The sequence below is a fragment of the Arachis hypogaea genome, chromosome 2, assembly GCF_003086295.3.
Source record: "Arachis hypogaea cultivar Tifrunner chromosome 2, arahy.Tifrunner.gnm2.J5K5, whole genome shotgun sequence".
NCBI lineage: Eukaryota > Viridiplantae > Streptophyta > Magnoliopsida > Fabales > Fabaceae > Arachis > Arachis hypogaea.
This window is the reverse complement of record NC_092037.1, coordinates 55570158-55642246: the sequence shown is the minus strand read 5'-3', so window position 1 is coordinate 55642246 and position 72089 is coordinate 55570158.

The following is a 72089-nucleotide window of genomic DNA, read 5'->3' as shown; positions in this document are numbered from 1 at the left end:
CAAAGGAGAATAATCAAAGGGTAAGCAATTTATTCAATGCAACTATCTACATGCAAAATACTATGCTAAATACTATGTATCTATATCTATACTAAGGTTCCTATTGATTTTGGCAAAAATAAACAAAAGAATCTCAATTAATTCAAAACAAGCTTTAGGGTCAAGACAAGAAATCAATGCAATATGCTCAATGTCCAAAGATTCGATTTGAAGTTTTCAAAAATTAATTTCAACAACTTGCAAGAAGATACAAGATAGGCGATGGAAAAATAGAATTGAGCAATTGAACCCCTCACCGAATGTGTTTACGCTGTAATCGCTCAGTGTGTAGGGTTTAATCACTCAATCCTCCTTTAATCATGTTTCTCAAAGATTTGCAAGTCGTCTAACAATCAACTAATATTTGATGCATGAATGCAAATATCATGAGGACTTTTGTGGGTTGTAATAGGGCTTAGGTAAGGGTAGGATTAATATAGTTAAGTGGGCTAATAGATTGGATCTTTGATTAGCTCAAGCATCCCACCTAATCCTATATCATCCTTTATACATAACAAAACAACCTAATTACCCATTTATACCTTTTCTCACATTTACTCATGCATGCTTCTTTTCAATTCAACCACATATGCATCTCTTATTTACATTATCATTTGTTTTTCTCTTTTTTTATCATATAAGAGAGATGCATATGTTCCAAGTAATGAATGCATGAGTGTTATCCCACTTTTCCAAATGTTCTCAATGAACACCCAAATTACTAACTACCAATGTTTCCCACAAATTCCCCCCCAACACTTGATTAACACACACACACACACACACACTCAAACCCAAGCTAATCAAAGATACAATCAATGGACATAATAGTTTTTCACTTAGGGTGAATGATGTGCTTAAAATTAGAACAAAGGAGAATTAAAAGCTCAAAAAGTAGTTTACAAAGATTGATGTAAGGGTTGGCCATATGGGTTTGTGAGTTCAATTTTAAAAGATGGCCTTAATCATGCAAAATGCAATTCAAAACATCAAATATAGGATGTAAGGTCCCACATCGGTTGGCGAGGGGAACGAGCATGCCTTATAAGGGTGTGGATACCTTTCCCTAGCATGACGCATTTTGACGAGTGAGTGTGGGGGGCTTTTGCTATCATCCCTATCGTCAAAGGCAAAACTGTGAGGCCTTGTGTGCCAAAGCGGACAATATCGTGCTAGCAGGTGGTCTAAAGAAAATATAAGATTACAATCATAAAAGGAGTATAACACACAATAACAAAATTTGTGGTTGAAAATGTGCAACCACACAATCAAAGCTCAAGTCTCACTTGGTATTTGTTCAAGCTCTTTTCTATTTTCCATAAAAAAAGATACTTCAAGCAAGTTCAAAAACAATTTTCAAATCTAATCAATGGAATGCCCAAAAAGATATTTCTTGAAAATTCTTTGTTGTTTTAACCAAACTTATTTACTCTACTATGCAAATACAAATGCAAATATTTACTAAAATAAAACTATAAACAAGCTAAGATATATACAAGTAAACTAGGCAAAGCATAATGCAATAATATACTAACAAATATTCACAAAAAAGCATAACTACTAAAAACTAGAAAATAATGCAAAGTGTTGAGATAAGGAAATTTACGCCCCAAAAATTGTGGATCCTCCCCCACACTTAAATGTTGTACGGTCCTCCATGCATGCATTCAATCCGGGGGGTGAAGAGATGCTTTAAGAGGCTCCACCTTCAGCCGGTGGGCACCGGGGCTCCGGGTTGCTGTATAAACAAACAAACATGAATTGAGAAAAAATTAGATGTGTGGTATGACAAAAGACAATGTGTGTATTCCAATTATGCATGCGGTTGTAACACAACACATTGGCCGGATAAAATGGTAACCACAAAAGCAAGAGAAATAGCATGTTCCTCAACAAGTGGCCTAGGTTGCAAGTAAAGAATAAGCAACAACCAAGGTACAAACAACCTAGGTAACCACAACTAAAGTGAATTGAGTATTTGAGATATTGGATATTGAAATTGTGCAAGTGAAAGCTCAAAATTAATGGAGAATGGCACAATTAACAATAACCAATGCAATGATGAAATGAGACTGCTTATTCATCCTTAGAAATAATGAAATAATCACATGTATAAGGTGCTTGTTACAAAAAGTGACAAGTCTTGATAGGAATCAAGTCAAGTCTACTAAAAAAAATGTAAAGCATTAACAAGGAACAAATACCTTGTTATGTGATTATATTCACTTAAGAACCATGATGAATAAGTAGTTCAACTCAATTCACTAAAGTAAAAATGTAGAGTTCATGATTAAGATGCCAAGCAAAGATATAGTCTAACATATATGGTCGCATGATAAACCCCATTTTTAGGGTTTATCTTGTATGGATTTTGGGGGTTTTATCAATATTCTTCCACACTTATTCATATGAAATGCATGGTTTTGTGTTTATTTTCCAATTTTGCTTCATAGTTGAAAATGTGCTTCTTTTATACTAAATATGCCACATTTTAATCCTCTTCTATTACTATTCGATGCCGTGATCTGTTTGTTAAGTGATTTCAGAGTTTATAGGGCAAGGATGGCCTAGAAGAGAGGAAGGAAGCATGCATAAATGGAAGGAGCATGGAAAAATGGAGCTTTGGAGCTTAAGTAGCGACGCGTATGCGTGCCTTGCGCGTACGCGTAGATGCATACTGCTGGGAATCGGCGCACAAAGCTGGCGCATTCGCGTGTCTGGGTGCAAACTCCATGGACGCGTATGCGTGGATTGCAAAAACTCCAAGGACGTGCACACGTGACCCACACGTACGCGTTGATGCTCGCACGTGATTTTTAAAGTGAAAACGTGACTGGCGATTTCAGGGGAGTTCCAGGCCCAGTTTTGAGCAGAATTTTTGCAGGAAAAGACATAAAGAACCAAGGCATTGAAGGGATTTACATCATTCACACTATTAGATTTTTTTGGAGTTAGTTTTTGGAAGTTACATTTTAGAGAGAGAAACTCTAGCTTCTCTCTAGGTTTTTGCTTTCTCAATTTTAAGTTCTCTTGGATCCATTGTTGAGATCTATTGTCAATTCAATTCTACATTATTTCAATTTGTAGATCTAATTCTTCTACTCTCAATTTAGTGTTCTTGTTGCTCAAGTTACTTTGGATCTTAGATCTGGATCTTGTTACTTTGATTTCTATTAATGCATTGAGGTATTTCATGCTCATTATTGTTAATTGCTTGATTGTTGTCAATCTCTTGTAGTAGATATCTTTGATTTGAATTTTTTTCTCAATTTCACAATGTCTTTCATTCTTGCTCTCCAAGTGTTTGAGAAAATGTCAACTTTAGCTATGGAGTAGACCTTTCACTCTTGGCTTGGGGGTTGAGTATTGGAGATACTTGAATTGTCAATGTCCTTTGTTGATTATCAATTGGAAATTACTAATTGATTTGCATGCCACTAAAGCTAGACTTCCCTAGGGTTTGACTAGGACTTGTGAACTCAAATTGATTATCTTCACTTGACAATCCTTCATAGATAGAGGTACTTGACTTTCCTTCATAGATAGAAGTTGACTAAGCGGAGTAATGACTAATTGTTGTCACAAATGATGGAGACTATGATGTTAGGACTTCCAATCCTCACCCCTAGCCAAGGCTTTTACATTGATTGATTGTCATTCACTTTTATTAGCTTGATTTCTTGTACTAAACTCCAAAATAACAAAAGAACCCTAACCAATGATGTGCATCTTAGAGCAACTACTAGGGAGAACGACTCGGGACTAATACTCTCGGTTATTAATTTTGAATTATGGACACACATTTTCTAAGTTTGATGTGGGATCGCTTGTTGGTTTAGACTATACTCACGATTAGATTTATTAATAAATTCTATACCGGCATAAAATCTCTCATCATCGCGACAACATATGCATTAAACTCACAATTCAATTAGGCAATCAAACAAATACTTGATGCTAAAAAAAATGGAACCAAAATTCAAGAAGCAACCCAATAATCATCGAGCAAACACTTACAATTTATTTAATATCAACTAAACCCAAACAAATATAATTACTAAAATGAAAATGACATGCAAACAAAACAAAGTAGAACAAGTAGAAAAGAAGGCAAAAACAAGAGAAAAGAGGGGTGGAAGAAGGAAGAAGAGAAGAAGTAGAGAGAAGAAAAGAAAAGAAGTGTAATAGTGAGAAAACAGGGGCGTGCGTACGCACACTAAGCGGATCAGGAGAGGGTGTGCGTCCGCACAGAGTGTGCGAATGCTCCAAGCAGAAGATGGATCAAGACGTGTGTGCACGCACCGTGGTGTGCGCCCTCACAGAAGGTAAAGAAATGGAGGGTTAGCGGACACACAAGTGTGTGCGGGTGCTCTGAACAGAGAGGGGATTAAGAGGTGTGCGTACACACCAGCGTGTGCACAAGCGCAGAACACTTTTTTTTAGAGAATGAAGTGTCAACATTGCCAGTTATCATGCCGTCTGTGCGTATGCACACAGGTCCGTGTACGCACAAAACGCAAAAAGAGGGGGTGCGGACGCACAAGGTGTACTATCGCTCCCAGCAGAAGGTGCATAAGCTGGTGTGTACACGCACAGTGGGGTGCGTACGCACAAAACGCGAAAATTGGGGTTGTGTGCGTACGCACAGGTGTGTGCGCACGCATATGCTCTGTTTCTCTCATAACTTTTTAGTGCTCTAAGGCACCAAACTTGATATCCAAAATAGCATTTCCAACCCCAAAGCTTATTCTATCCTAAAACTACAAGATCAACACAATAATTCTACCAAACTAAGCTAACTGATGAGCGGATAATTTATACGCTTTTTGGCATTGTTTTTAGATAGTTTTTAGTAAGTTCAAGCTACTTTTAGGGATGTTTTCATTAGTTTTTATGTTAAATTCACATTTCTGGACTTTACTATGAGTTTGTGTGTTTTTCTGTGATTTCAGGTAAATTCTGGCTGAAATTGAGGGACTTGAGCAAAACTCTGAAGAAGGCTGACAAAAGGACTGCTGATGCTGTTGGAATCTGACCTCCCTGCACTCGAAATGGATTTTCTGGAGCTACAGAACTCCAAATGGCGCGCTCTCAACGGCGTTGGAACGTAGACATCCAGGGCTTTCCAGAAATATATAATAGTCCATACTTTATTCGAAGAATGACGACGTAACTTGGCGTTGAACGCCAAGTTCATGCTGCTGTCTGGAGTTAAACGCCAGAAAAACGTCATGATCCGGAGTTGAACGCCCAAAACATGTCAAAACTCGGAGTTAAACTCCAAGAGATGCCTCAGCTCGTGGATTGATCAAGCTCAGCCCAAGCATACACCAAGTGGGCCCCGGAAGTGGATTTATGCATCAATTACTTACTCATGTAAACCCTAGTAGCTAGTCTAGTATAAATAGGATAATTTACTATTGTATTAGACATCTTTGGTCTCAGTTTTGTTTTATTCTTCATCTTAGGAGATCATTGATCACGTTAGGGGGGCTGGCCATTCGGCCATGCCTGAACCCTTTGCTTATGTATTTTCAACGGTGGAGTTTCTGCACACCATAGATTAAGGGTGTGGAGCTCTGCTGTACCTCAGGTATTAATGATGTTCTATTTTCTTTTATTCAAATCTCTCTTATTCTTATTCCAAGATATTCATTCGTACCCAAGAACATGATGAATGTGATGATAAGTAACCCTCATTATCATTCTCACTTATGAACGCGCGTGATTGACAACCACTTCCGTTCTACATGCAACAGAGCTTGAATGCGTATCTCTTAGATTCCCCAACAGAATCTTCGTGGTATAAGCTAGATAGATGGCAGCATTTATGAGGATCCGGAAAGTCTCACCTTGTCTGTGGTATTCCGAGTAGGATCCTGGGAATCCGGAAAGTCTAACCTTGTCTGTGGTATTCCGAGTAGGATTCCGGTAATGAATGACTGTGACGTGCTTCAAACTTGCAAGTGCTGGGCGTTGGTGACAGACGCAAAAGAATCAAGGGATTCTATTCCAGTAGGAGCGGGAACCAACCAGTGATTAGCCGTACTGTGACAGAGTGCGTGAGCATTAGTTTTCACTGCGAGGATGGGATGTAGCCATCAACCATGGGTGATGCCTCCAGACGATTAGCCGTGCGAGTGACAGCCGCATAGGATCATTTTCCCGAGAGGATTGAAAGTAGCCACCGCTGATGGTGAACCCCTATACAAAGCTTACCATGGAAAGGAGTAAGAAGGATTGAGTAGAAGCAGTAGGAGAGCAGGCGTCCTTGAGCCATGCAGCATCTCCATTCGCTTATCTGAAATTCCCACCAATGAATCTGCATAAGTCTTCTATCCTTTTATTTATTTTATTTATCCAATTTAATTCCATTTGACTCTATGATTCCAATCACTAACTGAGATCTACAAGGTGACCATAGCTTGCTTCATACCAACAATCTCTGTGGGATCGACCCTTACTCACGTAAGGTTTATTACTTGGACGACCCAGTACACTTGCTGGTTAGTTGAACGGAGTTGTGATAACAACTGGTGCCACAATAATAATTTCATACAACTTAAAGAACAGTGATCACAATTTCGTCCACCAAGTTTTTGGCGCCGTTGCCGGGGATTGTTCGAGTATGAACAACTGACGGTTCATCTTGTTGCTCAGATTAGGTAATTTTCTTTTCAAAAATCTTTTTCAAAAATTTTTCTTTTTATTTTTCGTTTTTCCAAACTATGTTTTTCGAAAAAATTAATAAAAATACAAAAAAATTAGAAAATCATAAAAATCGAAAATATTTTGTGTTTCTTGTTTGAATCTTGTGTTAATGTTTAAGTTTGGTGTCAATTGCATGCTTTTAAAATTTTTCTTGCATTTTTCGAAAATTCATGCATTCATGGTGTTCTTCATGATCTTCAAGTTGTTCTTGACAAGTCTTCTTGTTTGATCTTGATGATTTCTTGTTTTGTGTCTTTTGTTGTTTTTCATGTGCAATTTTGCATTCATGATTTCCATGCATTAAAAATTTCTAAGTTTGGTGTCTTGCATGTTTTCTTTGCATCAAAAATTTTTCAAAATTATGTTCTTGATGTTCATCATGATCTTCATAGTGTTCTTGGTGTTCATCTTGACATTCATACCATTCTTGCATGCATTCATTGTTTTGATCTAAAAATTTCATGCATTGAATATTTTTGTTGTTTTTCTCTTTCATAATTAAAAATTCAAAAAATCAAAAAAAAATATCTTTTCCTTATTTTCCTCCAAATTTTCAAAATTTTGGGTTGACTTGGTCAAAAATTTTTAAAATTAGTTGTTTCTTACAAGTCAAGTCAAAATTTCAATTTTAAAAATCTTATCTTTTCAAAATCTTTTTCAAAAATCATATCTTTTTCATTTTTTTTATCATTTTCGAAAATTTCAAAAATCTTTTTCAAAATATTTTCAAAATCTTTTTCTTATCTTTTATATCTAATTTTCGAAAATTAACTAACAAGTAATGTGATTGGTTCAAAAATTTGAAGTTTGTCACTTTCTTGTTAAGAAAGGTTCAATCTTTAAGTTCTAGAATCTTATCTTGTAGTTTCTTGTTAGTTAAGTCAATTTTAAAATTAAATCTTTTTCAAAATATCTTTTTCAAACATATCATTTTATCTTTTATCTTATCTTTTTATCTTTTATTTTATCTTTTTCAAAATTTGATTTCAAAATATCTTATCTAACTTCTTATCTTCTTATCATTTTCAAAATTTGATTTCAAATCTTTTTCAATCAACTAACTAACTTTTTGTTTATCTCTTATTTTTTTTTCAAAACCACCTAACTACTTTTCCCTCTCTAATTTTCGAAAATTCTCCCTCTCTTTTTCAAAAAAAAAAAAATTCTTTTTGTTTTAAGTTTTAATTTTAAACTTATCTTATCTTTAATTTTCGAAAATCACTAACTCTTTTTCAAAAATTATTTTCGAAAATTTCTCTTCTCTTCTCTTATTCTATTTAATTAATTATTTACTAACACTTCTCTTCACCTCTCTTCATCCAAAAATCCGAATCCATCCCTTTTCTTTCTTATACCCCTATCTTCTTCTACTAACATAAGGGAATCTCTATACTGTGACATAGAGGATTCTTTTTTCTTTTCTTGTTTTCTTCTCTTTCATATGAGCAGGAACAGGGAAAAAGGCACTCTTGTTGAAGTTGATCCAGAACCTGAAAGGACTCTGAAGAGAAAATTAAGAGAAGCTAAATTACAACAATCCAGAAATAACCTTTCAGAAATTTTCGAACAGGAGAAGGAGATTGCAGCTGAAAATAATAATAATAATAATGCAAGGAGAATGCTTGGTGATTTCACAAAGCCAACGTCCAAGTTTGATGGAAGAAGCATCTCCATTCCTGCCATTGGAGCCAATAACTTTGAGCTTAAGCCTCAACTAGTTGCATTAATGCAACAAAACTGCAAGTTTTATGGACTTCCATCTGAAGATCCTTATCAGTTTTTAACTGAGTTCTTGCAGATCTGTGAGACCGTAAAGACGAATGGAGTTAATCCTGAAGTCTACAGACTCATGCTTTTCCCTTTTGCTGTAAGAGACAGAGCTAGAATATGGTTGGATTCACAACCTAAGGATAGCCTGGACTCCTGGGATAAGCTGGTCACTGCTTTCTTAGATAAATTCTTTCCTCCTCAAAAACTGAGCAAGCTGAGAGTGGATGTTCAAACCTTCAAGCAAAAAGATGGTGAATCCCTCTATGAAGCTTGGGAAAGATACAAGCAGCTGACCAAAAGATGTCCATCTGACATGTTTTCAGAATGGACCCTATTAGATATATTCTATTATGGTCTCTCTGAATTTTGGAAAATGTCATTGGACCATTCTGCAGGTGGATCTATTCACCTGAAGAAAACGCCTGAAGAGGCTCAAGAACTCATTGACATGGTTGCAAACAACCAGTTCATGTATACCTCTGAGAGGAATTCCGTGAACAATGGGATACCTCAGAAGAAAGGAGTTCTTGAAATTGATGCTCTGAATGCCATATTGGCTCAGAACAAAATGTTGACTCAACAGGTCAACATAATCTCTCAAAATCTGAATGGATTGCAACATGCATCCAACAGTACTAGAGAGGCAGCTTCTGAAGAAGCTTATGATCCTGAGAACCCTGCCATGGCAGAGGTTAATTATATGGGTGAACCTTATGGAAACACCTATAACCCATCATGGAAGAATCACCCAAATTTCTCCTGGAAGGATCAACAAAAGCCTCAACAAGGCTTTAACAATGGTGGACGCAATAGGCTGAACAATAGTAAGCCATATCCATCATCTTCTCAGCAACAGACAGAGACCTCTGAACAAAACACTTTTAATTTAGCCAATATTGTCTCTGATCTGTCAAAGGCCACTTTCAGTTTCATGAATGAAACAAGATCCTCCATTAGGAATTTGGAGGCACAAGTGGGCGAGCTGAGTAAGAAAGTCATTGAAACTCCTCCCAGTATTCTCCCAAGCAATACAGAAGAGAATCCAAAAGGAGAGTGCAAGGCCATTGATTTGATCAAAGTGGCCGAATGCACTAGGGAGGAGGAGGACGAAAATCCTAGTGAGGAAGACCTCCTGGGACGTCCTTCAAGCAAGAAGGAGTTTCCTATTAAGGATCCAGAGGACTCTGAGGCTCATATAGAGACCATAGAGATTCCATTAAATCTCCTTCTGCCATTCATGAGCTCTGAAGACTATTCTTCCTCTGAAGAGGATGAAGATGTGGCTGGAGAGCAAGTTGCTCAATACTTAGGAGCTATCATGAAGCTGAATGCCAAGTTATTTGGTAATAAGACTTGGAAAAGTGAACCTCCCTTGCTCATTAGTGAACTAGATACTTGGATTCAGAAAACTCTACCTCAAAAGAGACAAAATCCTGGCAAGTTCCTAATACCTTGTACCATAGGCACCATGAGCTTTGAAAAAGCTCTATGTGATCTGGGGTCAGGGATAAATCTTATGCCACTCTCTGTAATGGAGAAGCTGGGAATCATTGAGGTACAACCTGCCTTGTTCTCATTGCAATTGGCAGATAAGTCATTGAGACAAGCTTATGGAATAGTAGAGGACGTGCTAGTAAAGGTTGAAGGCCTTTACATCCCTGCTGATTTCATAATCCTAGACACTAGGAAGGAAGATGATGAATGCATCATCCTAGGAAGACCTTTCCTAGCCACAGCAGAAGCTGTGATAGATGTCAACAGAGGAGAGTTAGTCCTTCAGTTGAATGGGGACTACCTTGTGTTTAAGGCACATGGCCATCCCTCTGTAACAAAAGAGAGTAAGCATGAAGAGCTTCTCTCAGTTCAAGGTCAAGAAGAGCCCACACAGTCAAACTCTAAGTTTGGTGTTGTGAGGCCACAACCAAACTCTAAGTTTGGTGTTAAGACCCCATATCCAAACTTAAGTTTGGTGTTGGGACTACACACTAAAATTGACCTGATCACCTTGTGGCTCCATGAGAGTCACTGTCAAGCTATTGACACTAAAGAAGCGCTTGTTGGGAGGCAACCCAATTTTATTTATCTAATTTTATTTTATTTTGTTTCTTTGTTATTTTTGTGTTTAATTAGGTACATGATCATGAGGAGTCACGAAAAAATCAAAAAAATTAAAAACAGAGTCAAAAACAGAAGAAAAAAAAATTGTTCACCCTGGAGGTAGCGCAGACTGGCGTTCAACGCCAGTAAGGTGCATCTGGCCGGCGTTCAACGCCAGAACAGAGCACCATTCTGGCGTTGAACGCCCAAAACAAGTAACAACCTGGCGTTAAACGCCAGGATGGTGCACAGATAGGACAAACTGGCGCTGAACGCCAGTAACAAGCATGAAACTGGCGTTCAACGCCAGAAACATGCATTACATGGGCGTTGAACGCCCAGAACGTGCACCAATGGGCGTTTGAACGCCAGAATGATGCACGAAGGCATTTTACATGCCTATGTGGTGAAGGAATGGTATTTCTTTTCACCTCAGGATCTGTGGGCCCCACAGGATCCCTACCTCAGGATCTGTGGACCCCACAGGATCCCCACCTACCACATTCCCACCTTTTCTTTAATCCTAATCACACTCTCCTAATCCAAATCTCATTTTCACTCTTCCCCATGTCACACTTCCCAAAAAAACCTTCACCAATCACCTCAATTCCTCTTCCCAATTACCCCATTCACCATTCACATCAACCTCCTCTTCCCCATAAACCCCACCTACCTCCATAAAATTCAAATTCCTTTTCCCACCTATTCCCACCCAAATTGGCCGAACCTATACCCCCCTCTCCCTATAAATACCCTTCCACTCTTCTTCATTTTCACACATCACAAACCCACATTCTCCCACATAGCCGAACCACCTCTTCTCCCTCTCTTCCATATTCTCTTCTTCTTCTTCTTCTACTTTTCTTTTCTTTCTTGCTCGAGGGCGAGCAAAATTTTAAGTTTGGTGTGGTAAAAGCCTAAGCTTTTTGTTTTTCCATCACCATCAATGGCACCTAAGGCCGGAGTATCCTCAAGAAAAGGAAAGGGGAAGGCAAAAGCTTCCACCTCCGAGTCATGGGAGAAGGAGAGATTCATCTCCAAGAGCCATCAAGACCACTTCTATGATGTTGTGGCAAAGAAGAAGGTGATCCCCGAGGTCCCTTTCAAGCTCAAAAAGAATGAGTATCCGGAAATCCGACATGAAATTTAAAGAAGAGGGTGGGAAGTCATAACCAACCCCATGCAACAAGTCGGAATATTGATGGTTCAAGAGTTCTATGCCAATGCATGGATCACTAGGAACCATGATCAAAGTATAAACCCGAATCCAAAGAACTATCTCACAATGGTTCGGGGGAAATACTTAGATTTTAGTCCGGAAAATGTGAGGTTGGCGTTTCACTTACCCATGATGCAAAGTGATGAACGCCCCTACACAAGAAGGGTCAACTTTAATCAAAGGTTGGACCAAGTCCTTATGGACATATGTGTGGAAGGAGCTCAGTGGAGAATAGACTCCAAAGGCAAGCCAGTCCAACTAAGAAGACTGGACCTCAAGCCTGTGGCTAGAGGATGGTTGGAGTTCATCCAAAGATCCATCATTCCTACTAGCAACCGATCTGAAGTTACTGTGGATCGGGCCATCATGATCCATAGCATCATGATTGGAGAAGAAGTAGAGGTTCATGAGGTCATCTCCAATGAACTCTACAAAATAGCCGACAAGTCCTCACCCATGGCACGGCTAGCATTCCCTCACCTTATTTGCCATCTATGTTACTCAGCTGGAGTTATCATAGATGGAGATGTCTCCATTGAAGAAGACAAGCCCATCACCAAGAAAAGGATGGAGCAAACAAGAGAAGTTCCTCACGGCCCTCAAGAAGAACATGAGGAAGTTCATCATCAACAAATGCCTCGAGGAATGCACTTTCCTCCCAACAACTATTGGGAGCAACTCAACACCTCCTTAGAAGATTTGAGCCATAATGTTGAACAATTAAGGGTGGAACATCATGAGCACTCCATCATTCTCCAAGAAATAAGAGAAGATCAAAGAGCAATGGGGGAGGAGCAACAAAGGCAAGGAAGGGACATAGAAGAGCTTAAGAACATCATTGGTCCTTCAAGAAGAAGATGCCACTAGAGGTGGATTCATTCCTTGTTCTTTATCTTTTTCTGTTTTCGGTTTTTAGTATTATGTTTATCTATGTTTTGTGTCTTTATTTCATGATCATTAGTATGTAACCATGCCTTAAAGCTATGAATAAAATCCATTAATCCTTCACCTCTCTTAAATGAAAAATGTTTTAATTCAAAAGAATAAGAAGTACATAAATTTCGAATTTATCCTTGAATTTAATTTAATTATATTGATGTGGTGACAATACTTTTTGTTTTCTGAATGAATGATTGAACAGTGCATATGTCTTTTGATATTGTTGTTTATGAGTGTTAAAATTGTTGGTTCTTGAAAGAATGATGAACAAAGAGAAATGTTATTGATGATCTGAAAAATCATGAAATTGATTCTTGAAGCAAGAAAAAGCAGTGAAAAAGGAAGCTTGCGAAAAAAAAAATGGCGAAAAATTGAGAAAGAAAAAGAAGGAGCAGTAGAAAAAGCCAATAGCCCTTAAAACCAAAAGGCAAGGGTAAAAAAAGGATCCAAGGCTTTGAGCATCAATGGATAGGAGGGCCCAAGGAAATTAAATCCAGGCCTAAGCGGCTAAATCAAGCTATCCCTAACCATGTGCTTGTGTCATGTAGGTCCAAGTGAAAAGCTTGAGACTAAGTGGTTAAAGTCGTGATCCAAAGCAAAAGAGTGTGCTTAAGAGCTCTGGACACCACTAACTGGGGACTCTAGCAAAGCTGAGTCACAATCTGAAAAGGTTCACCCAATCATGTGTCTGTGGCATTTGTGTATCCGGTGGTAATACTGGAAAACAAAGTGCTTAGGGCCAAGGCCAAGACTCATAAGTAGCTGTGTTCAAGAATCAAACATGCTTAACTAGGAAAGTCAATAACACTATCCGAAATTCTGAGTTCCCAGAGACGCCAATCACTCTGAACTTCAAAGGAAAAAGTGAGATGCCAAAACTGTTCAGAACCAAAAAGCTACAAGTCCCGCTCATCTAATTATAATTAACATTCATTGATATTCTGGAATTTATAGTATATTCTCTTCTTTTATCCTCTTTGATTTTCAGTTGCTTGGGGACAAGCAACAATTTAAGTTTGGTGTTGTGATGAGCGGATAATTTATACGCTTTTTGGCATTGTTTTTAGATAGTTTTTAGTAAGTTCAAGCTACTTTTAGGGATGTTTTCATTAGTTTTTATGTTAAATTCACATTTCTGGACTTTACTATGAGTTTGTGTGTTTTTCTGTGATTTCAGGTAAATTCTGGCTGAAATTGAGGGACTTGAGCAAAACTCTGAAGAAGGCTAACAAAAGGACTGCTGATGCTGTTGGAATCTGACCTCCCTGCACTCGAAATGGATTTTCTGGAGCTACAGAACTCCAATTGGAACGCTCTCAACGGCTTTGGAAAGTAGACATCCAGGGCTTTCCAGCAATATATAATAGTCCATACTTTATTCGAAGAATGACGACGTAACTTGGCGTTGAACGCCAAGTTCATGCTGCTGTCTGGAGTTAAACGCCAGAAAAACGTCATGATCCGGAGTTGAACGCCCAAAACACGTCAAAACTCGGAGTTAAACTCCAAGAGATGCCTCAGCTCGTGGATTGATCAAGCTCAGCCCAAGCATACACCATGTGGGCCCCGGAAGTGGATTTATGCATCAATTACTTACTCATGTAAACCCTAGTAGCTAGTCTAGTATAAATAGGATAATTTACTATTGTATTAGACATCTTTGGTCTCAGTTTTGTTTTATTCTTCATCTTAGGAGATCATTGATCACGTTAGGGGGGCTGGCCATTCGGCCATGCCTGAACCCTTTGCTTATGTATTTTCAACGGTGGAGTTTCTGCACACCATAGATTAAGGGTGTGGAGCTCTGCTGTACCTCAGGTATTAATGAAGTTCTATTTTCTTTTATTCAAATCTCTCTTATTCTTATTCCAAGATATTCATTCGTACCCAAGAACATGATGAATGTGATGATAAGTAACCCTCATTATCATTCTCACTTATGAACGCGCGTGATTGACAACCACTTCCGTTCTACATGCAACAGAGCTTGAATGCGTATCTCTTAGATTCCCCAACAGAATCTTCGTGGTATAAGCTAGATAGATGGCAGCATTTATGAGGATCCGGAAAGTCTCACCTTGTCTGTGGTATTCCGAGTAGGATCCTGGGAATCCGGAAAGTCTAACCTTGTCTGTGGTATTCCGAGTAGGATTCCGGTAATGAATGACTGTGACGTGCTTCAAACTTGCAAGTGCTGGGCGTTAGTGACAGACGCAAAAGAATCAAGGGATTCTATTCCAGTAGGAGCGGGAACCAACCAGTGATTAGCCGTACTGTGACAGAGTGCGTGAGCATTAGTTTTCACTGCGAGGATGGGATGTAGCCATCAACCATGGGTGATGCCTCTAGACGATTAGCCGTGCGAGTGACAGCCGCATAGGATCATTTTCCCGAGAGGATTGAAAGTAGCCACCGCTGATGGTGAACCCCTATACAAAGCTTGCCATGGAAAGGAGTAAGAAGGATTGAGTAGAAGCAATAGGAGAGCAGGCGTCCTTGAGCCATGCAGCATCTCCATTCGCTTATCTGAAATTCCCACCAATGAATCTGCATAAGTCTTCTATCCTTTTATTTATTTTATTTATCCAATTTAATTCCATTTGACTCTATGATTCCAATCACTAACTGAGATCTACAAGGTGACCATAGCTTGCTTCATACCAACAATCTCTGTGGGATCGACCCTTACTCACGTAAGGTTTATTACTTGGACGACCCAGTACACTTGCTGGTTAGTTGAACGGAGTTGTGATAACAACTGGTGCCACAATAATAATTTCATACAACTTAAAGAACAGTGATCACAATTTCGTCCACCACTAACTTAAAGAAGCAAAAATTAAACAAGTAAGTGCTCAAAGATAGGGAGAGTTAGAAAGGTGTTACCAAGCACCTTTATTAATGTCTTTAAGTTAGACAATTGGGAGACCCTTGCTATGGTGGCTTGTGCTTGACTACCCCACCAATGCTAGAATGTCCAATGTCCTCCTGCATCCCAATTCTAGCTGATGAGCGGATAATTTATACGCTTTTTGGCATTGTTTTTAGTATGTTTTTAGTATGTTTTAGTTAGTTTTTATTATATTTTTATTAGTTTTTAGTTAAAATTCACTTTTCTGGGCTTTACTACGAGTTTGTGTGTTTTTCTGTGATTTCAGGTATTTTCTGGCTGAAATTGAGGGACCTGAGCAAAACTCTGATTCAGAGGCTGAAAAGGACTGTAGATGCTGTTGGATTCTGACCTCCCTGCACTCGAAGTAGATTTTTTCGAGCTACAGAAGTCCAATTGGCACGCTCTCAGTTGCGTTGGAAGGTAGACATTTTGGGCTTTCCAGCAATGTATAATAGTTTATACTTTACCTAAGATTTAATGGCCCAAACCGGCGTTCTAAATCAGCTCAAGACTGCCCGGCGTTTAACGCTGGAACTGGCACAGAAGTGGGAGTTAAACGCCCAAACTGGCACAAAAGCTGGCGTTTAACTCCAAGAAAAGTCTCTACACGAAAATGCTTCAATGCTCAGCCCAAGCACACTCCAGTGGGCCCGGAAGTGGATTTATATGTCATTTACTCATTTCTGTAAACCCTAGGCTACTAGTTCTCTATAAATAGGACCTTTTGCTTTTGTATTTTCATCGGGGTAGCTATCTTTGATCAGTCCTATGCTATCTTAGGTCAGATCTTGGTTCTTCTGGTTCCCTCTCTGGGGCCGAAGCCAATGATCACCATTATCACTTATGTATTTTCAACGGTGGAGTTTCTACACACCATAGATTAAGGTGTGGAGCTCTGCTGTACCTCGAGTATTGTTCTTCTATTCAATTCAGCTTATTCTTGTTCTAAGATATTCATTCGCACCCAAGAACATGATGAATGTGATGATTATGTGATGCTCATCATCATTCTCACTTATGAACGCGTGCCTGACAACCACTTCCGTTCTACAAGCAAACAAGGCTTGAATGTTTATCTCTTGGATTCCTTAATCGGAATCTTCGTGGTATAAGCTAGAATTGATGGCGGCATTCAAGAGAATCTGAAAGGTCTAAACCTTGTCTGTAGTATTCTGAGTAGGATTCAAGGATTGAATGACTGTGACGAGCTTTAAACTCGCGATTGTGGGGCGTTAGTGACAGACGCAAAAGAATCACTGGATTCTATTCCGACATGATCGAGAACCGACAGCTGAATAGCCGTGCTGTGACAGAGCACGTTGAACATTTTCACTGAGAGGATGGGACTGTAGCCATTGACAACGGTGATGCCCAACATACAGCTTGCCATGGAAAGGAGTAAGAAGGATTGGATGAAGACAGTAGGAAAGTAGAGAGACGGAAGGGACAAAGCATCTCCATACGCTTATCTGAAATTCTCACCAATGAATTACATAAGTATCTCTATCTTTATTTTATGTTTTATTCATAAATCATCCATAACCATTTGAATCTGCCTGACTGAGATTTATAAGATGACCATAGCTTGCTTCATACCAACAATCTCCGTGGGATCGACCCTTACTCGCGTAAGGTTTATTACTTGGACGACCCAGTGCACTTGCTGGTTAGTTGTGCGAAGCTGTGATAAAGAGTTGAGATTGCAATTGTGCGTACCATGTTGATGGCGCCATTGATGATCACAATTTCGTGCACCACTAGCCATCAACAAAAACAAAAGAGAACCAAAGAGCAAGCTATTTACATATTAACATATATACAATAACCAAAAACAACACTGACGTTAGGATTTTTGCCAGTAAAGAATGTCATAAAAACAGTCGCGTTGTAGATATAGTCTCTAAACTGACAGAAATCCCTTCGTGCAAACGTTTTGGTTGTCACAAGTAACAAACCCCTTTTTAAAATTGATAACCGAGTATTGAACCTCGGGTCGTCTTCTCAAGGAATTACAGGGAGGTATGTTCTTATTATTGGTTATGAAAAAGTGTGTTTGGGGTTTTGGATTAAGGTAAAAGGTTAGTTGGGCAGTGGGCACAGATATATTTTTAAAGCAATAAAATAAATAAATAACTGTAAAATAAACTCTTGGCAAGATATGGGAACTGGAGATCCTATCCTAGTTATCCTTATCAATTGTGATGAGAATTGGATTCTTCTCCCACTTTGTTAACCTCTAACTATGAAGGTAAGTTAAGTGGATGAATTAATTCCAATTCTCAACTAACAATGAGTTTGATAACTCTAGAGTCACCAATTATTTAACCAAAGCCAAAAGGAAAGAAAATTGTAACTGCTGGAATAAAAATGCTTTTAGATGGGAAGCAATAATCATGTAATTAAAAGAAAGCAATAATAACTGAAATATCTCAAATAATATTAATTCAAAGAAAATCATGATATGAAAGAGTTCATAAATTTAATTGGAAAAATAAATAAAAATAAAGAACCTAGGATTGAGAGTCACTCCTAAAACTAAGAGAAATCCTAAATCCTAAGAGAGAGAGAGGAGAGAACCCCTCTCAAAACTAATCTAAATCATGAGAAGTGAATTATGAATACATGCATTCTCCCACTTTATAGCCTCTAATCTGTGCTCTCTGGGCCGAAAACTGGGTCAGAAATAGCCCAGAAATCACTTCTAGTGCTTTCTGGTCCGTACAGGTCGCGGAAAAGTGACGCGGCCGCGTCGTCCACGCGACCGCGCGGATTGGTTGTTGGCTAGGTCACGCGGACGCGTTCGCGTCGCCTGGCGTCGAGGCAACTATGGCAAATTATATATCAAATCGAAGCCCCAGACGTTAGCTTTCCAACGCAACTGGAACCGCGTCGTTTGGACCTCTGTTGCTAAAGTTATAGCTGTTTGAGTGCGAAGAGGTCAGGCTGGACAGCTTAGCAGTTTTTCCAACTTCTTGCATTCCTTCCACTTTGCATGCTTCCTTTCCATCCTCCAAGCCATTCTTGCCCTGTAATCTCTGAAATCACTTAACACACATATCAAGGCATCTAATGGTGATAAGAGAGGATTAATAATAAGCAAATATAAGTCCAAAGAAGCATGTTTTCAATCAAAGCACATAATTAGGAAGGGAAATGTAAAACATGCAAATAGTATGAATAAGTGGGTAAAGAGTTGATAAAATCCACTCAATTGAGTACAAGATAAACCGTAAAATATGGGTTTATCAACCTCCCCACACTTAAACAATAGCATGTCCTCATGCTAAGCTCAAGAGAAACTATAAAGATGAAGAGGAATGGTAAGAATGTATGAAATGCAACCTATAAATGCAACTACATGCTAAAATGTTTCTACCTACTTAGTTAAAAATAAATAAGTTCCTTAAGAAAAAATAATTCAAATTCCACTAATTCAAATCATATAAAATAAAGACAAGTAAACTTGTAAGAAGATAGCTCATGAAAGCAGGGAACATAGAATTAAGCACTGAACCCTCACAGGAAGTGTATATGCACTCTAATCTCTCAAGTGTATAGAGTTAATAACTCTACTCTTCTCTAATCATACTTTCTAAACCTTGTTCTTCATCTAACCAATCAATAATTATTTAGCATACCAATGCAAACATCATGAGGTCTTTTGTTAAGGTTGTAATGGGGACAAGGTAAAGGTAAGGGTATATATAAGGCTAAGTGAGCTAGTAAAGTGAATCCTTGATTAGTCCAAGATCTCACCTAACACATACATACTTTATAAAATTTAAAATGCTTTACCTAGCTACCCAAATTTTTCCACTTTTTGTATTACATGCTCATGTATCAAACTTATTTTGTTGAATTTTGTCCCATGTGCATTGATTCTTTTTATTTTGCATTTTGGGGTAATATTATTTTTCTTCTCTTTTTTTTGTATCCCCTTATTTAATTACTTAATATTTTTTTTTTCAATGCACATGGTAATTTAATTATTTTGATTTCACATGAGCATGCTTCCCAAATTTTCAAATTACTTATTCAATTTAATTCCCTACTTTTTTCATATCATCCCATGTTCCCATAAAATTCTCCACACTTAAATTATACACAATATCTATCTTAAGCTAACAAAGGATTCAACTTGGGATTTTTATTTTGTTTTTCTGCTTAAGGCTAGTAATATGGTTATAAAACAAGAGGGGATTTAAAAGCTCAAGGGGGCTAACAAGGATGATGTAAAAGGTAGGTTAATTTTGGGATAAGTGAGCTAGAATCAAACAATGGCCTCAATCATATGCAAGCATGCAAATATATTAAATATTGGACATATAGAATGGAACAAAATAAAGATTACAATCATAGAGAAGTGAACACACAAGAATAAAAATTTATGGTTAAATAATGTAACCATGTAATTAAGCTCAAATCTCACAGGTTGTGTGTTCTTTGGCTCAAAAACCATGTTTCAATTACAACTTCAAACAAATTTTTAACATAAAAATTTTCAATTTAAATTAGTGAAATTTTTCAAAAATAGGGTCTTAAAAGAAATTTATTATTTTAACCAAGCAGTAACTAAATGCAAAAATCAAATAAACATGAAATTAAATATGCAAATGCAACAATTAACAACGAAAATAAAATATTGGTGTTTGAGACAGGAAAGTACTAACCCATGGAGATCGGTATCGACCTCCCCACACTTAAAGATTGCACCATCCTCGGTGCATGCTGAGATGTGCAGGTGGACGGGTTACTCCAACTGATGCTTTTCTCATCAAGGAATGTGCGTAGGAACTTGTTTGTCTCTCCCATGTAAACGTCTTCCGGTCTCTTCCTGGTGGCCATCCTGAAAGAAAAAGGGAAGGAAATTAACCCAAAGCAAAGATAGAAAACAAATAAAACAGGGGTTGGTTAATGCCAAAAATAAGGGTCTCAATTACATGGTAGCTACAACATGCAAGTGGAAAAATAATAGAAGGACATGGCAAATCAAGAGTGCAAAAAGTTGCAACAATAGGGAAGAGAGTGTGGGTAAGGAGAGATAATATAAATTTATGTCAATGCAAAAGTAATATAGGTATAAAAAATTGGCATTGATTTAAATAATATTACTCAATCAGAATTAAACAAGTCATGAAGCACCAAGAAAATATCAGAAAAGATGTAACAGTTGAATTAGAATATTTGAACACCAATAATAAAATATGCAATGAATGAAAGTATGCAAATAAATTAAATAAAATAAAATGAAAGTGAAAAAGAATGAGAAGTAGAAAAAGAAAGTGAGAAAGGAGAGAGAAGGAAGAAATTAGGATTAGAAAAAAGAAGATAAGAAAATTGGCACTAATCCGGATAGGTTGTGCGACGCTGGTGACGCGGTCGCGTGGGTGACACAGACGCGTGGGGCACGCGATCGCGTGACTCGATTTGTGCTAGTGGCGCGAGTGCAGGCTCGCGGCCGCACAACTCTCTGTTCGAAACTTGGTATTGCCAAAATCCAAGGTGACGCGGTCGCGTGGTCGACGCGATCGCGCGGGTGGCCTTATTTCCAATATGACGGAGACGCGTGGGTGACGCGTTCACGTGGCAGGGCTTGTGCTGCTAGCACGGGTCCAGCCCAATTCCAGCTCAACTTTCGGCCATACACCCTTTTTACACCGATTTCAGGTCACGCGGCCGCGTGGGTGACGCGGTCGCGTGGGAGGCTATTTTTCCAAATGACGCGGACGCGTCATCGACGCGTTCGCGTGGAGTCAATTTGTGCTAATAGCGCGCCTCCAGCCCTGCTCCTGCGTAACTCTCTATTCAATTTATTATTCTCTCATCTCCTTGCGACGCGGACGCGTCGCTGATGCGGTCGCGTCGCGTGCTCGCTTTTTTTTTTGAAATAAAATGCAGAATGTATTGTTAATATGAATGTGATGCAAAACTCCAGGTTCAATATAATAAAATAAAATAAAACTCAAAAGCAAATAAAACTAAATAAAAATGAAAAATGAATGATCATACCATGGTGGGTTGTCTCCCACCTAGTACTTTTAGTTATAGTCCTTAAGTTGGACATTTGATGAGCTTCCTGTTAGGGTGGCTTGTGCTTGTATTGATCCAGGAATCCCCACCAATGTTTGTACTTCCAATAGCCTCCGGGATCCCAAACAAGGCGCAGAAAGCCTTCAAGCAAGTTAAAGCAAGTGACAAGGCCCCAAGAGTGGTGATTGGTAGAATGGATTCCGGGGTCCCAGACTTTGCCTTTGCACCCGTCTTTTGGTTGAGCAATATTGTTCCATCCGGGTGGCAAGCAGTCTGAATTCTCACGTAAGCGGCCAAACAACTTCCTAGACCCATTCAGTTGAGCTCTATACCAACCTTTACGTTTAAACTTAAAGCTTCCAACCATGATGAACCTTGCAGGACAATTCTTACCACTGACCATCTTCCTCTTGCTCTTAATGCCGCAGAGAGCTCTAAGTTAACCATCCGTCTCCAGTAGCCCATATTCAAGTGGGATTAGAAAGCTATGGGATATGAATTTTACCCACTTGAATGTTGTGAAGGATGATGGCAACTTAGGGGGAGGTATCTTTAATGAAATTGCAAGCTCCACTCCCTTGTGCTCTTCTCTGATAATTACCACCTCTTTGCAAACTTCTTCAATTTCAACCTATTCCTCTTGGTAGCTTTCTTCCAATTCAATCATCTCTTCATTGCTTTCCAAGGGCATGGGAGGTTGTGCTTCTTCTTCTTGAATCTCCATCTCTTGATCAACCTCTTCCAAGTCTTCAACTGTGATATGCCTTGGAGGTTGTACACCTTCTTCAGCATCAATTTCAACCGTCTTGGAAGGAGTCTCTATGTCTTGTCTTTCCCATGGAGGTTCTGCATCTCCTAGATCTTCAACCAACTCTTCTTCTTGAACAATGACAGCTTATTCTACTTGTTCTAGTACGAATTCATTCCCTGTCTTGTCCACTGGGGTTTCTGGTATCTCCTTCATGCTACACTCTTCACTAGACTGTCCACATGGGGCTGTGGCTGATCCTTGTGTATTTAAGCATCTAGAAGCCCATTGAATTAATACTTGCCCCAGTTGTTGAGTGGTTGCCTGAAATCGATCCATTGTTTCCTTGAGACGATCCTTTGCCTCTTGATGCACTCGGTTTTCATAAGTAGGATCATAATGCTCTTGGATTGATGGATATAGAGATGGTGAATATTGAAGTGGTGGTTCTTGTGCTTAATTGGGTTGGAATTGGGGTGGTTCTATATATGGTTCATATGGTTCATAAGGTGGTTGGTATGGTGGTTGAGAGTTAGGGTCATATGGAGGTGAATGCCGGAAGGGGCTTGTGAGTGTGGTGGTCCAAAGTTATGTTGAGAAAAGGGTTCATAGGCATATGGTGGTGGTTGTTGATAGTTGATAGTCCATTGGAGGTAGTTGTTGCCATGAGGGTTGATCAAATCCTTGTGGCTCCTCCCATCTTTGATTGTCCCAACCTTGATGCCTGTTCTCATTGTAATTTCTTCTTCCTGCAACATTATTGTAACCAGACTCATAGCCAAAGGGGTGAGAGTTCATAGTAGTGAGACAAAATAAAAATAAAAATTAACAAAAAGAAAATATTTTGAAAAAGATAAGATTTTTTTAAAAAAAAGATAAATATATATATATATATATTTAAATTGAAAAATATTTACAATAACCAATAATAAGGCACACGTTTGCAATTCCCCGGCAACGGCGCCATTTTGACGTTAGGATTTTTGCTAGTAAAGAATGTCATAAAAACAGTCGCGTTGTAGATATAGACTCTAAACTGACAGAAATCCCTTCGTGCAAACATTTTGGTTGTCACAAGTAACAAACCCCTTTTTAAAATTGATAACCGAGTATTGAACCTCGGGTCGTCTTCTCAAGGAATTGCAGGGAGGTATGTTCTTATTATTGGTTATGAAAAAGTGTGTTTGGGGTTTTGGATTAAGGTAAAAGGTTAGTTGGGCAGTGGGCACAGATATATTTTTAAAGCAATAAAAATAAATAAATAACTGTAAAATAAACTCTTGGCAAGATATGGGAACTAGAGATCCTATCCTAGTTATCCTTATCAATTGTGATGAGAAATCTTCTCCCACTTTGTTAACCTCTAACTATGAAGGTAAGTTAAGTGGATGAATTAATTCCAATTCTCAACTAACAATGAGTTTGATAACTCTAGAGTCACCAATTATTTAACCAAAGCCAAAAGGAAAGAAAATTGTAACTGCTGGAATAAAAATGCTTTTAGATGGGAAGCAATAATCATGTAATTAAAAGAAAGCAATAATAACTGAAATATCTCAAATAATATTAATTCAAAGAAAATCATGATATGAAAGAGTTCATAAATTTAATTGGAAAAATAAATAAAAATAAAGAACCTGGGATTGAGAGTCACTCCTAAAACTAAGAGAAATCCTAAATCCTAAGAGAGAGAGGAGAGAACCCCTCTCAAAACTAATCTAAATCATGAGAAGTGAATTATGAGTGCATAATTATGAATACATGCATTCCCCCACTTTATAGCCTCTAATCTGTGTTCTCTGGGCCGAAAACTGGGTCAGAAATAGCCCAAAAATCACTTCTAGCGCTTTCTGGTCCATACAGGTCGCGGAAAAGTGACGCGGCCGCGTCGTCCACGCGACCGCGCGGATTGGTTGTTGGCTAGGTCACGCGTCCGCCTGACCCACGCGTTCGCGTCGCCTGGCATCGAGGCAACTATGGCAAATTATATATTAACTCGAAGCCCCGGACGTTAACTTTCCAACGCAACTAGAACCGCGTCATTTGGACCTCTGTAGCTAAAGTTATATCCGTTTGAGTGCGAAGAGGTCAGGCTGGACAGCTTAGCAGTTTTTCCAACTTCTTGCATTCCTTCCACTTTGCATGCTTCCTTTCCATCCTCCAAGCCATTCTTGCCCTGTAATCTCTGAAATCACTTAACACACATATCAAGGCATCTAATGGTGATAAGAGAGGATTAATAATAAGCAAATATAAGAAGGCATCTAATGGTGATAAGAGAGGATTAATAATAAGCAAATATAAGTCCAAAGAAGCATGTTTTCAATCAAAGCACATAATTAGGAAGGGAAATGTAAAACATGCAAATAGTATGAATAAGTGGGTAAAGAGTTGATAAAATCCACTCAATTGAGTACAAGATAAACCGTAAAATATGGGTTTATCAAACACCATTGCAATTCCCTAGCAATGGCTCCAAATTTGGTAAAAGAGTTTATGTTGATCTAGAATCAATCAAGATAAGAATCACTTTGTTGGTAACATAGCCAAACCAACAATGAACTCTCACAATCAAATGTTAAATTCAAATTAAAATAACTGAGAGTAATTAAACCTCAGGTCGTCTTCCCTAGGAGTTGTAATTAAGTGTACAATTATTGGCTATGGGAGGAAATGGGGATTGGGAATGCAAGAGAAGCAAAGTAATGTAAATCACAAGGAATTAAATGAACAAGAGAGTAAAATAAGCATGCAAAGAATTAAATGGAAAGCAAGTAAAGGCAATGAAAATGTAAATTAAATGCTAAAAAGGACTCCTGGTGAGAATTGGTGAGTTTATGGGTTCCTATCCTAGTTGTGGACCACAAACATGGCAATTGTGTTGAATTAATCCCAATTAGTCAATCCTACATGAGAATTAGTCAAAAGGAAAAAATTGATTCCAATCCCTAAGTCCTAAGTGAACACTAGTGGGTTACTTAGAGTTAAGAGAAACCAAACCAATTAACAATCCTCACACAATGCGAAATGGACATCCACAACTCAATTCCACCAAAACAACCAATTTCTCAACCAAGAGTGTGAAAAGCTAAACATGCAAGAAACTAAAAGTCAAAGCAATAAAAGTCAAAGCAAGGAAAATTAAAATGCAAGAAACCTCTTGGCATGTAATTGAGAGCTAAGGTTACCTATCTTAGACATTGACCACAAACACATGATGATTATGAAGAGTTAATCCTACTTAGTCAACCTTACATCGAAGATAAGTCAAATAGGCATAGTTGATTTCAATCCATAAGTCCTATGTCAACACTAAGGGTCACATAGAGTCAATGGAAACCAAATCAACTAACTACTCTAAAATATCAAATAAGAATGGACATCTATGACTCAAAGATCACCAAAATCATCAATTCCAAGCCAAGAGTAGAGAAAAACTAAGTGAAAACTAAGCCAAGCATTTTATCAAATACTTGGTGTGCATGAAAATAAAATAATATTAAATTGCATTAACAATAAAAGCTAACTACCAAAAGCAAGAAAATGACAATAACAATTAAAGGAAGCAATAAATGGTATGAAAACATAAATTTGCATTAATTGGAATTAAAATAACAAAAGTGTTCATAACATGAAAATTGACATAAAAGGGAAAATAGCAAAAGAGATGAAGAAGATAAAGACAAGAAAGCATAGAAACATAAATGAAACTAGATTAAAACAAGAATTAAAGAGAGAAATTAAAGAGAGAATAAAGCTAAAAACTCTAATTCTAGAGAGAAGGAGGAGCTTATCTCTCTAGAAACTAAACTATATGACTAAAATCTAACCCTAATTACTCCTCCCTTCACATGAAAGGAGGCCCTCTTTGATATAGCACTCAATCAGCCTCAGATGATCCAAAATTGGGCCCTGGAGGCCCAAAAATCACCACCAGCGATTTGCAATAAATGAGTCACGCACTGGGACCTATGCGTACGCCTAGGTGTGTGTATATGCACACTTGCTAATTTTCTTCTTGTGCGACGCACAGGATGTTGTGCGCACGCACACATGGCTGAGTGGTTCTTGTGCGTATGCACCATAGGTTGTGTGTACGCACACGCCAGTGTGTGCTTCTCCTTTGATTTATTTATGTTTTCTCCCAATTGCATGCTTCTCCTCCACTCTCATCAAGCCATTCCAACTTATTACACCTGAAATCACTCATCAAAACCATCAAGGCATCGAATGGGATGAAAGTGGTATAAAAATTGACTAAATTAGGCACAAAATAGTATGTTTTCACAATTAGGCTCAATTTTGGGAGAGAACACAAAAGTATACTATTTGGATGAATAAATGTGGGTTTATATGATGAAATCCACTCAAATTAATCCAAAATAAATCGTCAAATACGGATTCATCACTCGTGATATCACTTGTCGATCCTTAAATGCCAACCCATCATATCCTCCCAGATGTAGGCTTTTCTGGCACGCTAGAGATATAGTGCCCTGCGCACTCATGTAGCAGCGAATCTGCTACGTCAGAGATATAGTGCCCTGCACACTCATGTAGTTTGGAGTCTACTACGCCAGTGATATAGGTTCGGTACACTTCCTACAGCAGAGAAGGAAATAACCACAATAAATCATGCAGCAGAACAATCTGCTACGCCAGGGATATAGGCCTCGCACACTCTCAACAACACTAATCATGTAGTAGAGAAATCTGCTATGCCGGGGATATAGGCCCCGCACACTCTCAACAACAACTAGTCATGCAGCAGAGAAATCTGCTACGCCAGGGATATAGGCCTCGCACACTCTCATATAATCCAATCATTTCCTCATTATTCTTTTCCAAGTTCTCGACTCATCACAACCATCATCAATTCATAACTTTTCCATTCCAAACTCATCAGTTCATCAGTTTCTCAATTCGCTGTCAGTAATCACAAAATTCACTACTCTTCCTTCTCTCTTAACTAAACTTATCCTCAGTACATCAGAAACCTAAACCTCCGTTTGCTAACTTTTCAAAGAATTACCAAAATAAAATCCTCCTAGGACCTTTCCCATGTCTGATACCCAAAAATAAGCCCATGAGTCTTAAAATGGTGTCACAGAAGCTTACAAGCTTGTTGGGAAGGTGAAACAGTTGAAAACAAAGTTTAAAACCAACTACATGAGTGTAGGCATAGGGGTGTGCGTAGGCATAGGTACCAATTTCCACAAATCTGGTTCACTCACACAAGACGTGCTAATGCCCCCAGCAGACTGACCTCCCAATGTGTGCGTGCACACAGGTTGTAAAACTCCATTGGTTATATGCGCGCACAGGTCGTGCTAGCGTTGCCAACAGGGAGCATTTCCCTGCTTGTGTGTACGCACAAGGCTGTGCGTGTGCACAAGTTTAAAAATTTTACTGGGTTGTGCGTGTGCACAAGGCTGTGCGTGTGCACATACCAGAAATCACAAAACTCTGCAACTTTGCAAAATTTTAGATTTTGACACCAAATTTTGAATGATCATAACTTTCTCTACAAAAGTCCAAGTTTTACAAACTTTATATCAATTTGAAGAGTTTTGAATGAACTTTAATTCTAAACAAATTTCAACAACTTTTGAAAATTGAGGCACAATTTATGACCCATCAAGGCTCACTAAAAACTAATTTTTACCAAAAACCTCAAAACCTCAATTTTTAACCCACTCTCAAATCAAAACCAAAACAAAACCTACTCCACCATCATAAAACACTACTACACACAACATATTACCATTTCCTATCATTCTCTGCAGTTTCACACCTAAATTACTCAACTATTTCCCATATATCACTACCAATCCATAATTTCCAATTCAATCCTAAATCCACACTCATAATCATCATTAACCAACAGCAACCTCAACAACCAAAACAAACCAAAAATTTATACCAACACTTCTTCAACCATTTTCTCAATCACACAACTTTCTAAACCATTCAACAATCCTAAATCCAACCAAATTCACATTTCTCAATTTCCATGGACCTCATTAACATCAATATTATCACTCACCATTCCCATTAATCATCAACATTACATATTTTCAAACTTCCATCCAAATAGACATATTATCATCAATTCATCATCATCAATACTCATAATCATTATCAATCATAATTACACCAACCTTCATCATATTACCATCAAAATCATACCTTTTCACATACAACTCATTCAACCGTCATCATCATCATCATCAATCATAATATTCACATACAATTAATTTTACGCCACATCATTCAACCCTATCTTAAAGGCCACTAGCCTAAGTGTCCAGAAACATTATATATTACATAAAGGAAACTGAAACCATACCTTGGCCAATTCCCAATATGTGCAAAACACCAAAAGCTTGATTCCAACAAGATCACCAAGCCTCAAACACCAACACCACTTCCAAAACTCACCAACCATCAAGCTAAACACATATAACATACTAAAATCAAGCTTAGGGTTCACAAAAACAACTAAACATAAGGGTTTAATAAAACCTTACCTTATCCAACGAGGTTAGGGGTAAAATCCAACAATTACCCGCTACTAGAGATTACCTAAACAAGCAAAATCACAAAATTTACTCAAAAACCAAACCTCATTAGGGTAGGAAACTCGGGAGTGAGTTTCGATTTCTTACCAAATTTTCTTAAATATAAAGGAAGAGCTCGTCAAGAGCTTCACATGGCTGTAAACGGTTCGTCAATCGGAGTCCCATAGCTCAAGTTATGGCTCCCGGAAGGTAGAGGTGAATAGTGACAATGGGGTTTCACCCCACACCACCACCTATCCGAGTTCTCTCTCTCTCTCTCTCTCTCTCTCTCTCTCTCTCTCTCTCTCTCTCTCTCTCTCTCTTCCCTTAAAAATGAGTTTGAAACTCATTAATCACTCATATATATGTTGGACCTTGGGCCCGGTTTGGACCCGGTCCAACTCGTTAGCATTTTTGGTCCGTTTGGCCCACTTTGGGCCAAAATCTTTAAGATTAGTGCCCAATTTTCAATTCTAAATTATTTTTATCCTTTCAAAATAATAAATCAACTTTTAAAATCTTGATTTTTCTCAAAACACAGTACTGGACAGTCTAGAATCGGTACTGCCAGTTTAAGCGCCAGTGTGCGTTTTTACAAAACTTTTCGAAAAGGACATATTTTCCAATGCAGAAAAATTCACTAAAATCAAATTTCACCTTTTTATTTTCAAATTAAAACTTCTAAATTTTTTAATCTATTCGGAGCACTAAAATCATTTTATTAAAACGGTTTTGCGTGAAAAACTCCGGTTCTTACAGATGTGATGAGACAACAAGCTTGAAACAGTGATAGAGGTGGTGATGGACCTGGTGATCGATAGCATTTAGTTAGAGAGAAAGAGACTCAACGAGTGTTCTGGTAGAGTATATGAATGACTAAAATCCTAGTGGCTTATAATTAGCGTAACGCTATGGAAGCGTAGTGAATTTGGTGGCTCTAGAATTGCAGAGACGAGAGAAAGGAGACGTGGGATATGGAATGATATTGAAGGTTGTCATAAGGTCAAAGATGGAAAGTGTGAGTGTGTGGTTTTGGTTATTGTGGGATTGACTCAGATTAAGGGATTGAAGAATTGATTAGTATTTGAGATAGTTGAAAAGGATTAGGGACTAACTTGAATTAGATGGAACTCTTGAAGGGTAAGGAAATTTGCAGTCATCAAGAAAGAGTTAGACGAAACTAAGAATGAAACTTATAGGTTTAGCTTAGGCTTGAATTGGGAATAGGGTATTAAATTCATGTTGGATAATGACAAAATGAATGGTAAGAGATCGGTTGAATTTGAGGGAGCGTATATTGAGAAATTAAGAGCAAATTTTCGAGGACAAAAATTTCTGTTAGGGGGTAGAATGTAAATTCTGAGTAATTAGTGAATAATTAGTTAATAAATTAATTATTAATCAAATAAATTATAAAATAGAATTTTATAATTTAGTGAGATAGAACTAATTAAAATATGAATTTTGACACTAATTTCAAAAAAATTAGCCCAAGATTGGGCCAAAGAGGCCGAACCGGTTGAACCAGGCCCGAAATGGGCCCAAGGCCCAACCCATCAGCCCAACCACATATAAGAAAGGCGAATTCTCTTCTTCCCTTCAGCATAAATACTCTGAAGTAAATGCATGGTGAGGGAGGAGAAAGGCAAACCCTAACACCATAAATCAAACCTCCAAAATTTCTCGTTCCGAGCTCCGATCGCCGCACTGTTTGCAGCCACACGTCCACCGCGTCGAGCTCTACGAATCTATCAGAAAAATTTCATAGGTAAGCTTCATTCTCATCTACAGTTTCTCACCCCTCAATTTAGAAGATTTATGAGTGCATCTGTTATGATTTGTTTAAAACTAGATGTTTAGGATCGAAGTAGCTTCATGAGCTTGATGAGTCTTGCATCAATTCTTTGTTGGTAAGGTGAGGAATGTTTAACCCTTGCCAAATTATGTAATTAGTGAGCCCTATGATAATTTTAGTTCCTTTTGGTGAATTTAGTGTGAATTGCATATTCTGGAAACAATTGATGGTGTGGGATGCTGGAGGTTGGACTTTCGGAAGCTGGAAACCCGTTAGGTGTGCTCTTGGAAACTTGGGTGATGTTGCCTTGGTGATTTTGTACCTCTTGGGGCTGTGTTCGGTGCATTAGTGGGTTGCCTTGGGTAATATGTGAAAATTGGTCAAGGTATGGTTTAGGTTTCTCGTATTTAATGTATAATGTTCTATGAAAACTTAGGCTAGATAACCATAGGATAGGTTGGAATTGCATGAATATGCTAATTGCTTAGTGCCCTTGAGCATAATTGTTGATATGGTTTAAGTATTGTTGGGTAATTTTTAATTATGATAGAAAATAGGATGTTAAGTGATAAGTTACTGATGGTTGACATGTTGGTTTGAATGAATATGCGTAGGTGAGAAATTATTGATGATCTTGTTGCTTAATTAAGATGTTAATGATGAGATTGGGGATGACTGTGTGAGGTCGGAATGGTCGAGATGTGTGTGTGGCCGGAACAGGCGAGATGTGTGTATGGCCGGAATGGTCGAGAGGGCAAGGTTTGGGTGCGATCTCGCTTGCTTGTTAACTTGAAAATGTATTCGGATGGCAAGTTAGGGATGGAATTTCCTTCTCTTGTCATGACGAGGATGTGGGGAAAGTGGAAAGGTACTCTCCTTCATATTGTTTTCCCCACATTCTTCTCTGGTTGCAAGGTTAAAAGGCATGCTCCTCCGATGTGGAAAGGCACTCTCCTTCGTATATTTGAGGTGAAAAGGCACGCTCCTTCGATATGGAAAGGTACTCTCCTTCATTTATGATCCTCCTGGAGATGCGCAACCTAGAGACTAATGTCTGGGTTAGCTACCAGATATGTCGGGTTCTGGCAAAGTAACTGACGCATGAGCTCACGGCCAGTAGGAAAGGCATGCATCATATGCATTTGTCTGTTTCTCTGGTTTGTTTTCTTGGGATTACTTACTTGTTCTTTCATGCTTAACTGCTATATGTTCTATTTGCTGTATCTATATTCTACTTGTGTTTGCTTTATTTGTTTTGTTTGTCTATGTGGATCTTCCGGTATTAGAGAGGATGGTAAAGGAAGGGGAATATTTGAGGGTTTTAGTTAAAGTTGAGTTAGAATGGAGAACCTTAGTGGACCACCCTAATTATGGCTTTCGTATTTAAATCCTTTTAGTTTTATAATCAAGAGCGTCGGAGTTCTAGGATTGCCTTTGGCTTTCCTGAGACCTTATTTATTATATGTGGACACCTTAACCATACTGAGAACCCCCGGTTCTCATTCCATAAAATATTGTTATTTTTCAGATACAGGTTGGGAAGCACCACAATGTATTCTGGAGACTCTGATGAAGCGAAGAACTCTTGGGACTCAGGGTTGTATTTTTACTTATATTTATATATGTATTTATATTCACCACCTTGTATTTTATGTTTGTCCCTCTTAGAGGTGGGCTCGGAGAAACAGGTTGTCAGTTTTCTATTTTGGCTTATTTTTGGGTTTATTTGTGTATATGTATATATTTGCTTTGGCCGGTTCTGGCTTTGCAAGCCGAGTCAGAAGCGTTGCTATATGTATCTTTGGAATTCTTCTCTCATAGTTATCGTTTACGCGAGTGATGCAATTTTCTATTTAACACTTTGCTTAACTCTTCTTCATAGGCTTCTAATTAAAATTTCTTTCAACTATTATTACATATATATATATATATTTTACTTTTAGAGGTCGTAATACCTTGCCACCTCAACTTTATGACTTAAGCATAAGTCTCTGTGTGGTAAGGTGTTACAATCTTATAAATGAAAATATCTTTATACCACCTGTAGTCATACATTGTGGGACATCTTAAGTTCATTAGTTGGGTTTCTATTCTATCTTTAAAAATATTTGGGTCTCTTAAAAAGTTTTTTATGATTGTAAAAATTAAAGTTGTTGTAACATCTTGTGTTTGGTCTTTTGGTTTTACACTACTTAAGATTAAATCTTTTTCTGGTAGGGATAGAAAGTTATCCCAGCATCCTTTTAATTGCCCATGAACCCTTGGGTGATCATGACTGCTGCTTCTCTATCACTAGCTCGTTTTGCCTTATAAGCAATTTGTAAACTCCCGCCAAATTAGTAAATAATTAGCCAATAAATTAAATTTTAATAAGATTAGAAATGAAAATCTTATATTAAAATAGGATGGAGCTCTTTAAAATGAGAATTTTGACACTAATTTCAAAGAATTTGGCCCAAGATTGGGCCAAACGGGCCGAACTGGTCAAACTGGGCCCTAAATAGGCCCAAGGCCCAACAAGTCAGCCCAAGTGGCTTATTGACATGCCACTCTCCTTCCCCATTCAGCCAAGAACGCTGAAAGACAACACAAGAGGGAAGGAGAACACAACAAAACCCCAAAATCCTTTAGCAAAATTCAAACCATTATATCTCCTTCATCCGAGCTCCGATCGCTGCACCATTTGCGACTACGCGTCCAGTGCGTCGAACTCTACAATTCTATTAGATCAATTTCATAGGTAAGTCACACCACTCATTCCAGCCTCTCAGTCTCCTAAAATTTCGAAATTTTGGGGTTTTGGTTATTGAAATTTGGTGTCATGATGTTTAGGCTCAAACTAGCTTGAGGAGCTTATGGGTTCTTGTTTAATCAAGACATATATAAGGTGAGAACTCTTAAAATTCTATAAATTCTAGTTTATATGATTCTGGGTATTGAATTTGGATGTGATATATGTGAATTAGGCTTGTATATGTGTAGGTTGAAGTTGATTGCGCACTTTAGAGGCTTGGTGGAGTTTAGGAGGCCTTGCCTTGGTAGATTTTGAGCTTTAATGGTTGTTTTTGGTGCCTTGGTAGTGTCTCGGGTTATACGCAAAAATTGGCCAAGGTATGGTTTAGGTTTTATGTATATAATATTTAATGTTCTGTGAAAACTTAGGCTAGATGACCATATGATAAGCTGGAATGCACGGAAATATACAATGCTTAGTATCCTTGATATTTATAATGTGAGTTGGTTATGTGATGGTGATTGTTGCTATATTGATAATAGTGTGAAAAGTGATTAAGTTGGTGATGATATGATTATATACATAATGAGTAGTGCATGTTAAAATTGTTGAGGTGTGAAATTGTGTATTTTTTATGTATGATGGATGATAAAATGGTGTAAAGTTACGTTGTTAGGATATTGTATCTATTAGGGTTGATTTTAGGTGTGGAATGGTTGATGTGTGAATGGTAAATCAATGAAATAGAGGTTTAAAAGGGTTTGTGAAAAGTTGGTTTTGGCCAAAATTTGACGAGCTATAACTTGGCTTCTGGACTCTCAAATTGTTTCAAACTTGTTTTGTATGAAAACTGAGTCCGTGAAGTTTACGCCGTTCAAAGAATGGAGAAAAAATTATTTAAAATGGAAAAGTTATGTGCATTAGAAGTTTGAGTTTTGAAATGGTAAATCTGCAGGTTTTAGACTTGGTAAAATTTTTGGAAAAACGTACATCTACCTGTACGCGTGGCCCTATTTTTTGCAAAACCAGATTTTGAGTTTTGTAAACCAAATTTTAAGCTTCTAAACCTCTATTTTCATCCTTTTAGTCTCAAATCTTAGTATGAGGTCCAATATTAGGATGGAGATAGGAAATTGAGATATCTTGGGGATGAAGTAAAGTAGGAAAAGTGGTGGAATAAATATGGAAATGAGTATAATTGGAGTATATATGATATTACAGCATGTATGATATGAGTTGCAAAGATTATAATGGTTATGAATATTATTGTGGCATTATATACTCAATTGATCTGAGATACGAGTTTTCCTGGGTAAAGTACCGTGACTTGCCCCCACGTGTTTTAGGTCGACACTCGATTCTCTGTTGACCCTACGACGTAAGATGTGACTAGGCACTCTAAATTCCCGGGAAGGTTGACCCCATTGAGAAATTTCACTATATTTGAGAAAAAGCTATGCATAGACTCTTGGGGATATGCGTCGGGGGACAGTCCATGGTTTAGCAAACCGGACATGTTGGGTTGGCTTGATAACTGACAGATGAGCCTCATCAGCCATAGGACAGGCATCCACCATATGCATATTACCTGAATTACTTGTTTGTAAATTAACTAAGTGTGCCTAAATGTATTTGCTATGCTAATTGTATAATTGTGTTTGATTTTATCTGTTTAACTGTGCGTGATATACCACTGGAGATGGAGGTAAGGAGGAAAGACGGAAGGAAATAAGATTAAGGTTAAGTTGTGTTAGGCTTGGATATCTATAGAAAGCCACCCCCTTTATGGTTTCTGTTTAATACTTTAAGGCTTGATAATCTGAGTGTCGGCATTCTAGAATTGCCTCTGGCATTCCCAGGACCTTATATAGTATATGTGTGGCACCTTTACCATGCTGAGAACCTCCGGTTCTCACCCCATACTGTGTTGTTGTTTTTATATGCAACTCGAGAGGCTCCTCGCTAGGCGTCTGGACTTCTGAAGCAGAGTAGTCTTTGGGTTTAATTTGATGTACAACTTTATATATATGTACTTAGCTTTCTCTCCAAGAAACTTGTTTATTTTGTCTCTCCTAGAGGGTTGAGGAGAGTTAAGTTTTCAGTTATGTATTTTGGGTTTTCGGGATATGTATATATATGTAAATATTCTTCGGCTAGCCTTAACTTTGCAAGCTGAGTTAGGAGCTTGTTATTCTGTATTATTGACCCTCTATTCCCGCTTTCTACTTAGTTACACCTATGAATTTCTAGGTTTCTTAGCACACAAGTAATCTTGTTTCCTGAGCATTACATTTTTTATTTTGCGATTTTGTTTTATCTATTTTCCAAGGCTCCTCGTATATTACTCTTTTCATATATATATATATATTGTTTTAAAGGTCGTAATACCACACCACCTCTATTTTTCAGCATAAGCGTAAAGCTTTGTGTGGTAGGGTGTTACACAATCGTATCATAGTCATACTATACATTAGATCTAGAATAGCTTGTTCACTTAACCCATCTAAGTTTCATTCCACTAAATCAGACCCAGTAAAACTATTTGGTACTAATTGTGTTCTTTCTTCAAGGCTTATGTCAGCTGAAGTTGGTTTTGGATAGGAATTCCTTAGTTTTAGATAATATTAATTCTTATGTGTCATCTTGTTAATTTCTATTGTATTAATAGTTATTTTTCCTTTACTTATAGACTTAAGTTTTTCCTTTAGCTCATCAATGTCAGCTTCCATGTTTGTTCTTAGTTTAATCACATCAGGACTTTGAAACTTATAGATTTTTCTATGGGATTAATTTGTTCATGTTTATATTCAATTCTTTCTAGTTGATTTTTCATAATATCTAGGACCGTATTAGTGTCGTTAAGCTATTAATGTACATTTTTAATGTCTCTTTTGTCTATACTTTCTTTTATTCCACTCACTATTTTTATAGGGGGTGGCTTTTAGTTTTAAATTTTGAGCTACTTGAAGTATTATAGTTTCTTTTGGTGGATATTAGGATTCTGTCATTTATCTTGTGCTAGTTTTTCAAATAGTGATTGTCTTACTTAGAGGATAAAACTCTTTATTAAAATAATGAATATAGTTTTTGGACCAGTCAAAGAAGTAAAAATTAATTTTATTTTTTATTAAGTAATCATAAATTTCTTTACTTATTTCTATAAGTTTTTTTCAGAATATCTAGTAAAATACTATTTTCTTAATCCCGTATTATATTCTGCATTAAAATCTTGACTAATCCTATTTTTATCAATTTCCAAAGGTTCCTCTTTTATTATAACTCCTAGAATTTTAGAGGCAGTTGATGAGTAATTAGTTTTAGTTCTATATAAAGAAGTTGTTATATTTGGTCTATTGTTGTTTATTCCTATAATTTCTTTGTTTATAACAGAATTATCTATAAAGTGTCTAGGAGTAATTTATTCTTTATTCTGGCAGTTCGGTATTCTGACTGATTGTGACCTACTTATTCTTAGTCTAATGTTTGGACCTTTTCTAATAATTTCTCTAATTTCTGTGTTTTCTATTTTTTCTTCTTCTATTACATCTTTTAGAATCCATTCTTCAGGGATATTCTTCATTGGTTCTTCATGTTGGAGTTTTTTAGGTGTTTGAACAAAAGACCTTCGTAAATTAGAATGAATAATAATAGTTTCGTCTTTTGACGATTCTCTTCTAGCCCTAAAATTGTAGTTTACCCTTATAACTTTGTAATATATTCTATAAATTACTTTAAAAGAATCATATTTTTCATCAATAATATCTTTGGGTGTTTTAATATATAACTTAAGAGTTTTAGAGGTATATTCATTTTTAAGACCCATAGAAAAGTTTGAATAACAATTAAAAAATACTGAACCATCATGACAATTACTTTCTAGTATCGTAATCAGTGAATCTCTAAATTTTTTGAATCTTGTATCTCATAAAATTATTAAAAAAGGTATGTTGATTCGTAGCCTAAAGTTAGGCTTGGCGGCTACTTGGATAAGTCCTATATGAATTAAATTATAACCTTTTTGTTGGTATTCTTTTGGTTTTTCCTTTTCTAAGATGTTTATAATATGCTTATTACTAGTTCTTGGGTAGCTATATTCTAACATATGTATTTCATTATCACTTTTTTCCCAAAATGCTTGTCTTTTATAAACTTTATTTTTACTTATAAGTGGTACATACCAATTATGAAACTTTTCTTCTAATTTTACTACTTGTAGTTCTGATGATGAACTTGAAGCTTTATTATCATTACTCCTTATTATTATTAAATTATTCTTTCTTTTATTTAATTCAGCTAAAGTTTTTCAAATCCTAGTCATTATATCTTTTTCAAAGACTTATTCTATAGGACCACCCTAGCTGACCAATGGATTTACTGCCTTCAAAGAGGACTTACCACTAGGCTTGCTCACTGGGCTTACCAACATATAAATGGCTTTCACCGCTATAATTATCTTTGAAAGATTATAGGATAGAGTCTAAAATATCTTTATTTGCTTAAACAAAGTTTAGAATAATAGCATAAGAGTAAGGATATTGAGAAACTGTAAAACATAATATTAAGTGCATGTTCTTGATTAGGAGAGAATTTCTCAGTTTGAGGTACCCTCTTCATAGAAAGATTGAGTTTTAGGTTGTAGTTTGTTCTATTCGAATTCTGAACTTTATATTTTCTTGAGATGGAACGATAGAAACAGAGCTTTTGGGTTAAACTCCACCTTCTATTATTAGGATTAGTTGTTCAGTAGACGACCTGCTTTTCTTTTCTTCTCCTATCAATATGCTTAAATGGTGGCCTCATGAGAGGACACAAGTACTGAGCTAGAAGAAAATACCAGAACCAAGCTTTCACTTGGCTCTAATACCAACTTTTATAAGGATCTTATTAGTAACGTAAATATGTAGTTCTATTAAATTAATATGATTACATATTTAGTAATATAGTAACATATAATAATTTTTTGTACAATATAATACTTATTAATGTGATTACGTATATAATTCTGCATTATTAATTAAATTAGTTAAATATTATAAAATAAAAATAAATACATAATAATACCAAATAACTTTTTAAATAATAAAAATATGATATTTCAACAAAATATATTTATAATAAACTAAAAGTATTGGAATGAACATAAATTTGAATATTCATGCATCACCCACTAGATTAAGCATACCCATATCAAAATATACCACTTAGAGTTTACTACTAATAAACTACTAAAAATCAAAATAATATATGCTATATAAGTATCTTCTAATAAACGTCATTAGTCAACTATACATCTATCAATTCTTAATACTACAACATCTTTGCTAATAAACCATCATGATAAATAGCTTAATTTTCATCAACATCCTCAAAATTATTGTAACACCCTACCACACAGAATTTTACACATAGGATGTAAAATAGAGGTGGTGAGGTGCTACGGCCTTTAAAAGTAATATATATATATATATATATATATATATATATATTATATATATATATATATATATATATATATATATATATATATATAGTTGAAAAGGGTTTATATCTAGGAGCCTTTTGAAGGAAAGTTAAACAAAAGCGTTAAATAGAAAAGCGTATCACTCGCGTAAGCGATATACATAAACCAGATAGGATAAGTGTAAAGCAAACATAAATATAGAAACGAAGAGTTCCAATATACAGATAACAAAGCTTCTAGCCTGGCTCATGAAGTTAAAAATGGACAGAGCATATAAACATATATACATATATACATGAGAATCCCAAAATGACCCAAAAGACTGTTTACAGAACATGTTTCTCCGAATCAACCTCTAAGAGGGATAAAACATAATATATACAATAAAGATATAAAGTATCTACATATATATCAAAAACCAAAATAGAATCCCCAAAAAAGTTAGAATCCTTCGATTCAGAAACTTCCAGAATGCCTCAACAAGGTGCCTCACGTCTTGCATCTAAAAACCACAAAATATGTATGGGGTGGGAACCAGAGGTTCACGGCATGGTAATGGTGCCCACATAACTAACATATAATGTCCCAGAAAAGTTGAAGGTGATCCTAGAACTTCTGACAAAAAATTCAAATTTAAAACTAAAATTTAAGACCATAAAATAAGGGGATGTATCTAAGTTTAAGGATTCCTAGTTTTTATCACAATTCTAACCTAAGTCCCTAAGTTCACCGCCTTTCTTCGAACCCTCCGAAACATTGGTACATAGACAAACATTGCACACAAAGAAAACACAAGTAGTCTACAATTACAATAGGTAGTAAATTTATCAAGTAAGCCTAATAATCATATAGGCAGGCCCAATTAATGCACAATCAAACAAAGCACACATATGCATATGATGCATGCCTTTTCTACTAGCCGTGAGCTCACGTGTTGGTTACTTTAACAGAATCCGACACACCCAGTAGCTAATCCGGATATTGTCTCTCTGATATGCCTCCACACTCTTGGGATATAGTGCCCATCATGCTCTCGAGATATACTGCTCACAACACTCATGGGATATAGTTTCCGTCGCATTACCCAGGACAAAGTGTTCCCACATTCTTGGGATATTGCGTTTGCCACACTCTCGGGATATAGTGTTCGTCACACTCATGGGATATAGTGCCCGACACACTTTCCAGGGTAAGGTGCTCCCACACTCTTGGGATATAGCACCCACCATACTCTCGAGATATAGTGCTCGTCACACTCATTGGATATAGTGGCCGACACACCTTACAACAGAGAGAAAATTCAAACATACTTATCATTAATAATCTCAATTAAGCCTTGATGACTGTACATCATGTTATGTTTTTGTATGCTTTTTCATATCAAAATTTAATTCATTATGCTTAATTATTGAGTATTTTTGTGCTTAAGTTGTATATTGCTTTGATTTCTTTGAATTGTTTAACTTTGTAGAAAATGGTGGAAAAAGGAAGCAAAAAGCATAAAAGAAGCAAAGGAAGTTGGCATGCCGCTTGGTGCTCTGTGTGTGGCACGCCAAGCTTGTGAAGCCAACTCTCATTAATGGGCGTGCCACTTGGTGCTCTGGGTATGGCACGCCAAGCTTGTAAAGCCAACTCTCATCAATGGGCATGCCACTTGGTGCTCTGGACATGACACGCCGAGCTTGCGAAGTCAAGATCTCAAAGAGGGTATGCCACTTGGTGCTTTGGGCATGAAATGCCAAGCCAACATTCCAGCAAAGGAGATTGAAGAGTTCTACATGACTGTGGCACGCTAGTCTTAGGCGTGGCACGCCGAGGCATATGCCAGCTTGACCTTCTCCTATTCAAATGAACATATCTTGGGCTACACAACTTCAAATGAGGTGATTTTAGTGCCATTAGAAAGTAGCCATCCAAAGCTTTCCAACCATATCTAACACTTTATGATTTTAGTGCAGAAATCCAATTCTAGGGCCCACTTGGTGTGTGCTGGGGCTGAGCATTGAAGCTTTCACGTGCATAGGCCATTCTTGGAGTTAAACGCCAGTTTGTAACCTGTTTCTAGCGTTTAACTCTGCTTTGCAACTTATTTCTGGTGTTTGACGCCAGAATAGGGCAGAAAGCTGGTGTTAAACGCCGGTTTGTGTCATCTAAACTTGGAAAACGTATAAACTATTATATATTGATGGAAAGCCCTGGATGTCTACTTTCCAACGCAATTGAGAGCGCACCATTTGGATTTCTGTAGCTCTAAAAATTTTACTTCGAGTGAAGGGAGGTCAGAATCCAACAGCATCAGCAGTCCTCTATCAGCCTTTGAATCAGATTTTTGCTCAGGTCCCTCAATTTCAGCCAAAAAATACCTGAAATCACAGAAAAATACACAAACTCATATTAAAGTCTAGAAATGTGATTTTTTCATAAAAACTAATAAAAATATACTAAAAAGTAGCTAGATCCTACTAAAAACTATGTGAAAACACCCCCAAAAAGCGTATAAAATATCCGCTCATCACAACACCAAACTTAAACTATTGCTTGTCCCCAAGCAACTAGATAAATAAAATAGGATAGCATGAAGATCAAGAGGCAATCTCAGAGTTTTACATGAAGCTCAATTCTAATTAGATGAGCGTGGCTAGTAGCTTTTTGCTTTTGAACAGTTTTGGCATCTCACTTCATCCCTTGAAGTTTAGAATGATTGGCATCCATAGGAACTCAGAATTCAGATAGTGTTATTGATTCTCCTAGTTTAGTATGTTGATTCTTGAACACAGCTACTTTATGAGTCTTGGCCTTGGCCCTAAGCATTTTGTCTTCCAGTATTACCACCGGATACATAAATACCACGGACATATAACTAGGTGAACTTTTTCAGATTGTGACTCAGCTTTGCTAAAGTCCCCAATTATAGGTGTCCAAAGTTCTTAAGCACACTCTTTTGGATAACGACTTTAACCACTCAGTCTCAAGCTTTTCACTTGGACCTGCATGCCACTAGCACATAGTTAGGGACAGCTGGGTTCAGCCACTTAGGCCAGGATTTTATTCCTTTAGACCCTCCTATCCATTGATGCTCAAAGTCTTGGATCCTTTTTACCCTTGCCTTTGGGTTTTAAGGGCTATTGACTTTTTCTTTTTCTTTTTCTTTTTTTTCACCGTTTTTTCTTGCTTCAAGAATCAATTTTATGATTTTTTAGATTATCAATAACATTTTTCTTTTTCATTATTCTTTCAAGAGCCAACAGTTTTAACATTCATAAACAACAAGATCAAAAATATGTACTATTTAAGCATTCATTCAGAAGACAGAAAGTGTTGCCACCACATATAAATAATTTGAATTTTTCTTGTTAAGAACTAAAAAAAATTGCCTCCTTAATCTAAAAATATCTGCTATTTTATTCACGTTTAATGATGATGAGACAAATAAATTATAGCTTACTTAGAGATGATAAAAATAAAAATAAAAATAAAAATACTAATTACTACTACTCATATGACTCCTAAGATAGATTTCTAATAGCAGAAGTTATCACAGGATTAAGATTAGGACTCAACAACCTTTCTTTTGGGAGATGGACACTCCTTCAATTTGTGGGTTGTCTGGACCTTCAAGAGAAAGCTTTTGGCGCTTCAGCTCCTGTAGTTCACGCCCTTGCTTCTCCTATTCCTTAAGCAGTTTGCAGATCATAAAGTTTTGATTCTGCTCTTCTTCCTTGAGTTGATCTATAGTTTCTTGAAACTTGGTGACAGATGCTTCTAGGCGGGTCCAGTAGTCAATTTGAGAGATTTCTGGGAGGAACTCCTGCGCCCTCCATTGACTTCTTGGTGATTGGATGTTCGACTGGGATTAACTCATCTACTCCCATCATCACCCCAGCCTCTTTACATAGCAGAGAAATCAAGTTTGGGTAAGCCAACTTGGCGTTCTTGGAGTTCTTATTTGCAATTGTGTAGAGCTCACAAGAAATCAGTTGATGAACCTCTACTTCGTTTCCTTGCATAATACAGTGGATCATCACTGCTCTCTTGATAGTGACTTCAGAGCGGTTGCTGGTGGACAGTATGGAACGCCCAATAAAATCCAAACAGCTTCTAGCAATTGGTTTGAGATCCCCTCTCTTGAGTTGATTTGGAACACCTTTTGTGCTGGTTATCCACTTGGTTCCAGGGATGCATATGTCCTCTAGAATTTGGTCCAAGCGCTTATCATCACATACCATTTTCCTATTAAAGGATTCTGGATCATCTTGTAGTTGAGGTAGCTTGAAGACCTCTCTTATTTTATCAAGGTGGAAGTGAATCATCTTCCCTCTGACCATGGTTCGAAAGGTATAGAAAGCGGTTCCAGTCATTCTCTGCCTCTCTGTTTGCCACAGATTTGAGTAGAATTCCTAAACCATGTTTCTACCCACTTTTGTCATAGGATTAGCTAGAATTTCTCAGCCTCTGTTTCAAATTTGCTCTTGGATCTTCGGATATTCGTCTTCTTTAAGATCAAATTTTACTTCCGGGATCACTGACCTTAGACCCATTATTTTGTGGTAATGGTTCGAATGTTCCTTGGTTAAGAACCTCTCTTGATTCCAAAGTGGTCTTGGATTATTCTCTTTCTTGCCTCTTGAAGTGGTTTGTTTTCCCTTAGGAGCCATGATCTTAGTGAGTCTTAGCTCAGTGATCACGTAAAACACACCAAACTTAGAGGGTTTCTTGTCCTCAAGGAAAAGAAAGGAAAGAAGAGGAGAAGGAGGAGAGCCAAATTCGAATTGTGGAGGAGAGGGGGTGGCCGAATGTGAATTTAAAAGGGAGGGGGTGGGTTCGAAAATTTTTGAAAAAAAGATATGATTTGTAAAAAGATAATTATGATATGCAAAAGATGTAACTTTAAAATAAGATAAAAGAGAGTTTTGAAAAAGATAAATCTAAATTTTGAAAAGATATTTAAAAAGATATATGAATTTTGAAAAAGATTTGAAGAGAAATTAAAAAGATATATGCATTTTGAAAAAGATTTGAAAAGAAGAAAAGATTTTTAGGATTAAGAGTTACTTTTTTTTGAAATTTGAAACTGAAAAGATGAGGATTTGAAATATGTTTATGCAAGAAATCATGGATGAAAACATAAAAATTGAAAAAAATTGGGTTGGAAAACAAAATTACCTCCCCTCCATATTCCTGGCGTTAAATGCCCAAACGCTGCTTGTTTTGGGCGTTTAACGCCCAGCCAGGTACCCTAGCTGGTGTTAAACGCCAGAAAGTCTTTATCACTGGGCATTTTTCTAAACGCCCAAGATGATGTAGTTCTGGCGTTAAACACCCAGAATGGCACCCATTCTGGCGTTTAACGCACAGAAGTTGCTTGTTTTGGGCGTTTAATGCCCAGCCAGGTACCCCAGGTACCCTGGCTGGCGTTAAACGCCAGAAAGTGCCTCTTACTAGCATTTTCATGCTAGTGAGCTTCTTTTCTCTACTCTGAATCCTTCTGTAACTCTGTGAACTCCTATAAATGAGAATTAGTTCTGATGATAACTTATTAAACTCCTATAATTATTATTTAAATAACATATAAACTACAGTAATGGCTGGGTTGCCTCCCAACAAGCGCTTCTTTATTGTCTTTAGCTGGACCTTACTGAGCTTTAATCTAGTCTCAGTTTTGAGCATTCTAGCTCAAAATTGCTTTCAAGATAATGTTTGACTCTCTGTCCATTAACAATGAACTTTTTGTCAGAATTAATATCCTGAAGCTCTACATATCCATATGGTGACACGCCTGTAATCACATATGGTCCTCTCCACCGGGATTTTAGTTTCCCAGGGAATAGCCTGAGCCTAGAGTTAAACAGCAGAACCTTTTGTCCTGGCTCAAAGACTCTGGATGACAGGTTCTTATCATGCCATCTCTTTGCTTTTTCCTTGTAAATTTTGGCATTTTCAAAAGCATTGAGTCTGAATTCCTCTAGCTCATTCATCTGGAGCAATATTTTCTCTCTAGCTAATTTGGCATCAAGGTTTAGGAATCTGGTTATCCAGTAGGCTTTATCCTCTAGTTCCATGGGCAGGTGACAGGCCTTCCCATACACAAGCTGGTATGGAGAGGTTCCTATAGGAGTCTTGAATGTTGTTCTGTATGCCCATAGAGCATTATCCAAGCTCTTTGCCCAATCCTTTCTACGGGCAATTACAATCCGTTCCAGTATTCTTTTTAGTTCTCTATTAGAGACTTCAGCTTGCCCATTGGTCTGTGGATGATATGGAGTTGCCACCTTGTGGCTAATTCCATATCGGACCATGGCAGTATAAAGCTGTTTATTACAGGAATAAGTGCCTCCATTACTGATCATTGCTCTAGGGACACCAAATCTGCTAAAGATATATTTCTAGAAGAACTTCAGTACTGTCTTAGTATCGTTAGTGGGTGTTATAATTGCCTCCACCCATTTAGATACATAGTCTACCGCCACCAGAATGTAAGTGTTTGAGTATGATGGTGGAAAGGGACCCATGAAGTCAATACCCCATACATCAAATAACTCAATCTCTAGGATCCCTTGTTGAGGCATGGCATAACCACGAGGTAGATTACCAGCTCACTGGCAACTGTCACAGTTACGTACAAACTCTCGGTAGTCTCTATAGATTGTAGGCCAGTAGAAGCCACATTGGAGGACTTTGGTGGTTGTTCGCTCACCTCCGAAATGTCCTCCATATTGTAATCCATGGCAATGCCATGGGATCTTTTGTGCCTCTTCTCTAGGCACGCACCTATGGATTAGTCTGTCTGCGCATCTCTTAAAGAGATATGGTTCATCCCACAATTAGTATTTCGCATCAGAAAGAAGTTTTTTCTTTTGCTGCCTGCTGAACTCCTTGGGAATGAACCTTGCAGCTTTATAGTTTGTGATGTCTGCAAACCATGGCACCTCTTGAATGGCAAAGAGTTGCTCATCCGGAAAGGTTTTAGAGATCTTAGTGAGGGGTAGAGACATCCCTTCTACTGGTTCTATCCGGGACAGGTGATCTGCTACTTGATTCTCTGTCCCTTTTCTGTCTCTTATTTCTATATCAAACTCTTGCAGAAGCAACACCCATCTTATGAGCCTGGGTTTTGAATCCTGCTTTGTAAGTAGATATTTAAGAGCAGCATGGTCAATGTACACAATCACTTTTGATCCTACCAAATAGGATCTGAACTTGTCAATGGCATAAACCACTGCAAGCAATTCCTTTTCTGTGGTTGTGTAATTTTTTTGTGCATCATTTAGAACACAACTGGCGTAGTAAATGACGTGCAAAAGCTTGTCATGCCTCTGTTCCAATACTGCACCAATAGCATGGTCACTGGCATCACACATTAGTTCAAATGGCAATGTCCAGCCTGGTGCAGAAATGACAGACGTTGTGACTAGTTTAGCCTTCAGAGTCTCAAAGGCCTACAAACACTCTGTGTCAAAGAAAAATGGTGTATCAGCAGCTAGCAGGTTACTTAGAGGTTTTACAGTTTTTGAAAAATCCTTTATAAACCTTCTGTAGAATCCTGCGTGTCCCAGAAAACTTCTGATTGCCTTAACATTGGTGGGTGGTGGTAATTTTTCGATTACCTCCACCTTAGTTTGATCCACCTCTATGCTTTTGTTCGAAATTTTATGCCCAAGGACAATTCCTTCAGTCACCATAAGTGACATTTTTCCCAGTTTAAAACCAGGTTAGTCTGTTGGCATCTTTTTAGAACAAGTGCTAGATGATCAAGATAGGAACTGAATAAGTCTCCAAATACTAAGAAGTCATCCATGAAGACTTCCAGAAATTTTTTCACCATATCAGAGAAAATAGAGAGCATGCATCTCTGAAAGGTTGATGGTGCATTACACAGACCAAATGGCATCCTTCTGTAGGCAAATACTCTAGATGAACATGTGAATGTTGTTTTCTCTGGATCTTGGGGATCTACTGCAATCTGGTTGTAGCCTGAGTAGCCATCTAGAAAGCAGTAATAGTCATGACTTGCTAGTCTCTCTAGCATTTGGTCTATGAAGGGTAAAGGAAAATGATCATTTCTGGTAGCTGTATTGAGTCTTCTGTAGTCAATACACATATGCCACCCTGTAACTGTTCTTATAGGAACCAGTTCATTTTTTTCATTATGAACCACTGTCATGCCTCCCTTTTTGGGTACAACTTGGACAGGGCTCACCCAGGGGCTATCAGAAATGGGATAAATAATCCCAGCCTCTAGTAATTTAGTGACCTCTTTCTGCACCACCTCCTTCATGACTGGATTCAGCCGCCTTTGTAGTTGAACAACTGGTTTGGTATTATCCTCCAGTAGGATCTTGTGCATGCATCTGGCTGGGCTAATACCCTTGAGATCACTAATGGACCACCCAAGTGCTGTCTTGTGTGTCCTTAGCACCTGAATTAGTGCTTTCTTTTCTGTGGCTCTAAGGTAGAGCTTATGATTACAGGAAAAGTTTCACCCTCTCCCAAAAATGCATATTTTAGGGATGGTGGTAGTGGTTGAAGCTCGGGCTTAGGAGGTTTCTCCTCTTCCTGAACATCTTTAAAGATATCCTCTAGCTCTGATTTGAGACTCTCAGTCATACTGATCTCTTGTACCAGCGAATCAATAATATCAACATGCATGCAGTCTTTTGATGTGTCTGGGTGCTTCATTGCTTCAGTAGCATTCAGCCTAAACTCATCCGCATTGACTCTCAGGGTTACTTCCCCTTTTTGGACGTCAATGAGGGTTCGTCCAGTTGCTAGGAAAGGTCTTCCTAGAATGGGAGCTGCACTCTTGTGCTCCTCCATTTCCAGCACTACAAAATCAGTGGGAAAGGCAAATGGCCCAACTGTGACAATCATATCTTCAATCACGCCTGATGGGTATTTAATGGAGCCATCAACAAGTTGAAGACATATTCTGGTTGGTTTGACCTCTTCAGTCAAGCCAAGCTTTCTGATAGTGGATATGGGGATTAGATTAATACTTGCCCCAAGATCACATAGAGCTATCTTGGTACAGGTTCCCTCTAATGTGCATGGTATCATAAAGCTTCCAGGATCTTTAAGCTTCTCTGGTGAGCTCCTTAAAATGATTGCACTGCATTCTTCAGTGAGAAAAACTTTTTCAGTTTCTCTCCAATCCTTCTTATGACTTAAGATCTCTTTCATGAACTTAGCATAAGAGGGTATTTGCTCAAGTACCTCTGCAAACAGAATCTTGATTTCAATAGTCCTGAGATAGTCCGCAAAGCGGGCAAATTGTTTATCCTGTTCCGCTTGGTAGAGTTTCTAAGGATAAGGTATTTTGGCTTTGTATTCTTCATCCTTGGTTGCTGCAGGTTTATTTCCTACAGAGGTAGGTTGAGAAGCCTTTTTGAGGGAGTTATTATCATCACTTTCAAGTGTCTGACCCCTCATAGGCATTTGAACGCCTAGATTGGGGGCTGGATTGCTGTTTAACGCCAGATTCCCTCCCCTTTATGGCGTTTAAACGCCAGAACTGAACATGGTTTGGGCGTTTATGCCATTTTTTCTCCCTTTTCTGGCATTTAAACGCTAGAACTGGGCATCCACTGGGCGTTTAATGCCAGTTTTTCACACTTTTCTGGTGTTTGAATGCCAGAATCATTCCTCTCTGGGCTCTTACTATCCTTAGAGGGATTTTGGGTAGTAGTCTGCTCATCCTCTATTATTTGTTCTTTTCTTGGCTTTCTGCTGCCTTGAGCTGATGTATTAAATATTTTTCCACTCCTTAATTGAACTGCTTGGCACTCTTCTGTTATCTGTTTTGATAACTATCATCTTGTTTGGTCAAGTTGTGCTTCCATGTTCCTGTTAGCATCCTTAGTGTCTTGTAACATCTTTTTAAATTCTGCCAACTATTCTGTCAGATAACATAAATGCTGATTGATTTTAGCAACTTATTCTAGAGGACTAAGTTCAGTTTATACTGTCTTAGCCTCTTCTTTTATGGAGGACTCACTACTCAAGTACAGATGTTGATTTCTAGCAACTGTATTAATGAGCTCTTGAGCCTCCTCAATTATTTTTCTCATGTGTATAGATCTACCAGCTGAGTGGTCTAGAGATATCTGAGCTTTTGCTGTAAGCCCGTAGTAGAAAATATCTAACTGTACCCATTCTGAAAACATTTCAGAGGGGCATTTCCTTAGCATCTCTCTGTACCTCTCCCAGGCATTGTAAAGGGATTCATTATCCTCTTGTTTAAAGCCTTGGATGTCTAGCCTTAGCAGTGTCATCCTCTTAGGAGGGAAATATTGATTTAGGAATTTGTCTGACAACTGTTTCCATGTTCTTATGCTAGCTTTAGGTTGGTTATTTAACCATCTCTTAGCTTGGTCTTTGATAACCAACTATTTTATGGTTTATCTTGTGCTCAATTGAGTGGTTTTTATCAACTCTTTACCCACTTATTCATATGATTTGCATGTTTTACATTTTCCTTCCTGATTCTGTGCTATGATTGAAAACTTGCTTCTTTGGTCTTAATTTTGCTATGTTTAATCCTCTCTTATTACCATTTGATGCCTTGATATGCGTGTTAAGTGATTTCATAGACTACAGGGAAGGAATGGCTTAGAGGATGGAAAGGAAACATGCAAAACTGGAAGGAACTGAAGGAACTGAAGGAACTACTAAAGTTGTCCAGCCTGACTTCTTGGTACTAAATCGACCATAACTTGACCATAACTGTGAGATTTTGAGCTTATATATATGGTTACATTATTTAACCTTAATTTTTTTTTCTTGTGTGTTTTCTTCTCTATAATTGCAATCTTTGCTTTGTTCCATTCTATATGTCCATTATTTAGTGTATTTATATACCTGCATGTGATTGAGGCCATTACTTGAATTTTTGCTCACTTATCCCAAATAAGCCTACCTTTTACATCACCCTTGTTAGCCCCCTTGAGCCTTTTAATCCCCTTCTGTTCTATAACCACATTACTAGCCTTAAGCAGAAAAACGAATTAAAAATCCCAAGTTGAATCCTTGGTTAGCTTAAGATAGAAATTGTATATCAATTAAGTGTGGGGAAATTTATGTGAACATGGGATGATAGGAAAAGGGTATTAAAGTGAATAAATTATTTGAAATTTGGGAGCATGCTCATGTGAAATCAAAATAATTAAAACACCATGTGCATTGATATATTATTCTTATATTTCAAAAAAAAAGAAAAAAGTAAAAAAAATTATTAAGTAATTAAATAAGGGGACAAAAATTACCCCAATGCAAAAATTAAAGAATCAATGCACATGGGATAAAATCAAAAATAAAATTGGTGCATGAGTATGAAACACACAAGTGGGAAAATTGGGCAGCTAGGCAAGATTTCTAGATTATATAGAGTATGTATATGTTAGGTGACATCTTAGACTAATCAAAGGTTCAATTATTAGCTCACTTAGCCTTATACATACCCTTACCCTTACCTTAGCCCCATTACAACCTTGAAAAAGACCTCATGATGTTTGTATGTATACATTAAATATTTGTTGATTGGTTAGATGAAGAACAAAGTTTAGAAAGCATGATTAGAGAAGAATATTGTGATTACCCTATACACTAGAGAGACTAGAATGATATACACTACCAGTGAGGGTTCAATGCTTGATTCTATGTTCCCTGCTTTCATGAGGTATCTTCTTACAAGTTTACTTGCTTTTTATTGTACGATTTGAATTAGTGGAATTTGGTTCATATTTGTCTTGGATAACTTATTTACTGTTAACCAAGTAGGTAGAAACATTTTGCATGTAACTACATTCTTATAGATAGGCTGCATTGCATACTCTCTATCATTCCTATTCACTCTTTTATAGCTTCTCTTGAGCTTAGCATGAGGACATGCTAATGTTTAAGTGTGGGGAGGTTGATAAGCCACTATTTTATGATTTATCTTGTGCTCAATTGAGTGGTTTTTATCAACTCTTTACCCACTTATTCATATGATTTGCATGTTTTACATTTTCCTTCCTGATTCTGTGTTATAATTGAAAACATGCTTCTTTGGTCTTAATTTTGCTATGTTTAATCCTCTCTTATTACCATTCGATGCCTTGATATGTATGTTAAGTGATTTCAGAGATTACAGGGCAGGAATGGCTTAGAGGATGGAAAGGAAGCATGCAAAACTGGAAGGAATACAAGGAATTGAAGGAACTGCTAAAGCTGTCCAGCCTGACCTCCTGGTACTAAATCGACCATAACTTGAGCTACAGAGGTCCAAATGACACGGTTCTAGCTGCGTTGGAAAGCTAACATCTGAGCTTCGCAACGATATATAATTTTCCATAGCTGCCCTGAAGTTAAGCGACGCAGACACGTGAATGACGCGCACGCGTCGCATCTGCAAAATCTCAATCCACGCAAACGCGTGGACGACGCCTCCGCGTCACTTTGCCGCGACCTGTACGAACCAGATTTCACAATTAGCGATTTCTGGGCTGTTTCTGACCCAACTCTCAGTTCAGAAAACACAGATTAGAGGCCATAAAGCGGGGGAATCCATTAATTCATCGTCATTCATTCATAACTCACACTTTTCACAATTTAGATGTAACTTTTAGAGAGACAGGTTCTCTCCTCTCTCTTAGGATTTAGGATTAGGATTTCTCTTAAAGGATTTAGGATTTCTTTTAGTCATTAGGATTGTTTCTTTATACCAGGTTCATTAATTTATGTTTCTCTTCTACTTTTATTCACTTTGATGCTTTTATGTGTATTTGATTTATGTTGCCCAATTTGCTTATGGACCATTCATGTTATGATTTTCTTAATTTAATATAATTTGAGGTATTTCAGACTCATGATTGCTTTCTTCTATTTATTATATAATAAATTTCGATTTTTCCTTTTTGGCTTTGGTTGATTAATTGGTAACTCTTGAGTTGTCAAACTCATCGTGATTGATAATTACTATCTTTGCTGTTTAATTTAGACCCCTATAACTCTAGTCTTTCCTCAGGAGTTGACTAGGACTTTAGGTGTTAAATTAATTTGTCCACTTAACTTACCTTCACAGTTAGAGGTTGATTTAGTAGTAGCAAAAATATAATTCTCATCACCATTGATAAGGATAACTAGGATAGGACTTCCAATTTTCATACCTTGCCAAGAGTTTATTAGTTATTAATTTATTAATTTCCTGCAATCTATTTCTCCTGTTCAAAACCCTTTTAAAACCCAAAAATACTATTTTCCATAACTAATAATAAATCATACGTCCCTGCAATTCCTTGAAAAGACGACCCGAGGTCTGAATACTTCGGTTTATAAATTTTATTGGGTTTGTTACTTGTGAAAACCAAACGTTTGTACGAAAGGCTTTTCTGTTGGTTTAGAAGCTATACTTACAACGCGATTATATTTTTATATTTCTTTACCGATAGGAAATACGTTCTTTAGTCTTTCACAACAAATGGAAATAGTAATAATCTGTAGACATCCTGATCTACTTCCTTATCATGTACTATGTCAGCAATTTGTAAGAATTGTGCCAGAAACTCAGTAGGTTTTTCCTGTGGAAGACCGAAATACTGCCAATTTTGCTGCACCATGATAATGAGCTGAGGATTCAACTCAAAACTACTGATTCCGATGGAGGGTATACAGATACTACTCCGATATGAAGTAGTAGTGGGGTTAGCATATGACCCCAGAGTCCTTCTGGACTGTTCATTTCCACTTAGGTCCATGATGGAGAAAGGGAGATGATGTGGATTTATTTTATTATATTTATAAATTTTTAAAAAAAATAAAATAAAATAAAATAAAAACTAAATTAAATAAAAATGATTTGAAAATATTTTATGAGGATTTTCGAAAAAGTGAGGAGAGAGAAAGTGGTTAGGATGTTTTTGAAAAAGATATGATTTTTAAAAATCTTAAAAGGATATGATTTGAAAAATTTTGACCAAGTCAACCCAAGGGATTCGAAAGTTATGAGAAATTAAAGGAAAAGATATATTTTTTAATTTTATTATGAAAGAGAAAAATACACAAAAGACATAAGACTTAAAATTTTTAGATCCAATGCTCCTTGTTTTTGAAAATTTTGGAGGGAAAACACCAAGGCACACTAAACCTAAAAATTGTAAGATCAAAACACAAAGAAGACTCAAGAACACCTTGAAGACTCACAAGAACAACAAGAAAAAAAGAAAGAACACCAAACTTAAAATTTGGCACAAGATTTAATCAAAGAAAAATTATTTTTGAAAAACTTTTAAAAGGAAGATACCCAATACCATGAACACAAGCACAACCCTCTAGCCAACTGAGCTATAAATTTAACGTGTTTTAAAAAGGTATTTTTAGTATATATAAATTTATTTGAAAACTGAAAAATTGAAAATGCACAAGAAAAACAAGAAAAGACACAAAACAAGACAAACTAAAGATCAAACAAGAAAAATAGCAAGAACAACTTTAAGATCAAGCAAGAACAATGAACACAAACTCGAAAATTTAAAGGATAATAAAAACATGCAATTGACACCAAACTTAAGATATGAAACTAAACTCAAACAAAAGACTCAAAGAAAAATTAAAAACTAATGAAGAAAAATAATATTTTTGAAAGATTTTTAAAAGGAATAATAAAAGATGCAATCCTAGTGACTCTAAACAAAAAAGACAAATGTTTCCTAATATAAATAACAAGATAAATTGTCAGTTGTTCAAACTTGAACAATCCCCGGCAACGGTGCCAAAAACTTGGTGCACAAAAATTACACTCACACTATGTAATTCTGCACAACTGACCAGCAAGTGCACTTGGTCATCCAAGTAATACCTTATGTGAGTAAGGGTCGATCCCACGGAGATTTCTGGCTTGAAGCAAGCTATGGTTATCTTATTATTCTTATTCAGGATATCAATAGAGTTCATAGTTTCAATTTTAAAAAGTGAAAGAGCATGAAATGAGTATTTGTTACGCAGTAATGGAGAATGGGTTGGAGTTTTGGAGATGCTTTGTCCTTTGAATTTCTGCTTTCCTACAATCTTCTTCTTCACGCACGCAGGTCTCCTTCCATGGCAAGCTGTATGTTGGTGGATCACTGTTGTCAATGGCTACCAGCCATCCTCTCAGTGAAAAGGGTCCATGTACATAGCTAATCATTTGTTAGTTCTCACTAATGTTGGAATAAGATCCATTGATCTTTTTGCGTCTGTCACCACGCCCAGAATTCATGACTTTGAAGCTCGTCACAGTCATCCCTTCCCAGATCCTACTCGGAATACCAAAGACAAGGTTTAGACTTTCAGGATCTCAGGAATGCTGCCAATTGATTCTAGCTTATACCACGAAGACTCTGGACTCACGGATTGAACGCTCTGTTGTCAGGAGAGGCAGTCAAACTCATGAACCAGAAGCCCAAGAGATATACGTTCAATCTAAGGTAGAACAGAAGTGGTTGTCAGGCACGCGTTCATAGGTTGAGAATGGTGATGATTGTCACGGATCATCACATTCATCATGTTGAAGTGCGAACGAATATCTTAGAATTAGAGACTAGCGAGATTGAATAGAAAACAGAAATACTTGCATTAATTCATCGAGACGCTGCAGAGCTCCTCACCCCCAACCATGGGGTTTAGAGACTCATGCCATCAAAGATACAAGTTTAGATGTAAAAAATGTCCTGAGATACAAAATAAATCTCTAAAAGGAGTTTATATACTCAACTAGTAACCTAGGTTTACAGAAAATGAGTAAACTAAGATAGATAGTGCAGAAATCCACTTTTGGGGCCCACTTCGTGTGTGCTGAGGCTGAGCATTGAAGCTTTCACGTGCATAGGCCGTTCTTGGAGTTAAACGCCAGTTTGTAACCTGTTTCTGGCGTTTAACTCTGCTTTGCAACTTGTTTTTGGCGTTTGACGCCAGAATAGGACAGACAGCTGGCGTTAAATGCCAGTTTGCGTCATCTAAACTTGAACAAAGTATGGACTATTATATTACTGGAAAGCCCTAGATGTCTACTTTCCAATGCAATTAAGCGCACGCCATTTAAATATCTGTAGCTCTAAACATTAGACTTCGAGTGCAGGGAGGTCAGAATCCAACAACATCAGCAGTCCTCTATCAGCCTCTGAATCAGATTTTTGGTTAGGTCCCTCAATTTTAGCCAGAAAATACATCAAATCATAGAAAAATACACAAACTCATAGTAAATTCTAGAAATATGATTTTTGCATAAAAACTAATAAAATTATACTAAAAAGTAGCTAGATCCTACTAAAACTATGTGAAAACACCCCCAAAAAGCGTATAAAATATCCGCTCATCACCATCAATACAGACAAAATAGAAACCTGACAGTAAAATCAGCTTATACAAGTTTTTCTCTTTCAAATACAAGCCTCTAGGCAATGAAAAATACAAAAGTGAGAGATGCATAAACAAAATAATCCCAAAAATGCTCCAAGAAACTCACTAAGGTGGGTTGCAACCTACATCTAAAAAACAACAGCAGAATATGGTATGAGAACTGAAGGTTCTCATTATAGTAACAGTGCCCAGTGATGTAGGATATAAGACCCCGGATGCCAGAGGCAATCCTAGACTTGATATCCATCACAAGATTTATCTTAAAGCATACTAAAACATTGAAACATAACTTAAAACCATAAAATAATAACAGGGTAATCTAACTTAGGGGATTACTAACTAAACTAATCACCGCGGCCCTACAGTCTTCACCAACCTACCTTCTGTGCGATCCCTTCGCCACCGGCTACCCAACCTCCTCAACACTAGACAAAATACAAAAATGCAAGCAAGGAAAACATAGATAATATTCAAATATATAACAAGTAATTCAAGAAGCAAGTAGACATATTATACAATTATGAAAACCAGAGTAATCAACGCAAACAAGCACATAAGAGATGCATATGATGAATGTCTATCCAATTGGCTCGTGATATCACTTGTCGGTCCGTGAATGCCAACCCAACAAATTCTTCCGGATGTAGCCTTTTCTGCCACGCTAGAGATATAGTGCCCTGCGCACTCATGCTGCAGCAAATCTGCTACATCAGAGATATAGTGCCCTACACACTCATATAGTAGGGAGTCTACTACGCCAGGGATATAGGCCCCACACACTTCATGCAATAGAGAAGGAACCAACAACAACAAATCATGCAACAGAACAATCTGCCACGCCGGGGATATAGGCCCCACACACTCTCAACATTCAACAAGTCATGCGACAGAAACATCTGCCAAGCCGGAGATATAGGCTCCGCACACTCTCAACAACAATTCGTCATGCAGTAGAATAATCTGCTATGCTGGGGATATAGGCCCTGCACACTCTCATACAATCCAATCATTTCCTCATCATTCCTTTACAAGTTCTTAACTCATCACAACCATCATCAATTCATAATTTTCCATTTCGAACTCATCAGTTCATCAATTTCTCAATTCACAGCCAGCAATCACCAAGTTCACTACTCTTCCTTCTCTCTCAGCCAGACTCATCCTCAGTACACCAGAAAGCTAAACCTCCATTTACTAACTTTTTAATGTAAAACCTAAATTAAACCCCCTAGGACCTTTCCCATGTTCCAATACCCGAAAATAAGCCAAAGAGTCTTAAAATGGTGTCACAGAAGCTTACAAGCTTGTTGGGAAGGTAAAATAGTTGAAAAGAACGTTTAAGTTTGAGAAACAAGGGTGTGCATGCGCACTCCCAAGAGAAGTTTTAAAACGTGTGCGTACGCACAGGTACCACATTTTCCTATTCTGTTCGCTTGCACAAAGCGTGCTAGTGCCCCAAACAAACTGACCTTTCCAACGTGTGCGTGTGCACAGGGCTGTGCGTACGCACATGGCTGTGCGTACACACAGGTTGTAAATTCTCATTGGGTATGTTCGCGCACAAGTTGTGCTAGCGCTCAAAACAGGAAGCCTTCCCCTGCGTGTGCGTATGCATAGGTCTATGCGTGTGCACAGGTTTAAACTTTCACAAGGTTGTGCATGTGCACAAGGTTGTGAGTGCGCACATACCAAAAATGACAAATTCTGCAACTTTGCAGAATTTTAGATTTTTGCACCAATCTTTGAATGATCATAACTTCCTCCACAAAATTCCAAAATTCACAAACTTTATATTGATTTGAAGAGTTTTCAATATGCTTTAATTTCAAACAAACTTTAACCAATTTTGAAAACTGAGGCATAAGTTATGATCAGACAAAATTCACAAAAATTCCCTTTTTACCAAAAATTCTCAAACCACATTCAACTAAAACAATACCAAACTCTTATTTACAACACAATCTACCCTCCTGGGTCACAATTTACCATTTATACCAATATTCCATCACATTTCACTATTCTCAACCATTAACATCAAATGTGTAATACTATAATCAATCCACATTCAACCTCTCCAACCACATTACCATATCATCAACATCAATATCACATATATCATACCACTTCTCAACTTCACACAATCATTCATCATCATCATATCATAATCAATCATTATATTCAAACTAAAAAATCATCAATCCATCACAAATCATCATACATCATCATTCAACAACTCATCAGCCATTATAATCCAAACCTATCCTATAGGTCACTAGCCTAAGTGTTCATGAATATTACATACTATATAGAGGAAATGGAAACCATACCTTGGCCTATTTCCAATATGCCAAAACCCCAAATGATCACGACAATAATCACCAACAAGCTTTCCAACACAATCCAAGACACCAACAAGTTCCAATAGCTCCCAAACTCACAATAATCAAGCTATATATACATAAATCATCACAAATCAACCTAGGGTTCAATATAAACATAATCTCACAAAGATTTTAAGAGCTATTACCTTGCCCAACAGTTTTAGAAGCTAAAACCACCAAAAATCAAGTACTAGAATGTACCTAAAACACCAAAAACACAAGATTTCCCTCAAAATCAAACCCTAAAACTCAAATTTCACAAGGGCACAAAAACTGGACATGGAAACTCGAAAAGCTTACCACATAGCTTAGATAGAATGGGCTCAGCAAGAGCTTCGCGTAGCCGCTGACGACACGCGAATCGAAGCACCATAACTCGAGATATCGCAGATTGAAGTGAGAAATGAATAGTGACTCTTCTCTCCTATCCCTCTTCTCTTTCACAGCTGGTGTGTCTTGTTTGTGAGTGTGGTGTATTGAATGGGTTCATTTAATGAACCCTTATATATGTTGGGCTTGGGCCCAACTTGGGCCCAGTCCAATCGTTAGCGTTTTTAGCCCGTTTGTCCCAACTTTGGGCCAAACCTTTAAAATCAACACCCTGTTTTCGACTTCTATTATTTTCTAAGGTTTTCTACCATTTTCACTTTTTCTCGCTGATGAGCGGATAATTTATATGCTTTTTGGCATTGTTTTTAGGTAGTTTTTAGTATGTTTTAGTTACTTTTTACTATATTTTTATTAGTTTTTATGCAAAAATCACATTTCTGGACTTTACTATGAGTTTGTGTGTTTTTATGTAATTTCAGGTATTTTCTTGCTGAAATTGAGGGACCTAAGCAAAAGTCTGATTCAGAGGCTAAGAAAGGACTGCAGATGTTGTTGGATTCTGACCCTCCTTCACTCAAAGTGGATTTTCTGGAGCTACAGAAGCCCAATTGACGCGCTCTCAACTGCGTTGAAAAGTAGACATCTTGGGCTTTCCAGAAATGCATAATAGTCTATACTTTGCCCGAGATTTGATGGTCCAAACTGGCGTTAAAACGCCCATGAGAGACCCTTTTCTGGCATAAAACGCCGGAACTGGCACCAGAACTAGAGTTAAACGCCCAAACTGGCATCCAAGCTGGCGTTTAACTCTAGAAATGGCATGTGCATGTGTAAAGCTCAATTCTCAACCCAAGCACACACCAAGTGGGCCCCGGAAGCTGATTTATGCACTATCTGCACTTAGTTACTTACTTTCTGTAATCCCTAGTAACTAGTTTAGTATAAATAGCACTTTTTACTATTGTATTTACATCTTTGGATCGTCTTTTGATCTTGGGATCACTTTTGTGCGACTTCTCATATTTGGGGAGGCTGGCCATTTGGCCATGCCTAGACCTCTTTCTCTTATGTATTTTCTAACGGTGGAGTTTCTACACATCATAGATTAAGGTGTGGAGCTCTGCTGTTCTTCATGAATTAATGCAAGTACTATTGTTTCTCTTTCAATTCACGCTTACTTCTTCTCCAAGATATACTCTTGTACTTAATTCAGTTAAGTCAGAATGAAGGGGTGACCCATGACAATCACCCACTATCTTCGTTACTTGCTTAGCCAAGATCCGCCTGCCTGACAACCACAAGCGGTCTACATGATGTTCAACGTAGTCATTGAATGACAGCCGAAGTATAGTCTCTTGGGTCTCTGATCCACGGACCGAGTCCGTGAGGTTGGAACCTTCGTGGTATAGGCTAGAACCAATTGGCAGCATTCTTGAGATTCGGAAAGTCTAAACCTTGTCTATGGTATTTCGAGTAAGATCTGGGACGGGATGACTGTGACGAGCTTCAAACTCACGAATGTTGGGCGCAGTGACAGTGTGCAAAAGGATAGAGAGATCCTATTCCGAAAGAAGTGAGAACCGAGAGATGATTAGCTGTGCGGTAGTTGTGCCTGGTATTTTTCATCCGAGACAAGAAATTCGACAGTTGATTAGCCTTACAGAAACCATAGCTGGATAATTTTCACTGAGAGGACGGATGGTAGCCATTGACAACGGTGATCCACCAATATACAGCTTGCCATGGAAGGGAGCATGCATCATTGGATGAAGACAATAGGAAAGCAAAGGTTCAGAAGCAACAAAGCATCTCCAAATGCTTATCTGAAATTTCCAATAATGAATTATATAAGTATCTTTATTTTAATTTACGTTTTATTTATCTTTCAATTATCAAAACTCATAACCAATTGAATCCGCCTGACTAAGATTTACAGGATGACCATAGCTTGCTTCAAGCTGGCAATTTCCGTAGGATCGACCTTTACTCGCATAAGGTTTTATTACTTGGACGACCCAGTCCACTTGCTGGTTAGTTGTACCGAAGTTGTGAAAAGTGTGATCACAATTCCGTGCACCAAGTTTTTGGCACCATTGCCGGGGATTGTTCGAGTTTGGACAACTGACGATTCATCTTGTTGCATAGATTAGGTAACCTTCTTTCTTATTTCAACCTTTATTTTCTTTTCAAAATTTTTTTTAAAAATAGAAAAAAAAATTAATAAAATCATAAAACCAAAAAATATTTTGTGTTTCTTGTTTGAGTATTGTGTCAAATTTTAAGTTTGGTGTCAATTACATGTTTTAGTTATTTCATAATTTTCGAAAATATATGCATTGTGTTCTTCTTGAACTTCAAGTTGTTCTTGATGATTTTCCTTGTTTGATCTTTAAATTTTCTTGTTTTGTGTCTTTTCTTATTTTTCTTGTGCATTTTCAAATTCATGGTGTCTAAACATTAAAAATTTTTAAGTTTGGTGTCTTGCACGCCTTTTTTTTTCTTAAAAATTTTCAAAAATATGTTCTTGACGTTCATCTTGATCATCAAAGTGTTCTTGGTGTTCATCTTGACATTCAAAGTGTTTTTGCATATTTTTCTTGTTTTGATCTTAAATTTTTATGTTTTGTGTCATTTTGTTGTTTTTCTCTTTCTTCATAAATCCCAAAAAAATAAAAAATAATATCTTTTCCTTATTCTACTCATAAATTTCGAAATTTTGGGTTGATTTAGCCAAAGATTTTTAAAATTTAGTTGTTTCTTGTTAGTCAAGTCAAAATTTCAATTTGAAAATTCTATCTTTTCAAATCTTTTTCAAAATCAAATCTTTTTCATTTTTTTTTTATGTTTTTTTCGAATTTTTTTAAATTAAATTTCAAAATCTTTTTCTTAATTTTATTTCATAATTTTCGAAATTATTGCTAACATTTAATGTTTTGATTCAAAAATTTCAAGTTTGTTACTTTCTTGTTAAGAAAGGTTCAATCTTTAAGTTCTAGAATCATATCTTTTAGTTTCTTGTTAGTCAAGTTATCAACTTTAATTTCAAAAATCAAATCTTTTTAATTTCTTTTTCAAATATTTTTCAAAATAAATTTCAATCATATCTTTTTCAAAATTTAATTTCAAAATATTTTTCTAACTTCTTATCTTTTCAAAAATTTGACTTTCAAACATTTTCAACTAATTTCTTGATTTCTTTGTTTTAATTTTAAAATTTACTATTTCTTATCTTTTTCAAAACCACCTAACTACCTTTCCACTTCTAATTTTCAAAAATCACTAACTACTTTTTCAAAAATCTTTTTAATTAACTAATTGTTTTAGTTTTAAATTTTCTTGTATTTCTTTTTCAAATTTTCGAAACTAACTTCATTAATTAAATAAAAATAAAAATATTTTTCTTTTCCCTCTTTTAAAATTCGAATACTCTCTCTCTCATCTCTTTCTATTTATTTGATAACACTTCTCTTCTACTCATAATTCAAACCCCTCTCTCTTTTATCTGTTCGAAATTACTAATCTCCTCTCTCTTCTCATTCTTCTCTTCTTCTATTCTTATACTCACATAAAAGAACCTCTATACTGTGACATAGAGGATTCCATTACTCTCTTTGTTCTCTTCTTTTTCATATGAATAGGAACAAGGATAAGGACATTATTGTTGAAGCTAATCCTGAACCTGAAAGGACTCTGAAAAGGAAGCTGATAGAAGCTAAATCACAACACTCTAGAGAGGACCTTATAGAAAATTTTTAAAAAGAAGCAGACATGGTAGCCGAACCCAACAACAATGGTAGAGATGCAAGGAAGATGCTTGGTGACTATACTACACCAACTTCCAACTTCTATCGAAGAAGCATCTCAATTCCTACCATTGGAGCAAACAACTTTGAGCTTAAGCCTCAATTAGTTTCTCTAATGCAGTAGAATTGCAAGTTTCATGGACTTCCATCGAAAGATCCTCATCAGTTTTTAGCTAAATTCTTGCAGATATGTGATACTGTGAAGACCAATGGGGTCAATTTCGAAGTCTACAGACTTATGCTTTTCCCTTTTGCTATAAGAGATAGAGCTAGGATATGGTTGGACTCACAACCTAGAGAAAGCCTGAACTCTTGGGATAAGTTGGTCACTGCTTTCTTAGCCAAGTTCTTTCCACCTCAAAAGCTGAGCAAGCTTAAAGTGGACGTCCAAACCTTTAGACAAAAAGAAGGTGAATCCCTCTATGAAGCTTGGGAAAGGTACAAGCGATTGATCAGAAGGTGTCCTTCTGACATGCTTTCAGAATGGAGCATCTTGGATATATTCTATGATGGTATATCTGAATTGTCCAAGATGTCATTGGACCACTCTTCTGGTGGATCTCTTCATCTAAAGAGAACCCCTGCTGAAGCTTAGGAACTCATTGAGGTGGTTGCAAATAATCAGTTCATGTACATTTCTGAAAGAAATCCTGTGAGTAATGGGATGACTCAGAAGAAAAGAGTTTTTGAGATTGATACTCTGAATGCCATATTAGCTCAGAACAAAATATTGACTCAGCAAGTCAATATGATTTCTCAAAATCTAAATGGATTGCAAGCTGCATCCGACAGTACTAAAGAAGCTTCCTCTGAATGAGAAGCATTTGACCCTGAGAATCATGCAATGGAAGAGGTGAATTATATGGGAGAATCCTATGGAAACACCTATAATCCTTCATGGAGAAATCATCCAAATTTCTCATGGAAGGATCAACAGAAGCCTCAACAAGGCTTCAATAATAATAATGATGGGAGAAATAGGTTTGGCAATAGCAAGCCTTTTCCATCATCTTCTCAACAACAGACAGAAAATTCTGAGCAGAGCCCCTCTGGCTTAGCAAACATAGTCTCTGGTCTATCTAAGGCCACTCTTAGTTTTATAACTGAAATAAGGTCCTCCATCAGAAATTTGGAGGCACAAGTGGGTCAGCTGAGTATAAGAGTTACTAAAACTCCTCCTAGTACTCTCCCAAGCAATACAGAAGAGAATCCAAAGAGAGAGTGCAAGGCCATCAATATAACCAAAATGGCCCAACCTGGAGAGAGTAAAAAAGCAGTAATTTCCAGTGAGGAAGATCTCAATGGACGCCCACTAGCCAATAAGGAAATCCCTAATGAGGAACCAAAGGAATCTGAGGCTCATATAGAGACCATAGAGATTCCACTAAACTTCCTATTACCATTCATGAGCTCTGATGAGTATTCTTCCTCTGAAAAAGATGAAGATATTGTTGAAGAGCAAGTTGCTCAATATCTAGGAGCAATCATAAAGCTGAATGCCAAGTTATTTGGTAATGAGACTTGCGAGGATGAACCTCCATTGCTCATCAATAAACTGAATGCCTTGGGGCAGCTGAAATTTCCTCAGAAGAAACCAGATCCCGAAAGGTTCTTAATACCTTGTACCATAGGCACCATGACCTTTGAGAAGGCTCTGTGTGACCTGGGGTCAGGCATAAACCTCATGCTACTCTCTGTAATGGAGAAACTAGGGATCTTTGAGGTATAGGCTACAAGAATCTCACTAGAGATGGCAGACAAATCAATGAAACAGGCTTATGGACTTGTAGAGGATGTCTTAGTGAAGGTTGAAGGCCTTTACATCCCTGCTGACTTCATAATACTAGACATTGGGAAGGATGAGGATGAATCCATCATCTTTGGAAGACCCTTCCTAGCCACAGCAAGGGCTGTGATTGATGTGAACAGAGGAGAGTTAGTCCTTCAATTGAATGAGGACTACCTTGTATTTAAGGCTCAAGGATCTTCCTCTGTAACCATAGAGAGGAAACATGAAAAGCTTCTCTCAATACAGAGTCAAGCAGATCCCCTACATTCAAACTCTAAGTTTGGTGTTGGGAGGCCACCATCATGCTCTGCGTGTTTATGAAGCTCTATAAGAGCTCACTGTTAAGCTATTGACATTAAAAAAGCGCTTATTGGGAGGCAACCCAATCTTATTTATCTATGTTAATTACTTTTTTTCATTTTATTTACCATTGTTATTTTATGTTTTCTTTAGGTTGATGATCATGTGGACTCACAAAAATAGCTGCAGAATTAAAGCAGAATCAAAAACAGTATAAAAAATAGCACACCCTGGAGGACAGGCTTACTGGCGTTTAAACGCCAGTAACGATAGCATAATGGGCATTTAATGCCCAGTCTAGCAGCATTCTGGGTGTTAAACGCCAGAATTGGCAGCCAGACTGATGTTTTACGCCAGAAAAAGGTGTCTGGTGTCTTGCTGGCATTAAACGTCAGTAAGGATAGCAGAATGGGGATTTAACGCCCAGTCTGGCAGCATTCTGGGCGTTAAACGTCAGAATTGGCGGCTAGACTGGCGTTTAACGCTAAGAAAAGTAGCAAAGCTGGCGTTAAACGCCAGGAATGGCACACAGAAGGCATTTAAACGCCAGAAAGGTGCAGGGACCAGAATTCCTTGACACCTCAGGATCTGTGGATCCCATAGGATCCCCACCTACCCTAACTATTTTTCTCTCCTTTTCACACCTTTCCATAACACTCTTCTCCAAAATAACCTCCACAAATCACCTTCATTTCTCCTCTAAAACCATCATACAACCCACCTACCCCCACCCATTCAAATTCAAACCATCTCCCTCCCAAACCCAACCCCTATTACAAGAATTCCCTCTTCACTCCACTCCTATATAAGCACCTCATCACTCCTTCATTTTCACACATCATAACCACCTAAAACCCCCCTTGGCCGAACAATTCACACACCTCCATCTCCTCCATCTCTTCTTTCTCCAATCTTTTCTTTCTTCTTTTGCTCGAGGACGAGCAAACCTTTTAAGTTTGGTGTGGAAAAAAGCTCTGCTTTTTATTTTTCCATAACCATTAATGGCACCTAAGGCTGGAGAAACTTCTAGGAAGAGGAAAGGGAAGGCAGTTGCTTCCAACTCTGAGTAATGGGAGATGGAGAGATTCATCTCAAAAGCCCATCACTAGAAAGAGGATGGAGCAAACAAGAGAGCCCACTCATGGACCTTAACAAGAGCATGAGGAAGCCCCTTATCAAGAAATCCCTGAGATGCCTCAAGGGATGCATTTCCCTCCACACAACTATTGGGAGCAACTCAACACCTCTTTAGGAGAATTGAGTTCCAGCATGGAGCAACTCAGAGTCGAGCACCAAGAGCACTCCATCATCCTCCATGAAATTAGAGAGGACCAAAAGGCCATGAGGGAGGAGCAACAAAGGCAAGGAAGAGACATAGAGGAGCTCAAGATCTCCATTGGATCTTCAAGAGGAAGAACTAGCCGCCGTCACTAAGGTGGACCCGTTTTTTAATTTCCTTATTATTCTGTTTTTCATTTCCTATGTTTTATGTTTTGTCTGTGTTTGTGTCTTCATTACATGAGCATTAGTGTTTAGTGTCTATGTCTTAAAGCTATGAATGTTCCATGAATCCTTCATCTTTCTTAAATGAAAAATGTTTTCTGAAAAAGAAAAAGAAGTACATGAATTTCGAATTCTATCTTTAAAATAGTTTAATTATTTTGATGTGGTGGCAATACTTTTTGATAGTGAAGTTTATGAATGTTAAAATTGTTGGCTCTTGAAAGAATAATGAAAAAGAGAAATGTTATTGATAATATAAAAAATCATAAAATTGATTCTTGAAGCAAGAAAAAGTAGTGAAAAACACAAAGCTTGCGAAAAAAAGAAAAAAATGGTGAAAAATAAAGAAAAAGAAAGAAAAAGAAAAAGCAAGCAGAAAAAGCCAATAACCCTTTAAACTAAAAGGAAAGGGTAAAAAGGATCCAAGGCTTTGAGCATTAATGGATAGGAGGGCCCAAAGGAATAAAATCCTAGCCTAAGCGGCTAAATCAAGCTATCCCTAACCATGTGCTTGTATCATGAAGGTCCAAGTGAAAAGCTTGGGACTGAGTGGTTAAAGTCATGATCCAAAGCAAAAGAGTGTGCTTAAGAACTCTGGGCACCTCTAACTGGGGACTCTAGCAAATATGAGTCACAATCTGAAAAGGTTCACCAGTTATGTGTCTGTGGCATTTATGTATCCGGTGGTAATACTGGAAAACAAGATGCTTAGGGTCACGGCCAAGACTCCTAAAGTAGCTGTGTTCAAGAATCAACATACTAAACTAGGAGAATTAATAATACTATCTGAATTATGAGTTCCTATGAATGCTAATCCTTCTGAACTTCACATGATAAATTGAGATGCCAAAACTGTTCAGAAGCAAAAAGCTACTAGTCCCGCTCATCTAATTGGAACTAAGCTTCATTGATATTTTGAAGTTTAGTGTATGTTCACTTCTTTTTATCCTAATTTGTTTTTAGGTGCTTAGGGACAAGCAACAATTTAAGTTTGGTGTTGTGATGAGTGGATAATTTATATGCTTTTTGGCATTGTTTTTAGGTAGTTTTTAGTATGTTTTAGTTACTTTTTACTATATTTTTATTAGTTTTTATGCAAAAATCACATTTCTGGACTTTACTATGAGTTTGTGTGTTTTGTTGTAATTTCAGGTATTTTCTGGCTGAAATTGAGGGATGGTGCATGAAATTGCAATTACACTTTTGCAACTCCGCACAACTAACAAGCAAGTGCATTGGGTCGTCCAAGTAATAAAACCTTACGCGAGTAAGGGTCGATCCCACAGAGATTGTCGGCTTGAAGCAAGCTATGGTCATCATGTAAATCGTAGTCAGGCGGAGTCAAATGGTTATAAGGTTTTGATAATTAAAAGATAAATAAAACATAAAATAAAATAAAGATACTTATGTAATTCAATGGTGGGAATTTCAGAAAAGCGTTTGGAGATGCTTTGTTGCTTCTGAACCTCTGCTTTCCTATTGTCTTCATCCAATCATGCGTGCTCCCTTCCATGGCAAGTTTTATGTTGGTGGATCACTGTTGTCAATGGCTACCATCTGTCCTCTCAGTAAAAATGGTCCAACTACGGTTTCTGCACGGCTAATCATCTGTCGGTTCTCACTTGTGTCAGAATATGATCTTTCTATCCTTTTGCACACTGTCACTGCGCCCAACATTCGCGAGTTTGAAGCTCGTCATAGTCATCTCATCCCTGATCCTACTCGGAATACCGCAAACATGGTTTAGACTTTTTGAATCTTAGGAATGCTTCCAATTGGTTCTAGCCTATACCACGAAGGTTCTAATCTCACGGATTCGAATGCTTTGTTGCCAGGAGAGGCGAGTCAAATCCGTGGATCAGAGACCCAAGAGATTATACTCCGGATGTCATCCAATGTCTATGTTGAACATCATGTAGACCGCTTGTGGTTGTCAAGCACGCGGATCTTGGCTAAGCGAGTAACGAAGATAGTGGGTGTCATAGGTCACCCCTTCCTTCTAACTTAACTGAATTAAGAACGAGAGTTTATCTTGGAGAAGAAGTAGGAGTGAATTGAAAGAGAAACATTGTATTAATTTATGAAGAACAGCAAAGCTCCGCACCTTAATCTATGAGGTGTAGAAACTCCACTGTTGGAAAATACATAAGAGAAAAAGGTCTAGGCATGGCCGAATGGCCAGCCTTCCAAATGTAAAAAATAGCATAAGCTCCTGGTACAATAGTAAAAAGTGCTATTTATACTATACTAGTTACTAGGGATTTACAAATAATAAGTAACTAAGTACAGATAGTGCAGAAATCCATTTCTGGGGCCCACTTGGTGTGTATTTAGGCTGAGCTTTGAAGCTTTCATGTGCATAGGCCATTCTTGGAATTAAACGCCAGCTTGGATGCCAGTTTGGGCGTTTAACTCCAGTTTTGGTGCGAGTTTCGGCGTTTAATGCCAGAAAGGGTCTCTAGTGGGCGTTTGGATGCCAGTTTGGGCCGTCAAATCTTGGGTAGAATATAGACAATTATACATTGCTGGAAAGCCCAAGATGTCTACTTTTCAACGCAGTTGAGAGCGCGCCAATTTGGCTTCTTGTAGCTCCAGAAAATCCACTTCGAATGCAAGAGGGTCAGAATTCAACAGCATCTGCAGTCCTTTCTCAGCCCTTGAATCTGACTTTTGCTCAGGTCCTTCAATTTCAGCCAGAAAATACCTGAAATTGCAGAAAAAGACACAAACTCATAGTAAAGTCTAGAAATGTGATTTTTGCATAAAAACTAATAAAAATATAATAAAAAGTGACTAAAACATACTAAAAATTACCTAAAAACAATGCCAAAAAGCGTATAAATTATCTGCTCATCAAGGGACCTGAGCAAAAGTCTAATTCAGAGGCTGAGAAAGGACTGCAGATGTTGTTGTATTCTGACCCTCCTGCACTGGAAGTTGATTTTCTGGAGCTATAGAAGCCCAATTGGCGCGCTCTCAATTGCGTTGAAAAGTAGATATCTTGGGCTTTCCAGCAATGTATAATATTCTATACATTGCCTGAGATTTGATGGCCCAAACAGGCATCAAAACGCCAACTAGATACCCTTTTCTGGCGTAAAACGCAGTAACTGGCACCAGAACTAGAGTCAAACGCCCAAACTGGCATCCAAGCTGACGTTTAACTCTAGAAAAGGCCTATGCACATGTAAAGCTCAATGCTCAGCTCAAGCACACACCAAGTGGGCCCCGGAAGTGGATTTCTGCACTATCCGCGCTAAGTTACTTATCTTTTGATCTTGGAATCACGTTTGGGCAACTTCTCATATTTCGAGAGGCTGGCCATTCGGCCATGCCTAGACCTTTTTCTCTTATGTATTTTCCAATGGTGGAGTTTCTACACATCATAGATTAAGGTGTGAATATCTACTGTTCTTCATGAACTAATACAAGTACTATTATTTCTCTTTCATTTCACGCTTACTTCTTCTCCAAGATATCCTCTCATACTTAATTCAGTTAAGTCAGAATGAAGGGGTGACCTGTGACAATCACCCACTATCGTCGTTACTCGTTGATGAGCGGATAATTTATATGCTTTTTAGCATTATTTTTACATAGTTTTTAGTATGATTTAGTTAATATTTAGTATATTTTTATTAGCTTTTAAGAAAAATTCACATTTCTGGACTTTACTATGAGTTTGTGTGTTTTTTTGTGATTTCAGGTATTTTTTGGCTGAAATTGAGGGACCTGAGCAAAAATCTGATTAAGAGGCAGACAAAGGACTGTTGATGCTGTTGGATTCTGACCTCCTTGCAGTCAAAATAGAATTTTTCGAGGTACAGAAGTATAAATGGCGCACTCTCAATTGTGTTAGAAATTAGACATCTAGGGCTTTTCAGCAATAGATAACAGTCCATACTTTTTTGAGTTTAGACGATGCAAACTGGTGTTTAACGCCAGCTTTCTGTCCTATTCTGGTATTAAACGCCAGAAACAAGTTGCAAAGCAGAGTCAAACGCCAGAAACAAGTTACAAACTGGCGTTCAACTCCAAGAAAGACCTCTACACATGAAAGCTTCAATGCTCAGCCCAAGCACACAGCAAGTGGGCCCGGAAGTGGATTTTTGCATCATGTACTCATTTCTAAAACCCTAGTAACTAGTTTAGTATAAATAGAACTTTTTACTATTGTACTAGGGGTCTCTTTTTCCCTTTTCTCGAATTCATATGTCATTTGGGGAGGTTGGCCATTCGCCCATTCCTAGACCTTGTTCTTATGTATTTTCAACAGTGGAGTTTCTACACACCATAGATTAAGGTGTAGAGCTCTGCTGTTCCTCGAGTATTAATGCAAAGTACTATTGTTCTTCTATTCAATTCATGCTTATTCTTATTCTAAGATATTCATTCACACTTCAACCTGATGAATGTGATGATCCGTAACACTCATCACCATTCTCACTTATGAACACGTGCCTGACAAACATTTCTGTTCTACCTGCGAAAGCTAGAGTGTGTATCTCTTGTATTCCTGGTCCACGACGCATGGTTGCCTCTCCTGACAACAAAGCCTTCCATTCTTGAGATCTGGAAAGTCTAAACCTTGTCTGTGGTATTCTGAGTAGGATCTGGTATGGGATGACCGTGACGAGCTTCAAACTAGCGACTGTAGGGCGTAGTGACAAACGCAAAAGGATACTAAATCCTATTCCTACATGATTGAGAACCAACAGCTGATTAGCCATGCGGGAAACCGTAGAGGACCATTTTCACTGAGAGGACGGAAAGTAGCCATTGACAACGGTGACACCTAACATACAGCTTGCCATAGAAAGGAGTCAGAAGGCTTGGATGAAGGCAGTAGGAAAGCAGAGATTTAGAAGGACAACACATCTCCATACACAAATCTGAAATTCCCACCAATGATTTACATAAGTATCTCTATCTTTATTTTATGTTTTATTTATCTTTTAATTATCAAAACTCCATAACCATTTTAATCCGCCTGACTGAGATTTACAAGGTGACCCTAGCTTTCTTCAAGCCGACAATCTCCGTAGGATCGACCCTTACTCACGTAAGGTTTATTACTTGGATGACCCAGTGCAATTGCTGGTTAGTTGTGTGAAGTTGTGAAAAAGAGTTGAGATTACAATTGTGCGTACAAGTTGTTGGCGCCATTGTGTATCACAATTTCGTGCACCAAGTTTTTGGTGCCGTTGTCGGGGATTGTTCGAGTTTGGACAACTGACGGTTCATCTTGTTGCTCAGATTAGGTAATTTTCCTTTATTTTGTTTTCAAAAAGTTTTCAAAAATCTTTCAAAATTTTTCTTTGTTTTCGTTTTAAAAAAAATTAAAAAAAATTTCAAAAAATCCAAAAAAAATTAATAAAATCATAAAATCAAAAATATTTTGTGTTTCTTGTTTGAGTCTTGAGTCAAATTTTAAGTTTGGTGTCAATTGCATATTTTTAATTTTCTAAAAATTTTCGGAAAAAAATTCATGCATTGCATTCTTCATGATCTTCAAGTTATTCTTGATAAGTCTTCTTGTTTGATCTTCATATTTTCTTGTTTTGTGACTTTTCTTTTTTTCATATGCATTTTTGAATTCTTAGAGTCTAAACATTAAAAAGTTCTAAGTTTGGTGTCTTGCATGTTTTTCTTTTCTTGAAAATTTTTCAAAAATAAGTCTTGATGTTCATCTTGATCTTCAAAGTGTTCTTGGTGTTCATCTTGACATTCATAGTATTCTTGCATGCATCTTTGGTTTTGATCCAAAATTTTCATGTTTTGGGTCATATTTGTGTTTTTCTCTCTCATCATTAAAAGTTCAAAAAAAAAAAAAATATCTTTCCCTTATATCTCTCACAAATTTTTGAAATCTTTGGGATGACTTAGTTAAAAAATTTTAAAATAAGTTGTTTCTTGTTAGTCAAGTCAAAGATTTCAATTTCAAAAATCCTATCTTTTCAAAATCTTTTTCAAAAATCAAATCTTTTTCATTTTTTATTATTTTAAAAAATTTTTAAAATTGATTTTCAAAATCTTTTTCTTATCTCTATTTCATGATTTTCAAAAATTTTACTAACAATTAATGTGATTGATTCAAAAATTTGAAGTTTGTTACTTTCTTGTTAAGAAAGGTTCAATCTTTAATTTCTAGAATCATATCTTTTAGTTTCTTGTTAGTCAAGTCATCAATTTTAAAAATCAAATCTTTTTCAACCACATCTTTTCAAATTATATCTTTTTCAAAAATTTGATTTCAAAATCTTTTCTAACTTCTTATCTTTTCAAAATTGATTTTCAAATCTTTTTCAACTAACTAATTGACTTTTTGTTTGTTTCTTATCTTTTTCAAAACCACTTAACTACTTTTCTCTCTCTAATTTTCAAAAATCACCTTCCTCTTTTTCAAAATTCTTTTAATTAACTAATTGTTTCAAATTTTAATTTTAATTTTATTTCTTCTCTTAATTTTCGAAAATCACTAACCATTTTTTAAAAACAATTTTCAAAAACTCCTCTCTCTCATCTGCTTCTATTTATTTATTCATTTACTAACACTTCTCTTCATCTAAAAATTCGAACCCTCTCTTTTCCTCTGTGTTCGAATTTTTCTCTTCTCCTT